Consider the following 60,376-nt stretch of genomic DNA (forward strand, 5'->3'; position numbering starts at 1 on the left):
CCAGAGAATTGTCAAAGAAAAATCTAAAGAAAGCGTTACACTGAACTCCCTTAAAATTTCTGGGGAATGTGCAGAAACCACTATCTACTCTAAGTGGCAATCCCAAGAAACTCCAGCTGCTCAGGGAGGATCTGTTAATCACGGGCTCCAAGCACCACCTCCCCCTGCAGTACCAACTGCTGGGTGTTAGGAACCACCTACAGGTACAGAGCAGTCTCTGCACACTGCACTTTGGGTCTGGATGCATTTGCAGTTAGTGTTTATAGCACTAGAAGGCCCATGTAATCACCTTGCAGTCTCCCTTCTCCACTGCAAGCACATGACCTTGTTCGTGTGTAGTCATCACTCCATACATGTCACTAATCAAGGCAAGATTGTACAAATGGGGAACTGGGGAAAAAAGGAACATTTACGTCAATTAATTTTAGCAGCATCTTTATTGCAACAAAGAACCTGTAATAAAATGCAACAAAACTAATGTTTTGCTTTACATGATTAAAAGCTATGTAGCTGAAAATGAGAAAACCCATAAACTTACTGGTGTGAGACATGCAATTCTTTTTATACAAGTCAATGCTTAAAACAGCAGGCACTTTATGTTCTAAAATTAAAGACCTGAACTCCGATTGTGCTGAATACAACATAAATTTGTATTTGGGTTATTTAAAAGCAAACATATGACTACTACGTTTTCTCTGCCTGAAAGGGACTTCTGAAATGATTACCTAGAGCTGTCTCTTGACAAAATAAAAAAAGCGGAGCCAGCACCTTGCACTAACATGTTTCCATATTCTAGGCGCATGATTGATCGGTGAGGCTGAGAGGGGCTGGGAAGGTGGATGTCAGAGAGGTTTCCTCATTCCTTTATGTCTGTTGGGACTAAACACTCACACAGCTTAGTTTAGGCAGGGCCATGTCTCCTTTCTTACTTCAGAGAGCTGTACGCTGGGCTCCTAGGCTTAAGCGAGCACTCTATATCCCGGTCCCCAAATCCCCGCACTACACCGAGGAAGACACATTTAGTATAACAATTTTAATTAATTTCAGAATGTCATATACTAATGAGAAGTACTGCTTCATTAATAAGCATGCTTAGCATTTACTTTAGAATGGAAAGATTAACCATTTTACGTTATCTTTAAAATGTTTCATAGGAATATATTAATAAATACTTCTTTAAAAATTTGTGTTTTCTACATATTCGACTACCTTGAGTCAGGACATCTGGATAGAGTCTAGTACCAACTGAACACTCACTGGCCACGGGTATATATCCTTCTCACTACGTATGTAGGTTCCTCCGACAAAGAATATTAGCTTATATCAAAGACATAATAGCTTGGAAAATGTATGGTTCTATGATAAGGAGAGCTCTTACAGGAATCATTCCACCTAGAGAGAGAACGACGTTACAGAGAGGTGGGCTACACCTTCTGTACGGCATAAAACAAGTAGTAAAAAAACAGAAGCATCACTATCTATAAGCTCATTCTTTTAAAGGTAACGCATGCACTGCGACTCCATTCTCTCGTCGGAGGCTTTGGACACGAGCCAGGAATGGCAGAGGGGGAAAAACCTTCATTCCAAAAGGACTCTCCAGATAAAGGGGATACACAGTGAACGATACCTTCTGCTTCTTTTAGAGTGAGAAGGGACCGACAGTTATCACAGATGAACAGCTGTCTGGACTGTTGTTTTAAGCTCTTGTAAACCAGTCCAGTGCAAAAACTGCCTATTATTTTCTTAATCCAACCCCCTTATCTACAGAAGAGTTTCTTAAAGCAGCCCACAAATGACTTGCTTTAGAACCACCTGGAAAGCTTCTTAGAAATACAGATTCCTGGTCTCCACCCAAGTAAACCGAATCCAAACTTCTAAGAGTGGAGTTCAAGAACGCATTTCTTTTAGTTAAGTATCCAAGATGAATTTTAGATTTTCAGTCCCACTGGCTTAACAACGCACAGGCAACTATACTGGCCAATGGTTGATCGAGTGCACCCATTTATTAAGCCTGCAAAAACCCATTTCATGTTTAACCTAGTGCTTTTTGGCTCTTATAAAAACTGCTGCCACTTTTATATAGAAATAAGGTTGTTAGCCTTTTAAGTTGTTATCTGTAGACAGGGGACTGATAGTTTTAGTAATACTTCTAACTGACTGCTTGAACTGACTATGTTGTTTTCACATCAGTTTAAAAAAATCAAATTCAGTCAAGCTCTCTTTCTGCAAGTGAATTCAGTCAGGTATTTTCCCCCTATAGACGGGGACTGGCATTTAAGTGGGAATTAAAACAGAAGCATTCCTTGTGATAGGAGGAAAAGAGAAGGCAAAATGCAAAAGGAAAACCTGTTAATTCAAGAGCGCATGAGGTTTTTAAAGGTTTGTTTTGGTAAAATAAGAGATGCTATTTTGAAGAAACAGCCTTAATGGGTAAGAGGCTTCAAATGAGTAGCTGTCTAAAAGCCACTGTCCATACCATTTCTACTTTGCATATTATATAAGGATAGATCCTTAGATGCCAACTAGTTCACAGACATAAACCACCTTCAACGGTCAGATATATACTTAAGTCATGTGGGAAAATACTTTCTTGGGGAAGAAAAGTTACCCAAATCAATTTAATTTAACATTAAAAAAATATAAACAAATCTTGGCATGGGTAAATATCATAAACAAGAAAGTCAATACATATACAGACAAAAGGAAAAAGTGTGGCACCTATTTTACAGTATAATACACAAACAGCAAACCCCTCCCCTTCCCACGGACAGAACCACAGTCGCCCTGCCATTTCTGGACTCTCCCCACCTCGCACCTGGCCCTCAGTGATAAAGTCCACCTCTGACGCACAGTCACCATTCTTACCAACAGAGGCTGTGCTCTCTATGGGAGAAATCTGCTCTGTGTAGTGGTGAGAAAGGGAAAAAAGGCAATTTTTCTTGCAGTGTTGTTTAAAAATATTAGTAACAACTTTCCAAACACTGAGGCTTGTGATAAACAGGGTCAAGCTCAGGTGCCTTCTCCGCCACTGGCTCCAACGTGACCCATCTAGCATCCCGAGACTCTCAGTGGCCGGGTCCCATCAGCACCGGAAAGCCTATGGGCCCCGTTCCAGTCACGTGCTAGAGCTAACCCAGGAAATGTCATGGCCACTCCAGAAACTGCTATAGGCTCTGAACACTGAGAGAGAGACACGGCTTGTCAGGGATCAGTTTACGGTAAAGAGGTTGTTCCAGAAACCTCTTTAAGCTCACAACATCTAAATTATGCTCAGATAATTTAAAAAGGATAAAGGCAGTTTGAATTTGTAAGGTTTCCAAAACTAAAAGAAAATAACAAAAAATTAGAATTTAGAATTATAAAACTCTTAAGGAACTCTTAAGGAACTTTTCCTCTCCTGAATAACATCAGTCTAACGTTGTGTTGGCAAGGGAATAATTTTTAAATTCTGGTTTCCTTAACATTCTAGGAGTTTAATTTCACTTTCCAAACTTTTTCATGAGGACTTTTGGTCAAATTACACTCTGCTTAATGCTTAAGCAGACTCCGCCTTTTCCTCTCCCATCCATCATTTTCCACACCCTGGTCTCCTTGCCCCACCTCGTTCCCTCCATCTCCCTAAAGCCCTGGGACATTCTGATAAGGAAACGCCCAGTGGAGGCTGGCACCACTACATTTCTGAAGAATACAAGTGAATGTGTACTTTCTCCTTTTCCTAAAGGAAAAATAATTTCCAGTAAATATTTAAGCTCTAATCGTTTGATTAAAAATTTTTTGCCTATAATTATCAATATTATAAGACTAATTAAATCCATGCTACATATAGTTACTTGCCTTTATGCAAAAGGAAAAACTCACTCTGCCATATCATCAAAGAGAACTATTTATACTAGGTACAGTTAAAATTGGCTAAAAACTGGTCAGAGCTTGAATGAAACAAAATGTGTCTTCAGGAGGCCACTAAGTTTTCCTTGAAAAATCATTAATGACTGGTTAAGTCATAGGCTTAATAGTGATTAGTTCATAACATGCTGGATACACCCCAAGCAATGAAGCATAAGCTATTCACTTACATTTAAGTGCTATCAAATCTGTAACTAGTCAGAGATTCTGGAACTGAACCAACCAATCACTAGTATCATAGTTTAACAAACTCAAAGTATACTGTAAAAATACACTAATTAAGTCCATGAGGTTTATAATGCTATTAAAAGTGAAAATAAGGTAATACGGATACATAGTGCTAATGTCTTATTTCTTTCAGTAATTCTCAAAGTATTGCTGGGTCCCTTAGAAATATGTCATTCAATTTTCTGTGTGTGTATGGTTAAAGTATTAGATTACTATCCACAAGCTGTAGGTGCCTGCATGGCACCAAATATACCTTCAGAAGTAAATGTTATGTGGCAGGTATCAAAATGTAATCATCAATTCTATGCTCTCTATTGATAAAACCTCCTCATTTGGTTAAACAGCCAGTGTATACTGGAGTTCTACACAGGTCAAAATTATATCACTTTCAGAGCAGCAATTCGTGATCCAAGGTTTTCTTGAAGGTAGTGCAAAAGATGCAGTTCATAATGTTCTCCAGATTCAGGAACTCTTATGCTGTGTCTCTCCTGAGGATAGATCTTAACAACAAAAAGTCAAAAAACAAAAAGTAAGAATTTAGTAATACATCTCCTTCCAAAACTTTCCAACAGGATTAATAATATAAAGCATACCCTTTCCAAGATATTACACACAGACATCCTATCTAAAGGCCCCTCTCCTCTGTTTAAATTAATTTTTCAATTACAGTTTACATTCAATGTTATTTTGTATTAGTTTTAGATGTACAGCATAGTGGTTAGACAATCATACACTTTACAAAGTGGTCCCCCATCTCGATATTTCAAGAACCCACCTGGTACCTTACATAGTTATTGCAATGTTATTGACTACATTCCCCATTCTGTACTTTACATCTCATGACTATTTTGTGACTACCAATTTGTACTTCTCAATCCCTTCACCTTTTTTCAACCAGCCCCCAACACCCCCTCCCTCTCGCAACCATCAGTTTGATCTCTGTATCTGTGTGCTTCTACTTTATTTTGTTCTTTAGAGTTTACATATAAATGAAACCAAGTGGTATTTTGTCTTTATTTGTCTGACTTATTTCACTTAGCATGATACCCCCTAGGTCCATCCAGGCTGCTGTAAATGGTAAGATTTCATTCCTTTTCACGGCCAAGTAATATTCCACTGTATATATGTACCACAGCTTTTCTATCCACCTGTCGATTGATGGGCACTTGGGTTGCTTCCATAGCTTGGCTATTGTAAATAACACTGCAATGAACATAGGGGTGCATATATTCATCTGAATTAGTGTTTTGGGTTTCTTCGTATATATACCCATAAGTGGGGTAAAGACCGTCTATACAGCCCTGGCTGGTGTGGCTCAGTGATTCAAGTGTCAGCCTGCACACCAAAGGGTCACAGGTTCCATTCCTGGTCAAGGGCATGTACCTGAGTTGCAGGTTTGTTCCCAGGCCTCGGTAGGGGTGCACATATGGGAGGCAACCAATCAATGTGTCTCTTTCACATCAACATTTCTCTCTCCCCCGCCCATCCCTCCTTCCCTCCCTCCCTTCTACTCTATCTAAAAGCAATGGAAAAATATCCTCCGGTGAGGATTAAAAAAAAGTCTATACAACAAATGGTGTTGGGAAAACTGGTGCAAAAAAATGAAAACAGACCACCTTCTTATACCACATACAAGAATAAACTCAAAATGGATTAAAGACTTAAATGGAAAACGCTCTCCACTTTTTATAATTCCCTATATACCACTAAGCTTACGAAGGGTAGACCAATGGTTCTTCAAGTGTGGTCTGTAGACTTCTGGGGTCCTCAGAAACCCTCTTAAGAGATACACGAGGTCAAACTCCTTTCAGAACAATACTAAAACAGTATTTGCCTTTATTCCCTGGGTTGGCATTTGTATTGATAATGCAAAAGCAATGGTGAGTGATAGTGTTGGTGCCTTAGCACAAATCATGACAATCACATTAAATTGTACCAGGAGTCACAGTATTCACTGCCACATACTTGCAGTAAAAAGGGAAAATGCCAACTTCACTTTCAATAAAAATTAGAATTTTATTAAATTGCAACTCTTGAGTAGGTATCTTTTTAATATTCTGCGGTGATGAAATGAAAAGAATACATAAAGTACTTCTGCTATAGGATGGAGCTGTGAGCTGAACTGCCACTTTCTAAATGGAACTTCATTTTAACTTGAAAGAATGGCTGACAATTATGGTGATTCGGACTTGGGTATCTGGCAAACATTTTCTCAAAAATGAATGAAGTGAGTTGGTCACTTCAAGAACAACACTGACAGTGTTTCCAAATACTGGTAAATTCTGAGCTTTTATTTTTTTTATTTTTTAATATATCTTTATTGATTTCAGAGAGAGGAAAGGAGAGGGAGAGAGAGAGATAGAAACATCAATGATGAGAGAGCCATTGATCGAGCCCGTAACCTGGGCATGTGCCCTGACTGGGAATCGAACCCCGATCGCTTGGATCCTAGGTCAACGCTCAACCGCTGAGCCACGCCCGGCCGGGCAAATTCTGAGCTTTTAAAAGATTAGAATTCTGGAAAACTTACATTTACCACTACTGGCTCTTGAGCTTCCCAATATGAACTTAAGAGACTTTTCTGATGAGATCAGTGGAATTTTCATGTGAGTTTTAAAATAATATATAATTAAATGAGTCAACATTTAGAAGATTGGCATAACACAGTGAACCAATATTTTCCAGATGACCAATGCACGGGTAAAAGGTCCACTTGAAGTACAAGATCCTAGAGATTATAATGTAACAGAGTATGAAAAGTTTATAGATATGGCTCAGATTCCACACAAAAACTAACCTTTAAGAAACTACCATTTGTCCAGTTTTGTAGTATCAAAGAAGAATATCCACAATTATCTGAAAAGGCTAAACCTCCCATTTCTTAAATACATACTCTGTGAGGCTGAATTTTCTTCACACTTTAGCCAAAAGAACATTCACAACAGACTGCATCTGGAAGTAGCTATGAGAATCCAGGTGTCTTATTTATTAAGCCAGACATTAAGGGGATTTACAAAAAAAGAAAGCAATGCTACTTTTCTGAGTAAATTTTTTTGTTTTGTTTTGGGAAATAGTCTCCCCCCTCCCATAAAAATGATTTTTGTTAACATCTAGTAGCTTTAAATAAATAAATATTTTAAACTTAAAAAAATTTTTTTTAAACTGATTTTAGAGAGAGGAAGGGAGAGGGAGAGAGAGAGAAACGTCGACGTGAGAGAAAAACATGGGTTACCTTCTGTATGCACCCCAACCAGGGATTGAACCCACAACCTGGGCACGTGCCCTGACTGGGAACAGAACTGGCGACCTTTTGGTGCGTGGGACGACACTCCAACCAACTGAGCCACACTGGCCAAGGCTTAAAATTGTTAAGTTTTAATATCTTAAACGAGAAATATTGATGGACATAACCCACATAAACAAAAGCTGTTTGGTATGTAAAGAGGACCAAAATGCTTGACAACTGCTGCTATAGACAAATGTCTCAGTTTACTTACATAAATGTCAACTGAAACATAAAAAAGGAAAAAGTAATATTTCTTCATTTCTTATGAGTATATAATCTATGTAAGAAGTAGAAAGGAGGAAGTTTCCCTTAAAACCTTTTTATGTGAGTAATGGAGCAATGAAAGTGGATAACTTTCTGGTTTCTGCTCCAATATCAATATAAAATAAAAAGTAAAAGACCATGTAATCAGGTCTTAAAACTTCTTTTTATAACCATGAAATCAAGTAACATTTCCTCACCCTTCCAAGGGGAAGAAAGGCAAAGGAGGACAGTAATTGGATTCCTGTCATCTTTTCCATGATAACAAACTGAAAGCAGATACAGATACACACGTCATGGAATCCAATGGGCCAGTTTTCAGCCTGACTTCAACAGAATCTTAATTTTTATCCAACTAAAGGCACTACTAACTATGCCTATTACTTTAGTTTTCTTAAGCAAAGAATGACCACAGCTGAAAATTTGGCCTTACTCCATGGTTGACTGTATTTTAAAGTAATCAATCATTAATCATTATTTATTTTAAAAATGTAGAAAAACTCACCTGTAAATCATATGGCTTCCCAGCCCTCACTAAAAAACTCAGTAATATACTGGTGTGTGCAAAATGGACATTCTCATCCAAGAATCCATGTAAAAGTAGTAGACGATTTGGTCTGGAGAAATAGAAATATCAGAGGATTAGGCAAAACAGAGTACTGGGAAAACCACGTAACTCCTTTAAACTAATCACACTTAACTATGTTGACTTCCTTATACTGTAATGTTAGAAAGAGGATTCAACATTTCCAATATTAATATATTTGTAATATATTAACTAGATGCCACACATATAAAAGATTAAAAAAATAAAAAGATGTGTACAATCTCCTATTAATATATTAGCACACATCAATAATGATGGCATGTCCCAGAAAAAAATCATAAACATTTGTAAAATAACGCAGAAATAAAATTTTTTCCACCTTAAATAGTAGTGCACTTAAGCTTCTTTTAGCACAAGCAAACTGCTTCAAATATAACTTATAAAGAAAAAAAAACACCAAATGATATAACTGGCCTATAATTCAGCTTTGGGAAACACCCATGCCATTCTAGTATTCTATAAAATATTAGTCTTGGTTATAGTATTTGTAGTTTTCATTATTATTAAAGACAATTTTTAAAAACACAATTTTAAATTTATAATCTTAATTTAAAAGCTTGAACTTACTCAGAGGGGAACTTTTCTGCTTGCATGGCCACAGATCCTAAGTAATAGCCCTGTTCATTCTGGTCAGGGTGACCCATATAACGTTCTGTGTAGCCTGTATCATAGAAGATCCACAGAGTGACTGGGGCCCCAGCAATAGCAACCTGCATAAGATAACAGTGACAGTCAAGTGTGCTCCAGAAAAGAATGGCTAGCAATGAGAATCTATAATTGCAAACTTACAAGTTAAAATTATCCTTAGGCTTTAGCCCCAGGACTGGAGCTACAGGGTCTCAGACCACTCAAAAAATTAAAGTGGAGTGCCAAGGTCAAGGACTTGATACTTTGTGAGTCAGTTAATGTTTTGTTTCACAGGCATGCTATATACCAAGCCCTTAACCTGGGATGGCTGAAATAGAAACATGTTTGTTAAAAGGTAGACTGAGCTATAACATACAAATGCCTCAATGAAAACTCATTCCTGCTATAGGGGGAAAATGGGCGAGAAGTGTTAGCTCTATATGGGAAAAAAATTTTTTTTTTTTTTTTTTTAAAAGCTTCTGTTGGCAGTACAGAATTTAAAACAATGAATGAAATATATTTAAGCACTAAACAGTTACCTCATTTTACGGTTCCCATAGAGTTTTGTATTTAAATATTATTATTACATTCTTGATAGCTGTAAGCCTGGAGAAATTATTAGTTTTCAGAGTTCATTTTGTAGTTATTATAAATAAATATTATCTGAATATACATGAAAGAACAAAAACCCTATCATTTTTATTCTTAAAAATAAAAATTATTTTTCACTATAAAATAAATCATGTTATTGAAATACAGGGTGGGACAAAAGTAGGTTTACAGTTGTTCGTATGGAGAATACAATAATTAATAAATAATACAGGAATAAATTCTGTGTTTTGCATGCTCGTAACGGTAAACCTACTTTTGCCCCACCCTGTATAAAAAAGAAAACCACTACTCGTAATTTCCATTACCTTAACAATTGTTAGCATCTTGATATATTTTCTTCTAGCACATTTTCCTAAGAAGTTGTTTATAGCACTGTAACCATTATTTATATATTTAATAATTTGTTCATTTAATACATATTTACTTCAGCCCTATTATGTGCCAAGCATTGTGCTTAGCTGCTGAGGATACAGTGATATACAGGACAGACCACGTTCCTGCTCTCAGAGCTTACAGTTCAACAATTAAACAAGTAACTACAATCCAAATATGTATGTGTGTGTGTTCTACTAATCATGACTAACTCTCATAATCTTTGGCATACGTCTACAAATAGCCTAACTGGTCATCAGGTTGACAAGTGGTTTTTTTTAAAAAATGGATACTATGCCTGGCTGGGAGTGGCGCAGCGGTTGAGCGTCGACCCAGGATCTAGGAGATCGGGGTTTGATTCCCGGTCAGGGCACATGCCCAGGTTGCAGGCTCGATCCCTAGTTGGGGGCCTGTAGGAGGCAGCCCATCAATGACTCTCATCATTGATGTTTCTATCTCTCTTTCCCTCTCCTTTCCTTTCTATGAAATCAATATATGTATTTTTTTAAAAAGGGTAATATGTAAATATATAGCTCACATGGTTATCACAAGTTGACAAATATTTCTATTGCCTCACATTATTATTAAACACAGAAACCCTAACATTCCATAATACTGCCAGCTCTGTAAACCTTCAGAAAAATCAGCATTTTTCTCATATCCTCAACTTATAGAAAATTCTATTCTTATTACCAAAAGAAGTGCATGAGGAAGTCACATACCCTGAAGATATCTGATCTCTGGATTAATGCCATCAGGGAGAGGTATCCTCCGTAGGACCAGCCATGGATGCCCACACGATCTAAGTCAATGAAATCATATTGAGAAGCTAGATACTGGAGTCCTTCCACCTGGTCGTCAATTTCTATTTGCCCCTGTAAACAAGGGAGAACATTTTACTGATGCCAATGAAAAGAAGCCTCATTATGAGAGTGCTTTTGAAGCTAATAAATGTTTTTACTAAAAACACCTGTAGTTTTTTAGATTAGAATTCATCATCGAGATTCTGTTGCCCTAAAAACTTTTTTAAAAACTGTACTTTAGAGACAGGAGCCTACAGCTTCTGTGGCTAGCCTGCCCTGGAGTTTAGTTACTGCAGCCCAAACTGTCCCTTGCCATACGGGTGCTCCCCACTTCCATTTGTTCTGTTGTCTGCTAAGAGTCAGCATCTTCCTTGTAACAAGCCTTCCCATACCCAGAGACAAAAAATGAGCCCCCTTCAGTGGTTGACTAATTTCACTGCTCCTTCTTAAAACGCAATGGGTGAAGCAGAAGGCATCACTCCTGAGCCTTATCCTCCTGTTTCCCCACAGTCTACCTCTAGCAACTGAACATACCATTTCTTTAAAGTCCTGCTAATTAAGTCCTAGTTCCTACCACCACCACCCTGTCTGTATTACTAGGCCTGCCAGTGCACACAATCTCACTTCACTGAGCAAAAAACAAAAATAAAAACAACAAAACTTACATGCGAATACAACATAAGGTCAAAGAACTGGCTGTGGGAGAAAATCCCCATGTCTTACTCAGCATGTCCAATACACTGGCAAACACAGTAACTGCCTTACTGTGCAAAAGGAACATCGGATTCTCATCATTTCCCAAAGCAGCAGAAAGGACATGGGGCATCTCTAAAAGGTAGCATTTAAAGCTTCCTGTAGAGAGAAAGAGGCTTGTCACAAGGAAGGCACTAACCAGTTGGTTTCTCTCTTCACAGAGGACAGAACAAATCTCAGTTATTCTTTTCAATACTATACAGGATGCTAAAGCTAAGCGGTGCTGCCTTCTGGCTAAGCTGGACATACAAAAAGAAAGAGAGGCTATTTCTATGTGAAAGTGGTTCTATCTCAGCTCCCCAAAGTTACATACGAGTAGACATGAGCTAGCCTAGTGAATATCAAATTGTAGCTTCCCTCCCACCCCCAAACTTAACACACACACTCAGTCACTCACAGCCCCTTCCCCCGACTCTCTCTCTCTAGGATTTCACACCAAACAATGAACCAGAAAATATGTCTTAAAAGAAAAATGTTTGTATATTCACACACCATTTTATATTTAAAGGCGCCTTCAAATTTAAGCCCTCGGTGACAGGATCCCCGGTTGTCTATCACCACAACCACATAACCCAGAGAGGCCAGAGTATTCAAACGGAAATACTTGACTCCTTTAAACCGATTATTCACCAACTGCACCTGGAAGAAATCCAACTTCAGTGAAATTCATTATATGGTAGCATACAAAAGCATGAGAGGCAGGACACTGAGAAAAGTAGAAAGCTTATGTTTTTAATATTATTTTGCTTTTAAAATGACATTTTATTTTCTTATGTGCAAGAACACTTAACATGAGATCTACCCTCTTAACAAAATTTTAAGTGTACACTACGGTATCATTAATTACAGGGCACTGTTGTACAGACGATCTCTAGAACTTATTCATCTGGCATAATTGAGACTTTATACCCACTGATCAGTAAGTTCCCCCTCCTCCAAATTTATTTTTAAATTCACTTAAATCTTTCCATGTTTATGTTGCTTTTCTTTTTTTTTACTATGTGGGATGGTTGATCTTGAGCCTGCAGGGAGCAAGCTGGCCCCAGATTTCTCCAAATCCACATTTCTTTGCCTCCAATTCTTATGTGTCCAAAGACAGGGAACCACCAACACGTCTTCAGGTAGGAGGGTACTTCTCTTCTTTCTTAACTTCACACTTAAGTCAGGGCAATTAGTGAGCAACCAATGACTTTAAAATTATAACCAAGATATTAATTACATACAAGAGATTTAACCTACCCCATAGAAAAAGTTACTAAAATGATTACTTCTACCCTAAACAACTGTGTCATTCAAATGGCAGAAACAAGGATAAATGGATCATTTTTCTTCCCTACCCATCTCTTCTGGGATTGTCTCTGACAAGTAGCAGGAAGACTTAGTATTTTAATAAAACACTGTGACATCAGGCCAGTTTCTTTTTCCCTCGTTACACAAATCAGTGCAAAAGGCAGGATAATTCTTAAATACCTTTATCGCCTTAGAAACTATACTTCAAAATGACTGGGAAACTAAATGTAGTTTAGTGTTTCACCAAAAAAAAACTGTCTAGTGAAAAGAGGACTTCAATTAGTGGGCAGAAATAGAAGTTCAAGGTTTGGTGGACACTAAGATAGATATTAAACAACAACAACAAAAAAACATGCTCTGGCAAATGAGAAAGAAGTTTTCTCTCACTGAAACCAATGGGAAAACCAAGTCAGTCAGGAGTTAAACAAGAATCGACATTGGCCCTTGCCAAGTGGCTCAGGTGGTTCGAGCATTGTCTCAAGGTTTCAGATTTGATCCCCGGTCAGGGCACCTACGAGAATCAACCAATGAATGCATAAATAAGTGGAACAACAAATCCATGTTTCTCTCTCTAAAAAATCAATTAAAAAATTAAAATAAATAAGTAAGAATCAACACTATCTTCACTCAATAGATACTACTGAGCATTTATTGGGCTAGACTGGGGTGTGTGTGTAGAGAACCTTCTCTTTTTGAACACTTGGATGTTGGTGCCACTGTAACAACTGTCAAACTGGTGCTCCTGTTTCTGCTCTTGTCCTCCTAGTCTCTTCACATGGTAGCAGAGCAATGTTTCAAAAATGTAAATCAGATACGATTTTGTAGCTTAGCTTTCTCCAATGGTAAGGAGCTTAGGTTTAAACCCCTTACCATTCATTGCCTTTGAGGCCCCACATTATCTGGCCTTTGGCAATTTCTCTGACCTCATCTCATACATTTCCTTCCTTATGTACTGTACTCTAACCTTATTATCAACTATTGATTATAACCCCAGGACCTTAACCTTGACATTTACTGTTCCCTCTCTCTGGAATGCTCTTCCCTCAGACCTTTAATGTGGCTCATTCCTTCTCACCCTCTGTAGAGACCTTCCCTGACCTTCCTATCAACACTTCTATTTTAGTCACTTTGCCATTCTCTTTCCGAACAATTATTCATAGCACTTCCCTTTATGAAGTTATATATATATTCTTGTCTACTTATTTTCCTTATTATGTTCCAAAAGGGTGGAACATTAGTCTGACTTGTGCACTGTGATATCCTCACTGCCTAGAATAGTGCCTGATGCATAATAGGGACTTAGTAACTATTTGCTGAATGAAAAACAGAGAGAGGAGAATGATGTTTTCCCTTCTACCATGAGAGAGGTTTGGTGGGCACAGGTGTTTTTTGTTTTTTTTTTAAAGGGAGCTGAAAAAAGAAGTACTAGGTATAGAAGAACACAAACATGAGCACTGAAAGAAAGCTACCTCACTTCCTTGCCTGTTGTCATGCACAGAAGATGGCCTCAAATGTCTGATGAAAACTTTCCCCCAGAGCCAGTGTTTCTGCCTTTGCAGCCTGGAGGCCTGCTACTTCTGCAAGGAGGCACTTAAACAGAATGCCCTTTGGCAGTGAGAATTCAAGAGTTCCTTCAGAATCAATTCTTCAAAACCTGTGCCCTGGTATCACCTAGCCTGCTCTTTGGTACATTTTACATTTGCAGAACAGTGTCTAGCACACAGGAAGCATCATAACACAACATTGCTGTATTTAATGACAAAATAATTCAACTCATGTTATGAATTGTGACATGTTATGAATTATGGTACTTTGACCTGAATATACACCAAAACAGAACATGGACCCCTTACGTGATTTAATCAAATTTCTAAGGCTATTGTGTGCCATTAGAAAGACCTGGTCTTACATTAAGGAGCCTCTTCCTAACTCACTCAAATGGAGTCATCCAGCAAGAGGACGAACTGATCTCCCTGGTGGGTTGAAGTGCCAGAGGCATTCTACCATGCAAAGTCTCCTAGGGAAATCTCTCTGCAAACTGAAGGCCAGGTTCTCCTATGGCCTCACCAAATTTGAATGTTTCCAAATAATACTCTGAGGAAGGAATTGTTTCTATAAGTATAAGAAAGTAAAGCTGTGTTCATAAAATACTCCAAATAATTAAACAATTTTGTTTTAATTGCACTGAGATTTTTTATTATAGTAAAATATACATAACATAAAATTTATCACTTCAACCATTTCAAGTGTACAGTTCACGGACATTAAGTACACTCACACTATTGTGCAACCATTACTACTCTCCATTTCCAGAACTTTTTAATCATCCCAAACAGAAACTCCATACCTATTAAACAGTAACTTCCTACTTCTCCCTCAGTCCCTGGCAACTTCTACTTTCAGTTTCTATTAATGTGTTTATTCTAGGTACTTCATGCAAGTGGAATAATAGAATATTAGTACTTTTGTGTCTGGTTTATTTCATTTAGCACAGTGTCTTCAGGGCTCATCCATGTTATATTTTTTAAGGCTACATAATATTCTATTATATACCACACTTTGCCCATTCATCTGTCAATGACACTTGGGTTGCTGCTACCTTTTGGCTACTATGAGTAACGCTGCAATGGACACTGGAGTGCATATGTCCGTTCAAGTCTCTGCTTTGGGTACGTACCCAGAAATGGAATTGCCAAAGGCCAGATAGGGCTGTTTAACTTTTTAAAGAACTGCTATATTGTTTTCCATAGCAACTGGACCATAGCTCTCCTAGTGGATATAATGGGTATCTCACTGTGGTTTTGATTTGCATTTCCCTAATGACTAGTGATATTGAGTATCTTTTCATTTGGCTTAGACTTTTAAAACTTAATTACTAATATAAGGTGTCTGTTAATCTTAAAATCTAGATAACCAGATGGTTTTTATACTGTGTTTTTCACATAGCATTTCTTCATTGGAAAGGAAACCCCCGGTCTTACTTAGCCTTAATATAAAAATAATATAACAAAACATATAAAGCTTCTAAGAGTGTCCTATAATTTCTCTTTTGAGTTTTGTTGTATTAAGCCTTTTTTTTTTTAAAGTTTACAAAGATTTGGCTTCAAGTTTTTAACAGAGGTCTAACTTAACATTTTCATGATTTATATATATGTAGGTAACTATAATACAAATGTGAATCATGCTTGTTTGTAAAACACACTTAACGGTGGCAAAGTGATTTAACTTGATATAGATCATCACTGAGAGTTTATGGCTTATGTAGTTGCTTTACTTTTATTTTTTGGATGACTTGGAATCTAAATATATTTTCAGATACTAAATAACTGGGCATAATTATAAAGGATATTTACCAAGCCCAAGAGTTACATTGTAAAAACAATGTAATTATATTCTCATTTCTTCAACAGCTCAATGTAAGATATAATCAAGAATAAACATTTTTAAAAATTACCAATTAACCATTCACCTATCCCAAATACTTTACTCTGATAGACAATGGAATTTACTTAATACTCATATGCTAATGTTTAAAACAGAAAAAGGAAAATCAAGGTTAAACTTTTTACGGTGCTGAATAGTAGCATAGCAGTTGCCCTAACTAACTAATAAAAGTATTCTAGTTGCTTAAGAGATATAGGCTTAGAATGAAGAGAGAGAATTCATCAGGCTACCATGATTTTCTAAAAATAGCTGTTAAAACTCTTTCTATTTATCAAGAAATTTAATTATTTAATTTCATTTTCCAAGCAAATTTCTTTAAATAGAAAACAACATATTTACCTACTGAGATGAATATTCTATTCCCCATGACAGTTAAGTCCTTACTGTAAATTAAGAAACTGACAGATTTATTAATTAGCCATCTAACAAAATCCAGCTTCCTGAACTCCTAAGCTGGATAATTGTAACAAAAGCCAGAGTCAATAACAGCAGAGGCAGGCTCAACAATGCTCAAATCTTAACTTAAACAATTGACTAGACATCTGAAAAACAAATCACACGCACACAATACATATGTATGTGTGTGTGTATATGTAATAAAGTATACTCACCTGAGGACCACCATATATGAAGAGCACAGTAGGGTATTTCTTTCCAGGTTGTAAATCATGAGGTTTGTAAAGCATCCCATACAATGTAAATCCAGTAGTACTTTCAAAAGAGAAAATTTCTGGAGGGGTATAGTCAGGAAGAGGACCTGCAAGGAAATAACATACAGAGTCTGTAAGAGAAGTTATTATGGGACATCTGCAATTTGAGAGCAAGGAAAAGAGAAACCCACAACGGCAAACAAATAACTGACCATCCCCCTTTCAGGTGATACTCAAAAAATTAAGCAACAACATTTATCTTTAAAAAAGAAAACCTAATGAACATATCAAACTATCTATTTCAGAAATAAACACACAGTATTCTGAATAATCCTTGGAGCCTAGGAGGTATTTACGTGCAGAACTATACAAATACTTTGTGCTTGGTTCGGTGTAACTTACTAACCGTTAATACATATATCTGATTAGAAACTGGAAGCACAAATTTATCTCAGTCAATTTAACCTGCTCAAGGCAGGTGATCAATAAATATTTGTTTCTGATTATTAGAGAATAAGCCTAATCAGAAGCCAGAAAAAAAGAAAGTCACGATCAGTCTTTGGCTTACCAAAGCTATACAGATCTATCCTAAGTATTCTGTGTATACTGGAAGATGTTACAGTTTAAGCAGAATCATCATCATATTACAAAGTCTGCTTGTGCACATTAGAACATACCTACACCCTGTGGTTTTATAATAATTCTTAATCCCTTAGCAAATATTAATGCATGAAAATATTTAAAAGGAAAAAAATTGGGGGAGATAGTGGATTAAAGGATATATAAAATTATTCCATTTTTTTGTATTTAAGAAATCAAACATTTTAAAAATAGATAATTCACCGTGCTCTTCACTCCTATACAGAACAAGAGTTCTTTTATTAAGACGGCCAGTGCAAGTCCTTTAAAAGTTTAAGAAAGCTACCAGCTGGTTATTCCCTAAAGCTGCAGCTTCACTGCTCAAAGAGTATTACTAGTTCAGGGCACATTATCAAGTTCATTTGTTTATCTGGGAAATCATCCAAAAGTGTGAGAATCAGGTTTCCTGGCTGATATACTGACTATTTTAATCCTATTTTCAAAAAGGCCTTCCAGGCCTGCTCCTGCCTAGAGTGGGAGGTAACCCATTTTACTTGGTAGCTGATAAGAGTAGGAGGGGTGGGATCCATCAGAAACCCAGCAGCTCAGGAGATGGGAAGACATATCACATAGGTTGTAGAGCACGAATGTACTAATCCTACTTAAGACCAGGTTCAGGGAATGAGTACCTGCTGAATCCAAAATGGTGGCCCAAAATTCCTTCGTTTTGCAAGTTGGGTCATCATCATGACTTGATAGCTTATAAAGGGACACAGAATGTGGATTCTTCTGGTTACTGTACTTACTTATAAAGAAGTCACAATGCTAGAGAAAAGGAGAAACAGTTACTTTTTCCTCAGGGAACAGTAACAAAAGTTATCTGCTATATCTGCACTGATGTCAGAGGAGTATGAGTCTGACCATTTATGTACATACATAATGCTGAAATTAAGGCTAAAATTTTCAAAGTTTTTCCTAAGAGAATCAGAGTTCTGCAGGCCAATTTCACCAATTTCCAAATTACTCAAAAGGAGTATTACAGGAGTAGAGGTTTTTTTTATGACAGGAAATCCTTTTCAAACAGGGACTTAATACCCGGCTGATGCAGCAAGAGTGAGAATAGCCACGGTCGGTCAGTCTCGTCACTTCTCCAGGATTCACATAACTGACCACGTACAGGTGATGTTCTAAAGGAGAATCTTTGGTGCCTTCAAAATATACCAGCTTTCTGACTTCATCAACTTGGATCTGACAAAATAACAACAATATGTAACTTAACCAACAATCCCCAATTTTATTTAGAAATCATATGAATCACCCTTTGATTTGTGCATCTTTTTAAAAATTTGTCATAAATGTTAATAAACCTGTCTGTTTTGTTCATGACTTATAGCTAAGAACATCCTGTCAAGAAGAAGAAAGGGCACCAGAGTTGCACCACTGGTAGTTTCCTATATGGTCAGAATGTGTGCTTTTCTTAAAATACAAGAATTATTCCATTAAAATGACAACCCTCTACAGGAAATTAAAAAAGTAAGAAAGAGAGACACAAACACATCACATAAATAAGCATGACATAAACAAAGAAACTGATGCACATAATGGACAGTAGTAGACAGACATACAGGCTGCCCAAATAAAGCTCAGATCTACGTAAATACAACTTTGGGGGTTGCCTAGCTATTATCCAACCATTACACTGCATGAAGTTTACATTAGTGTAATTTTTTGTTATCAAAACTTAGAATTCCGATTATTCTCAGTTAACAATAACATCCAAGGTCCCTAAACAGGAAAAATTTTATTTGGATATATAACCAGAAGGCCATGTGAGACTCTCAGTGAAAATTAGACTTTAATATCATAAACCCTATGATAGTCTAGAGTTTTTACCAACAAAAACAAACCAGGGACCTGGATCTTCATTCTTTCTCAATCATCTGGGGGCTATGAGTGACTTCTCTTAGTAGCCAGTATACACAATCCTTCAATAAATCTCCAAATCAACTTGAGGAAATCACAGGCCTTCACTAAGTCCTGGTAGCATACATCAACTTAACTATATGTATCACACATATAAAGAATGGAGTTCTTAGAGACCTCATGAAACTGTCCACCTAACTGAAAGATGAAACAAATAAGTTATTATTTGTTTTCATAAGATACTATGAAAGGCAAAAGAAAAAATTAGAATTCAATGAATAACCACAGAAAGCTACATGCTGAGAGTGAAACAGGGTGGATTTTCCTCCTTTTCCCTATCAATCTATACTCTGTATAAATTCCTATCACTCATCGCAGATGGTGGATGAAATTTTAAATTTGTGAGATAAGATAAACAGGTGAATGAAAGAGAATCACTACCTCAGGAGTAAATGTAACTTCTATTGTAGAAATGACACAAGTAGTTTGTAAGAGATTTAAAAGTAATTTTTAAACTATATTTTAATTTACAATTTTTGCTAGACTTGAGAAGTATGGACTTGCCCTTCCCTTATTAAGTAGCAACACAATATGTGAAAATGGTGATCTGTAGTAACCAGTACACATCTAATACCAGGGACATAAAATGTGTGAGATTTATAATTTAAATTAAGATTCTTCTTTTCCAACAACTTGTGTTCTTTTAGGTCCGAACTTAGTATTTTCAAAACACTGGGGGTCATATGAAGTTGTACTACTGATTTTTAGCACTGCATATACACAGCAGACGTTGACCAAACCAAACCTATCAGCAGAATAACAGAACGCACATTAGATCCATGCCGGCCAAGGACTTCCCATTCACCACTGGTAATTGCTATTTCCTCTTTGACAGGACACTTGAAATCACCTAAAGATAAACATAGTTATGATTCAGCACTTTATACCAGACTATATAAGCAAATAAAACAATAAATAATAGTATTCTAAACTCTTTTTCCCCCAAAAAGGTACATTAAAAATTTCAAGTTATGTCGGGGTAATGAAAATGTTTTGGAGCTAGTTAGAGGTGGTGGTTGCACAACACTAACACTGTGAATATACTAAATGCCACTGTTCAGTTTTAAATGGTTACTTTACGTTATGTAAAGTTCAACTTAATTAAAACGAGATCTACCATTAATAAAACATCCAAGTTATGAGTCTTCATAATACTCTGGATAATGATGGAATAACCCACGCAAATAAAGTGAAAGGCAAAACTGACTCTCATGGCAATGCCAGGAAAGAACTCAGAAGCACCTGTATTCATAGGCCTTTGGTCAGACAAAGAAGTCTAGTGGGTCAACAAACGCATTTCTTCTAGAAATGCAACATTAACCACTTAAAAAGCCACAGGAGGAAAATTTTAATATAATTGTCCTTCATTTGCCAAAAAATAAACTGGGTATTACCATATTAAATGCCAACATGCCCCATTTGTCTTCCCGAGGCTCTGCCTTGGCAGATGAGGCTCCCTGGGTGGTTTAGGGAGAAAGTTAAAAACTGGGAACTATTTCTTTTTGCCAAGCTGCTGCTAACTACGGCTGTGGAGGCGGAAGCCCAGGACAGGCTGGCAGGATGACAGTACAGGGTCTTAACTAGGCCCACTCATATTTAAAAAATGGATTTATTTCCTTTTTCTTAGATATAAAAAGTCAATCTAGTACTTTAAATTTGACGGCCAGGAAATAAATACTATTTAGCATATATACATAACAAGCACTAATTGTTTCACATTATAGCCACTTAAGGAAGAAAAGAGAGAGGAAGAGGAAAATATACTGGATGTTAAGGGAAAGGAGGAGGCCCGGAGCAAGGCAGGCTAAGAAAACAAGAGGGAAAGGAGAGGTGGGCAAACTGAAGGGCCCAAAACAGACACTGAGAGGGAACAGGGCCAGTGTTCTAAGATGAGTATTAACTGAGGGAATAGCTTTTTAAAAAAAAAAAAATTTTTTTAAAAATATATCTTTATTGATTTCAGAGAGAGGAAGAGAGAGGGAGAGAGAGAAACATCAATGACGAGAGAGTCACTGATCAGCTGCCTCCTGCACGCCCCCCGACTGGGGATCGAGCCTGCAACCCGGGCATGTGCCCTGACCGGGAATCGAACCTCGATCTCCAGGATCCTAGGTTGAAGCTCAATCGCTGAGCCACGCCCGGCAGGGCTTTTTTTTTTTTTTTTAATCCTCATCTGAGAATATTTTTTCCATTGATTTTTAGGGAGTGGAAGGGAGGGAAGGGGAGAGAGAGCAAGAGAGACGGGGGGTGGGAGGACACACCGGTTGCTTGCCTCCTGCACGGCCAAACTGGGGCTGGGGATTGAACCTGCAACCCAGGTGTGTGCCCTTGACCAGGCATCGACCCCAAGACTCTGGTGCGTAGGTTGATGCCCTAACTACTGAGCCACACTGGCCAGGGCAACGGCTCTTCTTTTTGAGTTATCATCTTCTTATCATTGTCCTCAAAGTATTTTAGTTAATTAACTACTATTCACAGCTCTAACCCATCTTTACCACTACACTTTCTGGAATTCCATAAGTGGATTTAATTTCTGAACAATAGAGGAACTGGTAGCACAATTTCACACTAAGGGCCACATTAAACTAAGGCTCTCAGGGAAGAAACTCTCCATCTTAGATATATAAGATCTTGCTTGGCTTTTTAAAAAATTAGGCTGAGGAAAGGAATAGTCATAGGCAGTATTTACTTTGCTAGTCCTAAGATGTAGCTGTTTCCTAAATAAGAATATGTAAAAGGCCATGTTGAAAAAACAAACAACCCAATTAAAAACTCAGCAAAAGATTCGGACACTTCTCCAAAGAAGATATTCAAATGGCCAACAAGCACATGGAAAGGTGCACAATGTCACTAGTCATTAGGGAAATGCAAATCAAAGCCATAAAGACAAACCACTTCACACCCACTAGATTGGTTATTATAAACACACACACACACACATCAGAAAATAATCAAGTATTGGCAAGGATGTGGAGAAACTGAAACACCTGTGGACTGCTAATGGGAACAGAAAATGTTGCAGCCACTATGGAAAAGAGTATGATGGTTCCTCAAAAAATTAAAAATAGAATTACCATGAGATTCAGCAATTCCACTTCTAGGTATACACCCAAAAGAACTGAAAGCAGAAACTCAAACAGATATTTATGCACCCACGTTCATCGCAGTGTTATTCACAAAAGCCAGAGGGAGCAACTCAACTTCAGCTGACATAATACTTAATCTCACTTTGGCCCACCATAATTATATCAATCTGACGTGCTATAACTATAAATAAACTTCAGCGTAGATGGCCACAGTGTTAAAAAAAATCTAGCCTATAAAAATATCTAATAACTACATGACATTCAAAAAATAGCTTTTGTCTGGCCAGCGTGGCTCAGTGGATGAGCATCGACCTAGGATCCAGGAGATTGAGGTTCGATTCCCAGTCAGGGCCATGCAGGAGGCAGCCGATCAATGACGACTCTCTCATCATTGATGTTTCTCTCTCTCTCCCCCTCTCCCTTCCTCTCTCTAAAATCGATATATTAAAAAAATAATAAAATAGCTTTTTAAGTCTAGAAATGATATGGGCTCACTTTAAGCCAATTAAAAATTACATTCAAGGCAAAAATAGAAAGCAAAAATAAGTAATCCCACTACCCAGAGATTGTTCACTATGAATAGTTTACGATGTATCTTTCAAGAACTTGGTCCTGTGGGGCAGCGGCAAGATGGCAAAGTAGACAGCAACTGAACTCCTGGAATGTAACTTTCTAATTAGGGTTTGCAAGTATTAAAATAAACATACTCACAAAAACAAAGCAAAACATCTTTGTCCTATGTTTTTACAGATGCACATATTTATATTTTAGTTTATATATTGAGTTTAATGAAGTAGTATTGATGCTTATAAAGTATATAAAAGAGAAACTACATTACCCTGCCCCTCCCACCTTCTGCCCCCCATATTTTTTCTTTTTTAAATAAAAAAGGATTTCTTACTTGGGGCAGGTAGCCCACCACTGGATCGTTTATATTTGCTCTCCTTTAAAATGGATGTAATTTTATATAAATGACGAAAACCTGTTTTGCATTCAGAGGCAAAAATAAATTCAATTTCATCTTCATGACTTTGGGGAAAAACATGAAAGATGTCATGGATCTGTAAAATGAATAGCTTAATTTACTATACACATTAATGAAATACTACATAAACAATTCAATTAAGCTAGAGAAAGACTTGATAAACATACTCTGAAGTATAAATAACTGTTGGTGCAAGTGGCTATGGTATATTTACAATTATGATTTTGCCTGGGCCTTTCAGATTTATCTTACTTTAGTCAAAGACTTCATCCATTGAGAAATAAATGTTTCCAAATGGAGAAAAAAAATGTCAAAGGCTTTTCCTTACTCACTATTTCTGTATTCCTTTGAAACATGGCATGAGGCTTGTTTAAGGATATAAATCTTATTACAGAAATGATAAGGAAAAAATTTTAAACATTTTTTTTCCCAAAGGAAAAGATTCTAACAGTTGAAGGGAAAACAGATGTCTGTTTTAGGTGAATATTATAAAGCTTATATTCAGCAAGCGAGTGAGCTGGCTTTACTTATTTTACATCTTAAGTTTTCCCCACTAAATTGGAAAATGCAAAATTCAACCCAAATTGGTATATTTTGGTATAGTTTGCCAAAAAAAAGTCTTTTCTAGACAGGACTCTTATGGTCCTCTCAGAGGTACTGATGAGGCTGTGTGTCCAGGAACAAGGGTAAACCTGCAGCCAGGGAGATGTAATTTCAATGGCATCTACTCTCTATAACCATTTCATTATTCTAGAACCATCAATCCTATTTGAAATGTCAAAACTAAGCAAATAATATCTGTGGTTACTTTGAACTTAAAAATTCACTCTGATAGTCTACTATAAAACTTCATTTGCTTTAGCATTCTGAGAAGGTATCTAACCAAGTACAGGAGAACAGGCATACATTTATCCAGATGTCTGTTGTTTCTTCATAGATAATTAGTGGTGTCACAGAGTCAGGCACTGACTCAATGAGTCTCTGTCTTTCCATGGCATCATCTTCTACTGGAATAAATAATTCAGGCGAGATCAACACTATCTGCAGGCGAGTCTGCGAGCGATCTAGCAGGATGGACCAAGCACTATTTAAACAAATAAGAGAAAACCACCAAAAATAAAGCAAGCTCTCATAAAATGAATATTCCCCTACTCTCTCCCCTAGCACCTATCAGTTATTTTTGAAATCATAACAAAAAAATTGCTTTAGTATATGTTAAATTATCATTTACAAATGGCTAAAAGTATTAACTTATTTTACACTTGTTTTTAAAAGTTAAGCCTGAATAGAGTCTTTTAAAGTGCTTTTCTTTAAACTTCCAAAATCACAGATGGCCTCTGAAATTGGTTTCTCCCTCTAGTGTTAATAAATGCCAGCCTCGTAAAACTCCTGTTGTCTACATTAGATAGAACCATATGTAATCATCTTCACATAGGGCTCTACAAATATTTCTGCTTAAATTATACAATAAAAAAAATAAGCACTTACATGTGAGCCTTCAAGCCATACTATTTTAACCACAACTGAAACCATGACTGGCTAAGAGATAATAAAAATGCTATGCACCTATGCTTATAGGATTGCAAATCCAAATGTCCACTTAGTTAAAAAAAAATTCTTTCTGTATAAATAACAACACTGCAAACTTTCATGTGAAAGCAGTTCCAACTGAAAGGCAAACCTAATAGCATAGACATTTCTAAGGTTCTGGATCCAAGTCTGTAAAGACGTGATAATTTAACATACGTACTATTTTCCCTCTGGAGTCCATCCAGCTCTGGCAATATATTCAACTCCTTCAAACAGAATCTCAAAAGGCTGAATTAATTCCTTATCTATCACATCTATAATCTATTAAAAAGAAAAAAAGAAATCTAGTTACAAAAGACTTAGATAAATAATTAACTTACTAGTCTATTTAAATCATTATCTTTAGTAGCATGACACTTTTTCGGACCTAGGCATTTAAAAAGGCACACAGGATAGAGCAAAACCAGCCGCTGTGGGTTACCTATACTGGTGCTCTCTATGCCTAAAAAGGTTCTAACCACAGGAATTAGCAGAGTCTATGATGGCAGCCAGAGGGGATGGGGGGGAAGACTGCGGGGCTGGGTGAAAAAGGAGAAGGGATTAAGAAGTACAAACTGGTAGTCACAAAGCAGTCCACAGGGATGTAAAGTACAGCATAGGGAATAATATAGTCAATAACATTGTAATAACTATATACAGTGCCCGGTGGGTACCTGAAACATTGGGGGAACCGTTTTGTAAAGTATACGATTGTCTAACCACTATGTGTACACCTGAAACTAATACAAAATAATATTGAATGTAAACTGTAACTGAAAAATAAAATTTAAAAATAATAAATTAATAAAAAAGAATTAGCACAGTCTAAAAGTCTTTTCCCATACCAACTGAACCCTTGATAATGACTGGTAAAAAAGTTTTAATTATGTTAGACTCTAGTATCTAAGAAAAATAATAGTTCCTAGTTCCCTGTATTTTATTTTTATTTATCTATTTATTTTACTTTGTAACACTCTTATTAAGAGTAATCCGATATCAGTATTCCTAAACGGTCAACAAGGGGGAACTGAGGTATCAAAGGAAACACATTAGGGATCATATATAATAGACAAAGCCCCTTAAATTTTCTTTTTGCCTTTACACGCCAGTCAATGTGTAATATTTAAGCATAACTGAATTCCTTATTAGGCAAACATTTTTACACACGCTGCCTTCTCTTTACCTTTCTGTGCCTTTCTTTCTTGTTTGACTTCCAGCAATTCTGCCTGGATAGCTTTATCTTGCGGTGCTATCTTTTCCTGAGCTTTCTTAAGATCGGCTAATGCTTGGTTGTACTCTTTTTTAAATTTTTGGTAATATTCTTTTAATCCTCGCCATCCTTGAGCTCTGTGGCACAGTGCTTTGGCATTTGATGGGTCTATTTCAAGAGCCTCCAAACAACTGTCCATTGCTCCCTCCCATTTTCACATCTTAAGTTTACAAGCACCAGCATTCAGTATGCAGCCTAAAGCTACAGGCTGCAGCCTCAACCAACCTGCTTTCTCAGTAACAGCCTTTCAACCTTCCACATATCTTAACACCTTTGTATATTGTCTAATGGCCATCTCTCAGCTCTGAGATTTGAAAAAAAGTATTTCCAATGTTTTAAGTCTTCTGTTACTAAGGATATTTTATCTACATCTGAATCCTCGGGGAAGTCTTGATGACTGTCACCAGAACTATCTTTTGGGAATATTCCCCAATCACCTCCTTCCTTCAATTCTCTGCATTCTGCAGTAAGATACGATTTGGCAGGTTTTTCACCTTTCACTTCTACATTTTCCAGAATTCTTGCCACACCCATTCCTTTAATTACTTGGCCAAATACCATGTTTCCCATGCAAATAAGGAGTTGGAACTGTTGTGATAAAGAACTGAGAACCATTTGTAATGCAGCCTGCATTGCCATGCTCAGTAAACCCTCCTGGGTTTATAAAATTTTCAACTTCAAACTTTTCACCATAATACATTCTTCACCTGTCCCATTCTGATTTAAGAAGTCTCCACCGTTAATCACAAATTTCTTAATAATTTGATAAAACAGCACCCTTTGAAATGGAGACGTTTCCCAGTGGTGGGTCCAATGTCTTTTTTTCCTGTACACAATGCACGAAAATTTCCTGCAGTTTTGGATCCAACATCTGCAAACAATTCTAGGACAACTCGACCAACTCACTCGCTTCTGACATCCACATCAAAAAAACTTGGGGGTACTGGGGTCGGAGGGCTTAGCGTGAGGGTGCAACATTTTGACTTGCAGATATGTCTGGAAGCAGATCAGGAGCACCTCATGGCCACCTAGCAGCTGAAACCCAACCAGAGTTCTCTATATTTTAGCCTAAAATATTATTTTTATAATATATTAGTGAAATAGTCCTGAGTAAGCAAACTTTTTCCTTCAAAAGTCTAGCCAACACAATTAAAAAAAAATGTTTTTAATGGGCAAAGGATCTGAATAGACAGTTCTCAAAGATATACTAATGGCCAATAAACAGATGAAAAGATGCTCAACATCATTAGCCATCAGGAAAAGGTAAATCAAAACCACAATGGGATACAACTTCAAACCCATTAGGATGGCTATGATAAATAAGATGAATAGTAACAAGTGTTGATGAAGATGTGGAGAAATTGGAAAATTTACACACGCCTGGTGGGAATACAAAATAGTACAGCAACACTGGAAAACAGTTTGGTATTCCTCAAAAGGTTAAACACAGAGTTATCATATGACCCAATAATTCCACTCCTAGGTATCCAAGAGAAATAAAACCATATATCCACATACAAATTTATACACACACATTCATGACAGCATTATTTATAACAGCCAAAGGTGGAAACAACCCAAATGTCCATCCTGATGAGTAAATAAAATGTGCTACATCCATACAATGAAATATTAGGTGATAAAAAGTAATGAAGTGCTGACACATGATGCAACTTGGATGAAACTTCAAAACACCACGCTAAAAATAAAGCAGACTTGATACTATATGATTCAATTTACAGGAAATGTCTCAAACTGGCAAATTTAGACAGGAAGTAGGTTAATGGTTGCCAGATCTGGGGAACGTGAGGAGGTTGGAGGGTGACGATTAAGGAATGTGGGGTATCTTTTTCTGGGTGATGAAAATGTTCTAAAATTGACTGGTGATGGTTGCACAGCTATGTGAATACACTAAAAGTCATTAAGAACTTTAAGTTAGTAGACTGTACTGTATGTGAATCAGATCTCAATAAAGCTGTTTTAGTAAGTCTTAAATCTATAATTAACCTTATGTGCATTCAGCTTATAAGCATTTGACTATCCAAATGGAAAGTGGCACTACAAGAGAAATGTGGGATATTTAATAGAACATAAACATATATCCAACACAGAAGGTACTTCACCAGTCAATAACCAGTGTTTTAAAAATACTGATCTGGAGAATTAACAAAGGCAAACAGGAGAAACTAGTGGAAAAGAGTGGTATGTGTGCATACTCCCATATTCCTATTTTGGGAACCAGCAGAAGTTTTCAAAGTAGAAAATAAGGTCAACCAGGAACCATGATCCATAGATGTGCGTCTGCAAGCTCAACAAGCCCCCAAAAGAAAAAAGTGTACCTAAGAGCTCTAGACTGACTAGACTAGTCAAATGACACAAAAAAATCAACTCAACATTTTATACTTACCCTTCCTTCCGCATCAATCATTATTTCTGACATCTTAAAAGTGACTTTTGGATTTGCAGTGCCTTTAGAAAGAGACATAAATGAAGAGTAATGTATATCCAAAGTTATTGAAATATTGCCAGATAATCCTCTTTACACTTAAGTAACAATATTATAGAGTCAGAGCTTTATTGCATAAGAATTTCCAAACACTATCACAAATTCATAGTTTTTAATATGGGCATTTAAAAAAGAGGCTGCCTGGCTGGGTAGCTCAGTTGGTTAGAGCATCATCCCGATATGCCAAGGTTATGGGTTCAATCCCTGGTCAGGGCACATACAAGAATCAACCAATGAATGCAAAAAGTGGAACAACAAATGGGTGTTTCTCTCTCTCCCTCTCTCTCTCAATTTTTAAAAATAATAAAATTTATAAATAAATAAAAATAAAATTTAAAAAGGCTGAAATATATCAATAGTTTGAAATAAAGGGAAATTTTGTATCATTCTGAAATGTTGTAAACAGCAAAATGGGGAAAAAATTATCAATGTATTAAGAACATAATCCCTTAAAAATCTTTATCTTGTAGCAAAGACACCTTTTTACTCATTCCTTGAAATAACCAGTTTTGTGTACTTCTCCACCTTTGAAAATAATTAAAAAGGATCATCCTGTAATTTAAAAAATCTACTTCAGTGATACTTAACAACCCATCCTTACTAAGGCTATAACCAATGCTGATTATAGCTTTGGATGATTGCAGAGAGATTTTTGTTTAGAAAGTGAAAATGAGTGAATATAAATGACAATGGAATACAGTACCTGTTTTAGGATAACGAAATGAATCTGCCCTTCTTGTTTCCAACATCGGGGATGTAACATGAATAATTTCCACCTCAGATTCATCATTTTCTTCATACAAAATTCTAAGAATTTTGCTGCCACTGGGAGCTTAAAAGGAATTTAAGTATTGAAAATTAGAATTATTCCAGAAATAACTTACCATTCCCTCCAGTATTATATTTCCCAAGTGAAAAATAATTTTTATATAAAATATACTTTTGTGTGTGAAAATATCACTAGTCTTTGCAGTAGGAAGGCGAGTTACTGCTAAGCCATTTTTACTGGTTAACAACCATTAAAACTCCTTTTGGAGAGCAAAATCTAAAGATAATTATGTATATATACGTAATTAAAACAAGGGAACATGTGTGAAGGACTTTAGTCTTTGCATACATTAGCATGCACTCCTTATTGAAAAATGAATTATTTAACTGCATTTGTAATACTTCCTGTAACAAAATAAATGCTATTTAAATAGAGTCCAGTTTTTTTGAATGGTTTCTCTAATTCATGTCAGAATCTTGCTCTTAACATACAATTATAGCAAAATATTTTACATCTTAAAATGTCCAAATCTAAGACATGGCTTAAAAATAAGTATTTTTCCTGGTCCTTTAGAGAAGTGTTCAGATGCTAGCTGTAATCCATTAGTGAGTGAGTCATGAAATCTATTAATGGGTAATAACCACCATTTAAAAAATAAAACAAAAATAAAAAATATACAAGAGTATGTTATACCTAAGTATTCCTTCATAAAATTTACTTTCTAGTTTTATACCTACAGTATATATTGTACAATGTATTAGGCCAGAATGTAAAGCAAATTTCTCACTGTGTAATGGTCAGCCACTGCTTTAGACAGCTGTTTCTCAGGCAGTAAAACAGTTAAAAAAAAAGAGGAATCCGTGTCCTTTTTCTGCTCCATTCATAGACTAATTGGGGCATCTGTTTGTACAGACTCTCTAGTCAATCCTACAGCTAATTAAGGTATGGTATTTTGTATTTTGCCACCAATACTACCAAGACCAGCTACTAAATGAAAAATTGACAAGGGAAGTTGAAGGACCTAAGCCAACAAACTACAATACAATTGTTTATTAGAATTCATTATGGAGAGATACAGCCTATATATATAGTCTATATTCTAAATTACTAGTGGAATCTAATCTTCATCACTTCAGAATCTACTAATCAGGATTTAGAATCTGTGAGCTTAAGTAATTAGTACTTGAATCTCATAGTACTTTAATTGACCTGTTTTGAACCCCCTTACTTGTTTCAGCTTCTGGACACCACCAATAGCCAGAATATCTATCAAATTCTTCTTGAAGAACAAAGGTAGCAACTCCAGCTGATCTGGGGTCCTCTTCCATGTTGGCTAGCTCTAGACAAACATAAAAGGCAAAATTATCACAGGACGTTCTCTACCTTTTCATGGATACAAAGCAGAATGATTCAGTTTATTCTGAAAGACAGCTGTAGTATAGTGGTGAACTCTGCAGCCACACAGACTGAATTCACGTCTAGATTCCATCATTTACTGACTTGGGGCAAATCACCCAATCTCATTCCGCTGAAGTGTCCCATTTGTCAATGGGAATAAGAACCTACCTTTTAAGGTTGTTATGAGGATTAATTCACATAAAGCACTTAGAACAAAGCCTGCACCATAGTATGTGCTCCATAAATGTTATTTTCCAATTTAGCTAGAACCATGGAAAAAAGAATGCATGTAAAGGGTCATGTTGACTCGTAACTCTCCTCCTGTACAGGGAAGCACACCTTTAGACCTAGGATGGGTCTTACAGATCATGTAATTCATGATTCCTCCTCCCCCCGTCCTCCTTTTCAACCAGAGCAGCTTAGTTTTGATCTGTTTTACACTTAAAGTTTCTATCAAATATAAGGGAATTTGTGCTTTAAAAACAAAAACAAAGCACAAAACCATAATTATGTAAGATTTCATGACATGAGGAAATGTTTACAATATCCTTGAATTTATAAAAAGCACACTACTAAATAGCATGTACACTGTGATCCCATTTATAAAAATGTTACACAAGCCCTGGCCGGCACTCAGTGGTTAGAGCATCCGGTCAAGGCATGCACCAGGTTCAATCCCTGGGCCGGTTGGGGCAAAAGTGGGAGGCAACCCATGGGTGTCTCTCTCTCGCATTGATGTTTCTCTCTCTTCCCCCACCCCCTTCCACGCTCTCTATAAAAAAATCAATGGAAAAAATATCCTCAGGTAAGGATTAACAACAAAACGTATTGGGATGTAAACCAAAATGTGGTTTTCTCCAAATAGTGAGACTATGGAAAAGCTTTTAAAAAAACTGTTTTATAATTTATAAAATCTTAAGTGTACCTTTTATTTTTGAAAAATGCATACATCTGTATAATCGCACTTTATCAAGACACAGAATACTTCCAACACTCCAGAATGTTTTCTCATGCCCCTTTCCCAGTCAATGTCCATTCCTGCCCAGAAGCAACTGTTGATCTAATTTCTATCACCATAGGTTAGTTTTGCATATTCTAGAATACTATATAAATGAAATAATCTATCTGTGTTTGTCTGCTTTTTGAGATTCATCAATATTGTATCAACATGATGTATCAATGTATCAGTAATTTCTTCCTGTTCATTGGAGTGGTATTTCATTGTATGCCACAGTTTTGTTTTGTTTTAAATTAATCCTCATTGGAGGATATTTTTCCCATTGATTTTTTTGGGGAGTGGGATGGGGGGAGAGAAACATCAATGTGAGAGAGACGCATAGACTGGCTGCCTCCTGCAACCCAGGTACACGCCCTTGACCAGGAATCCAACCCATGACCCTTTGGTCCCCAGGCCGACCCTCCAACCACTGAGCCACACCGGCCAGGGCTACACTTTTTTTATCCATTTATCTGCTAATGGACATCTGAGCTGCTCCCAATTTTTGGCTATCATGAAGAAAGATGCTATGATCATTCCTGTATAACAATCTTTGTGGCTTTTGCGGAAGACGTGGTCGCAGCTGCAGCGGAGCCCCGTTTCGTCCACTCCTGCTTCTCACTCACTGCTGTGCACTCTGGCTGTGGGGGAACAAGTTGGTCAGGAAGCAGCGCAGCAGCCGTGGCTTTTAAAGATAACCAGCAAGTCACCCCTGGAACCAGAGGTGCAATTCACCAAGTTACAATTCCTTTAACCAGCCACACACTTTTGGGAGAAAGTGTGTGGCGACCTGATCAGAGATGCAAAGGAAAAGAACTGTGAAGTGAAAGGACCAGTTCGGATGCCTACCAAGACTCTGAGAATCACTAGAAAACTTCTTGTGGGAATTGTTCTTAGACTTGGGATCGTTTTCAGATGAGGATCCAAAAGGGACACATTGACTTGCAGTCCTTCTGAGATTGTTAAGATTATTTCCATCAGTATTGCACCAGGAGTGGAGGTTGAAGTCACCACTGCAGATGCTTAAATCAACCTTTTTAATAATTTGACTATAAGTTTGTTAAAAAACAAAAAAACACAAATCTTTGAGGATGTATGTTTTTATTTCTCTTAAATAAAGACCTAGGAGCGGAATCGCTGGGCAATATGGTAAGTATATGTTTAACTTTTAAGGATTTGTATTATGTTATACTCTGCATAGAAACGTATGATGAGTTTCTCCAGCCTTCGGTGCTTTCTCTTTTTTACTTTAGCCAGTCTAAAGGGGATGTAGAGTAATATTTCATAGTCATTTTAATTTTATGTATTATTTTTTGTCTGTATTTTCTAAGTACTGTCTGAGATGTATGAACCATAATCCATTATCCAAAATTTCTGAGTTCAGAAGTATTTGGAACTCAGAATTTGGGGGATTTTTCACACCTTATACCTCTATCATATAATTATGTAAGATCTCCAGCAGGGTAATAAAATACCCTGTAATCAAATACACCAATATTCCTGCAGCAAACATATGAATAGGCACACTAAGCAGGATTAAGGTTATAAATATCCTCAGGTCAGGTCAGGTCAGGTCAGGTCTTGCCACCAAATTAGTTTTAGCACTAAGCTAATGAAAACTAACCTAAGTTTTCAAAGTTTTTTTTAAATTTTGGAATTAATGATATAGCCAAAACCAGTGTTCAGTTTTCTTAGATCTTTCAACTACCCTAAAGTTATACCCCCCAAACTGTTCTATACTGTGTTCTCCTTTAGATGTGAAAATAGGTACCACTCATTTCTACCTCCCTATTATTTATTACAGACCTTAATTATTAAGTTATTTATTATATGAGTAAGTGGTATCTTGTTCTCTCAGTAAGACACACCATTTGAGAGTAGAGGCTGGCATTAATAAATACTACTTTTAAATTCCTCTATCCTACTAGGCAGAGAATAAACACAAACTCATCACATGCTGACTGACCAAACCCACCGACATGCAGCCTCTACCTGAAACGCTACTGTGAATGAGAGCGAGCACACGCTGCTCACTCTGCCTACCTGTCCATCTAAACAGACACAGCGTTTCCATGTTTCAGACACTGTCCTAAATACTTCACACATATTAACACATCGAAACCTCATAAAAACCCTACGATGACATGCTATTGACTAACCTTTTTACAGATACAGAAACAAAGAGGTTAAATAACTGAAAGCCACAGAGCTAAAAAATGGTAGATCTGGGACTCAAACCCAGACAGTCTGGTTCTAGATTGTATTTTTAACTACCACACTAGTCCTGAAAATAATAAATACACCACATACCGACATGTACACACACACAAAGAGAATAAAAACACTACAGAATTTTGCAGGGTTTCAGTGCTTTCTACTTTAAATTCTGCCAATCTTCATGGAAAACAATTCTATAGAAGGAAAAAAATAACACTAAAGAATGCCTTAATTCTACAGTTTCTTTGAGGGCTAGAACTATATTTTCTTCAATTCTGTATCCTTAGTACCTGCCACATTGCCTGGCACACAGGTAGTTTATGTATTTTTGTTGATCGATTGAATAGTTAGAACAGATTTCTTGACTTCAGAACTTTGCAGTCGCAGCCTCAAGGACAATAACTGGTACACAGTGAGTGTTCAAAGTTCATTGAAGCATAAAATAACTGCCAGGATTTCCAACCTAGATTCACTACCTACCAACCTAATCTTTCTACTGCCATTAATAGCTCTTGATTCCCTGACTCCAAATGGAGACCCATTAAACACCAAAAATGTACTTTTTACTTAAAATTTGCCCTATTCAACCTTCTTTTCTCTATCCTATGCTCCAATTTTAGGCCATAAAACCTGAATAATTGCAACAGTCAAGCTTTGGTGTCCCTGTCCCTAGTCTTGTGCTTCTCAACTATAACTTTCACAAAGTACCCAGAACAATTTATCTGTAATATGACTCTGACCCTACCACTCAATTGCTAGAACTTTTCAGTGGACCCCACATCACAATAAAGACCATGTTCACTTACATTGCAGTCTACCCTTGTCCTGGCTTTTCTTACCTGCCAGTTTTACCTATCCCCACTTTCTGACTCAGACCCTATGCTTTAGGATTATTGCACTGCCTCTAACTCCTCAAACACACCATTGTACCTTCTGCATCAAGACCTTTCTCACACAGTCCCCTCACCTGGAGTGTACTGGCTACTGTATAATCACCATTTAGGTGTCATCTCTTCTGGAAAGCCTTTCCTCTCTTAACACCCTCTGTTTGCTTCTTATCATTGTTTTCTTGTCCTTTGGTTACATAGTTTCTTTGAGGGGCAGAATTACGTCTTATCCAACTCTGCATCATTAGTTCCTGCCACACTGTTTGGAACTTAACGTATTTTTGTTGATCAACTAATAGAACAGACTGCTTGACTCTTAATTCAGTGGTCTATCAATGTAAATTGTTCAGGAAAAGGCTTCTTCTATAATACTGATTAGCCTAATGAAGAAAAATTGCTTGCTGTCAATACGCTATTACATTATAAAACGACTTACTAAGGACGATGCCTAATCAACTTTGTGAACATTAGATTAAGCAAACGTTGGACAAATGAATTGCCAGAGTGACCATTCTTCATGATGAAGTTTATTCTTAAGCTCTGTTTCACATGTTCAAAGAAAAAGCAATACAGTATTTCCCATCTTTCATTTGTATAAAAGCTTTAGAGGAAAACATCCACATCTTTTCTGTGCTTTGAGTAGTGCTTAGTATTATTATAGTCACTTCAATCAAAATTAAATACTTCCACAATACACAGTTCCATAAAGTTATGTTTTCCTACTATGACAAAATAACTTAGTAGGCTCTCCAAAAAGGGGAAACAAATTTTTGGATAGTTCTTATAGTATTAATTTTTTGGTTTGTTTCCCAAAAACAAGATTAACTTTTTTAATTAAAATTTTATTTTAATAGGAACAGTTGGGGAAATTCTGGAAGTCTCATTTGGCTAACAGAACAGTCACGTCAGGGGTGCTACTGCTGTGCTGTCTGGAAACATTAAAACAAGGCAGCATTACCCAGGTGATACGCACCACTTATCCTCTGCACATTTTTCTTTTTTAATTTTAAAGATTTGAGTTTAAAATATAAAGATCATCCAGTTTGCTTTATTTTAAAATCGTAGCCAAAAGCAAATTACATTTTAAAAAAACTTTTCAGAGAAGTGAATTTGAAGAACTCTCATTACCATTGTGCACATAGGTGAGCCTCCTTTCTTCTCTGGTAACAATGTTGGACATCCAAATATCATTGCTATGTATAAACGCAATCCAGTCTGGATCGGCCGGGCATAATTTTGGATCCATCCTAATGTTGGGACAACTAGTCTCCACTAAAATGGGCCGTAAGGGTTGTTGCTAGAAAAGTAAAGAACATTTTAAGGAAAGAATCAGGTTGATATGCACTTGTTTGCAGCATCCTTCTTATAAAATGAATAATAATTCCAAGTAAAATGTCAACTATGACAATTGCTCCCCAGAAAAATATACTTTCATATGCCTTAACTTATTAGGAAGGACTCGCTTTTTTTTTTTTTTTAACTATGAATTAGAAAGCTAAGGGAAACAGGAGAGGAAATTAAGACAATATAACAGCACTTCATAAATTTTGTTGCCCAAATCTGTTTAACAGAATAGTTATTATTTATTAAATAACTTATTTTTTATTTATTAAACATTTCAAATTAATTTTAACAATATAAAGTAGTTTTCTCATAAAAAAATGTAACAAAAGCCAGGATCATCACATTTCTATCAAAAGAATAGTTCTAACAGCACATAAATACTGACTGGAATAAAACCAAACATTTAAAACCATTTATTAAGACAAACTAAGCTTTTAAGGGAACCCCAAATAGATTGCCTTGTGATAATACTATCCTCCCCAGCACTTACTCAGAAAGTGGGCACTGACGCTCTTTACTATACCTCCCTACATAGCAAGTGTTTTCAGCATTTTAAAAATTGTGTATTAATGTCACTGGAAAAATTATTAACTCTTAAAGTTGGAAATTAATACCCAAATTTCTTGTTTTCTTCACTAAATTTCTTAGTTGATGGGTAAACAGAATATTCTGTTTTGGGTGCAAATAGCCCTTAGAACCCCAAAACAGATTTAATGAGTAGTAATACCAACTTACAGTAAATCCTTGTGGCCCTCCATCTTTTACGTGATATATTCCACTACCAGCTTGAAAGAGAAATGTTCCACTTCCTTGGTGATAATCATAAGAAGCAATTCCAACTGTTCCAATGCGTTTTCTTTCTCTTAGTAATTCCTCTTCTCGAGAATACATTCCATAGTCCAGTGTTGCCTAATGCAAAAGAAAAATCACCTACTTCAGTCTTCTGAAAGCTTGCCTTTTGCTTTTAGCATTGAAATTCTAGCATCTCCAATATTATTGAACCTACATTTTGAGTGACCCCCAAATTTGCCAGCAACTTTAAGCAGATTAATTTGAGGAAGTCTGCTGAAAGGTTTCTTGGTAAAGGGTCTCTAGATGACTGTTTATGTACATTAGAGAACAAGAATTACATCTCATCACCTTGGCGTGGCATTCAAGATCTTCTACATTACCAAAGTGTAACTTAATGATTTTACATGCAGTTAAAGAGCACAGACATTGAAGTCAAGTGGTTTGAATCTAGGCTTTGACCCTCATTAGAAGTCTGACTTTGAGCAAGTAGCTTAATTTCTTCAAAAAGTAATTTCTCTCACTTTGAAAATGGCAATAGATAATCTACTCCTGCTTTGTGAAGATTAACTGAGATAAAAATATGCAAAGTATTTAACACAATGATTGACACAGAGTAAGTTTTCAATATTAGCTGTCACTAGTACCTTTCCACTACATCTACTAATAGTCCTCTAATAAAACTCTAGGTCAGGTTTGGCCACATTACTGACGTCAAACCTAACATGTGATGTTCCGCTTCCTGACCTTTGTTCCTTCCATTTTCCCCCCTTGAAAGGGTATTTTTCTTTCTATCCATCCAAGTTTTAATGATAGCCCAAAACCTTAGCTCTAATTCAATCTTGGCCAGGAAAGCTTTCTGATCCATTACAGGTACAGTGGTGATCTCTTCTTTGAAATTTATGTAAGAGTTACTATCTCTTTTACTCATTTGGCTATCGTATTGTTTTTCACTTTTTTCCAGTATTTCTGAGGAGAAATAGGTTTTAAAAAGCATAAAAAATTTGAGAGCAGAATCTGTATCGTTTTGTTTTTCTACCTATAGTGTCTGTTAAAATCTTTCTCAAAGAATATTTGTAATTAATGACAGATGATAATGAGAATTTTTCCCAGGCTAGAAATATTACTTGATACATGTATAAAATATAGAGGAATATAAAGAAAACAAATCTATAAGCGCCAACTTAAAAAATTGCATCCCACATCTTCCCTCACTCACTAAGAGCTCCCTACACTCTGAGTTTGATAAAAGGAAAACAGGCATGGTTTCTGCTATCAAGGAGTAGTGCTTTAGAAAGGAGTCTAGATAAGTTTGTTGGCAGGCATGTACCACTCCAAAATTAAGCCAGCACACTGAAAGTAAACACTGTTTTCAAAGATGGCAAATAGGATGTGTACTTACAAACCTGAAATAATGTTAGGTGAGGTTTAAAAAACAGACAACCTAGCCCTAGCCGGTTTTGCTCAGTGGTTAGAGTGTTGGCCGCGGACTGAAGGGTCCCAGGTTCGATTCTGGCGAAGGGCACATACCCTGGCTACAGGTTCAATTCCTGGCCCCGGTCCAGGGGGTGGGCAGCAGGCAACCAGTCGATGTGTCTCTCATATTGATGTTTCTTTCTCCCTCCCTCCCTTCCACCCTCTCTACAAAGAAATGGAAAAAATATCCTTGGGAGAGGATTTAAAAAAACAAAGTAAATAAATAAAAACAACCTTAGAATCCTGGTAAAAACTCACCTAGTTTTTTGTATTCATTATATCAATTTTTTATTAGTGTTTAATTATACTTACGCAAATCTGTACGTGTGTGTTAGGCTCCAACAAAAAACACCACAAATTCTATGAACATATTGTTTTAAATATCTCAAGATTTTCTGTAGAAGCCAAGAGCAATTCTGACTATGTGACATTTTAATTTCTCCCCTGTTATTCTCCTTCAATGTCATCAGACTTGATCTGTGCTTAATATATTTTAATGCTTAATAATCACAACACAAGAAACTTCAGAGCTAGGAAATTAACTTTCATGAGAAAACTCTGTATTTATAATTTTGTGATTATAAAATCTGTTATTGAAAGAATAACAAGCAAGATGATAAAAAGAACTCAAAAAAGATCAATTAAAAAAAAAAGGTTAGCCTTACCAGATATTAAAAAATTAAAACATGAATAAACATAATGAACAATGTTAAAGGATTAAAAAAACCCTAAAACAGACAACTGACATTTTAAATCAGTTGGAATTACTGCAGAGTCATATACAAAAAGATAACACTGGATCTACTTTTCACATATTCCAAATGGGTTAGAGATTTAAATGTTAAAATGAAACTAACTTTCCATTTCTACCCAAGATGGAGTAACAGGGACCAGATGTATCCTCCCATCTGAAACAACTGAGAAAATGGACAAAATAGATGAAATAACATTTCCAAGACACTAGACATCAGACAACGATCCCTGAGAAATGGGAAACAAATGAGGTAAGCCTTACACTTGAACCAGCTAACTGCCTTGACAGTTTCCAGATGTTGGCACAGTAAGGAAGAAGCTAATAGGTCAAAGAAAAAAAATCACAAAGGAAATCAGAAAATACTTTGAGATAAAAGAAAACACAATATACCAAAATTTAAGTGATGCAGCAAAAGCAGTTCTCAGAGGGAAATTTATAACTATAAATGCCTGTATCAAAAAAGAGACCTCAAGTCAATAATCCAACGTTCCATCTAAGACACTGTAAAAAAAGAAAAGCAAACTAAATCCAAAGCAAGGAGAAGTAAGGAAATAATACAAGTTAGATTTGAAATAAAACAAAATAGAGAATGGAAAAACAATAAAGCTCAACAAAACCAAAAGTTGGTTCTTTGAAAAGATCAACAAATTTGACAAATTTAGCTAGAATGATCAAAAAAAACAAAAAGAGAGAACACTCAATTTACTAAAGTCAAGAATGAAAGAGGGTCACTATTAACAATCTTATAGGGATAAAAAGGATTTTAAGTAAATAGTATAAACAGTTTTCTGCCAACAGATTAGATGATGTAGATAAAATGGTTAAATTAATTCCTAGAAACACACAAACCACCAAAATTGACTCAAGAAGAAATAGAAAATCTAAGTAAACCTATAATGAGTAAAGAGATTGAGTTAATAATCAAAAAAATTCCCACAAAAGTCCAGAACTAGGTGGCTTTACTGATGAGTTTTACCAAATGTTTAAAGAACTAAGATGCACCCTACTCACACTTTCCAATTTCAAGAATTAGTACAAAGCTACATTAATCAGGACAGCATGGTACTGGCATATAGGCCAATGGAATAGAATTGAGAGTCCAGAAATAAATCCATACATTTACCATCAACTGACTTTCAACAATAGTGCTAACACCATTCCATGGTGAAAAAATAGCTTTTCAACAAATGGTACTAGAACAGCTGGATTCCACATGTAAAAGAATTAATTTGGACCCCTACTTCACACCATATACAAAAATTAACTCAAAACGGATCAAAAACCTAAATGTAAGAGCTAAAACTATAAAACTCAGTATGAACATACAGATGAAAATCTGCATAACCTTGGATTAAGCAAGTTTCTTATATGTGACACCAAAAACACAAGCAATCAAAGAAAATAAACACAAATGGACTGCATCAAAATTTAAAACTTTGTTGGGCATCTGAAGCTGGCAGGATAAATGTGGGGGCGGCACACAGTGAAGTAAACCCCAGTCCTCAGGTGATGAATAACAAAGGCCATGTGGCTGGCCTACATCTTGGTTGGACTGCTGCATGTGGTTCTACTCAGTATCCCCTTCTTCAGCAGTCCTGTCACCTAGACCCTGATCAATATCATCCATAACTTGGCTATATGTACGTCTTCCTACATATGGTAAAAGGTACACCCTTTGAGACGCCTGACCGAGGAAAGGTTTAGCTACCGACACACTGGAAACAGAGGGACTATGGGTTCCAATTTAACTCTTCCTGCAGTAACGGAAGTCACAAATGTTTTATCCTCCATAAACAAGAGACCAAAGTAACTGCATTTAAGTCTACAGATCTAAGTTAATGATTATAGTACTGAACACTTGCCAAAGGTAATTGTGGCTGATTTTATATTCATAATTACTGCAATTAAAGAAAAAAGTAAAAAGACAACTCATAGAATGGGATAGAATATTTGCAAATCACATCTGATAAGGGTCCAGTATCCAAAATAAAAAACTATTACAACGCAACATTAAAAAGACCCAATTAAAAATGGGCAAAGGACTTGCATAGACATTTCCTCAAAGAAAATATACAAATAGCCAATAAACACATGAAAAAATGCCCAACATCAGTGGTTAGGAAAATGCAAAGCAAATGACAATGAGATATACTTCACACCCACTAGGGTGGCTATAATCAAAATGATGAACAATGTAACAAGGACTGATGAGGATGTGGGAACTTAGAACCTTCAAGTTACTGGTGGGAATGTAAAATGGTGTAGCTGCTACAGAAAGCAATTTAGTAGTTCCTTAAAAATTTAAACAGAGTTACCACATGACCCAGCTATTTAACTTCTAGATGCATACCAAAGGGAACTGAAAACAAATCTACACAAAACCTTGCATATGAATGTTAAAAGCAGGATTACTTATAAAAGCCCCAGCTGAAATAACCCAACTATCCATAAACTAATGGATAAATATAAATGTAGTACAGTAGTCCCCTCTCATCCAGTTTCACTTTTTATAGTTTCATTTACTCATAATCAACTATGGTCTGAAAATATTAAATGGAAAATTCCAGAAATAAATAACTCATAAGTTTGAAATTGTGCACTATTCTGAGTAACATGATGAAATCTTGCACCTACCTATTGCATCCTGCCTGGAATGTGAATAATCCCTTGTCCAGCGTATCCATGCTGCCCATGCTACACGCCTGCCTGTTAGTCACATAGGATCCATCTCAGTTATCAGATAGACTGTCTCAGTATTGCAGTGCTTGTGTTCAAGTAACCTTTATTTACTTAATAACGGCCCCAAAACACAAGAGTAGTGATGCTGGCAATCCAGATATGCCAAAGAGAAGCCATAAAGTGCTTCCATTAAGTAAAAAGGTACAATAAGATATTCTGAGAGAGACAGACAGACACCATATTCATATAACTTTTATTACAGATATGTTGTTATAACCATTCTATCTTATTATAGGCTATTGTTGTTAATCTCTTACTGTACCTAATTTACAAATTAAATTTTATCATAGGTATACATAAACTGTATCATATATATAGAAAAAACATAGTATATATAGGGCTCAGTACTATCTGTGGTTTTAGGCATCCACTGGGGGTCTTGGAATGTATCCCCCACAGATAAGCAGGGGACTACTGTATAGCCATACAATTGAATATTATTCAGCAATAAAAATAAATGAAGTACTGTTATTTGCTACAATACTTCAGGAAATACTGTGCTAAGTGAAACCAGTCATGAAGGGCCACATATTGTATAGGGAAATCTATAGTGACTCAAAGTAGATTAGTGGTTGCCTAGGCCTGGGGGTAGGGAGGGTGGGGAGATGGGGAGTGTCTGCTAATGGGTTTCTTTGGGGGAATGACAAAAAGTTCTAAAGTTAGATTGTGATGATAGTTTCCCAACTCTGTGAATACAGTAAAAACCACTGAACTGTATGCTCTGAGTGAATTGCATGGTATGTGAATTATATCTCAATAAAGTCGGTTAAAAAAATAAGAATGAAAAAGCATATTCCATGCTAAACTAATCAAAAGACAGCTGGAGTGGCTGTATTAAACCTCACGGTGAAAAATACTGCTAGAAACAAAGGTCATTTCATAACAAAAAAGGAGTCACTTTATCAGGAGGACATAACACTCCTAGCCACTGATGTACCCAATAACATAGTTTCAAAAAAAATAAAGGAAAAGCTAGTAGAACTACAAGGAGAGATCGTCAAACCTACAATCATGTTTGGAGATTCCAACAGTCTCTTTCAATAACTGATAGAACAAATAGAAAATCAGTAAGAACAGAGACAATTTAAATAATATAATAAACCAATTTGGTTTCATGATCATTTATAGACTCAATAATAGCAAATAGAGCACATATTCTTTTCAAGTGGACACAAAACATTTACCAAGATGAATTATATTCTGGGCCATAAAATAAGACTCAAAAAATTGGAAATGATTCACATAATCAAAGTATGTTCTCTGATTCACATCTACCTCAAATATAAAACCCCAATTGAATTTCTGCCTCTAAATAAATGCTGAAAACATACACCAAGTCACAGGAATAACACTGTCTAATCCTACCTGAAAAAGATCCAAAAGAGGCTTCCAAGAGAGCATTAAGATTGCTGCTTTGTTGATGTTTTTCGGAATTTCAGAATAAAACAGTGTATTTTCTCTGTTCTCACCAGACATAGCTATAAGAGAAAACAATCTTTTTTTAGATTTTTTTTTTTAAATAGCAATCTACTGCAATCATAGAAGTAAGTACATAATGCCGTCTATATCTGCAAATTTTTGTACTCTGTGGAATCTATAATGAATGCTAACAAGTAGGAGATGCACATGCAATTTGCCATGGAAATTCGCTTCAATAAAACTCAGGCTTCACAGAAAAATGCTCAGGTTTCATTCTGATATTCAGATCTTAGTCCCTCTCAAAACAAATATAAGTGTACAAGGTGATATAAGGACAAGTGTCATTTTTAGTTTTTTTTTTTAATTGTTAGTCTCCTATAAGTTGGCAATAGACTCATGGATTCCAAATGTGCATGCTTTGTGACAACTTCAGATTACTAAATTTTTTCTTTTTCTGAATCATTAAAGTACTTATTCAGAAATATATATAGGTCTAACGAAATTCCAGTTTTTCTTCATTATAAACATTCTATAACTGTAATCACTGTAAGTTTCAAATGAAAAGTGTACTCATATTAAAACAACACAGAATCTGGTATCTGATTTGCTAAAAATCTCTCTGTCCTTTATTGAGGAAGGGTGATGGAGAAAGGTCTATATTAAGTAGAAGCCAGGTCTATTCTGGGAAATCATGCAATAGCTGAATGGGAAGATCACAGCAGTGTAGAATGGAAATACACTTTGGTTCTGAAGATGTGAACCAAAGGAAAACAAAGCCTGTCTACCCTAAATGGCATTAGAAAGGTATCACTTCCTAAAAGGCTAGGAGAGAGTGAAGGAAGGAGAAAATAAATCTCATAGTTAGAACAAGAAATTCTTGGGTAGAACAGAGTCTCAGCCCAGTGTTTCTGATAATGGCAGAGAAGACAGTCTGTGGAAGGTCATGGCAACTTCTGCATTAACCCTTGCAAAGGCTGCAGATGAGCCCTGATATATCCACACCATCCTTTATCCCTTATTTTCTTAAACCTTTCTTAGTTTGTGTTGCCTCTGGAGTAAAAAGTTAAATATCAGCTGACACTTCCTTCAGCACTTGCTTTGTCTTCTATCTATTTTATATATTCCAGAGTTTTTTTTGTTATAGAATTCTTAAGACTGCAGTTACCTATCCATACCATTCATAATTTTACTAAATATGATCCTATCCTCCTTTAGCCCTCTCCTTCTAAGAGCCTTCAGCCCTCAAGTAAGAAAAAATTGATTCTCAGCTATCCTCAAATGAGAGCCACTCCCCATAATCACTTCAGTTACCCCTCTTGAAACTGCTCCTTACTCTATGTTTTCCTTGGCTTCATCCATGACCAGTACAAATTTCCAAGGCATGGTGCCAGGAGGTATTAGACTTCTGGGGGGAAATCACTTCATAAGTTACATAAATGTCTAACCACTATGCTGTAACACCTGAAACTAACATATTATTGAATATCAATTATAATTGAAATTTTTTTTTAAATTTCCAAGGTATTCTACGTACACACACCAGTTCTGTGTAAGCACAGAATGAGCTTTTCCATTGTTTCTGTTCTGATTACACACTGGTATTTATTGGTGTTTGAAGCATATTAAAAATTTTGAAACAGTGGATTTATATTGAGAAAAAATTTAAAATTCCAGTGGATGTCAGACTTGAACAAATGAAACGGCATACAACTTTTGAAAAGCTCAACATTCTAAATACTGTCGCTTTTCCCTAATTTTATCTATAAATATGTTGTAATCCTACACTGTATAAACAGAATTTTGGGGGAAGATGCTATACAAGCCAATTTTAAGTTCTCGTAGAAAAATAAGAAAACAAAAATATGAAAAAAGAGTGATGAAGGGTGAGTAGTGCTCTCAAAGAGTAAAACGTAGAGCTCTGATAATAACAGCAGCAGCATACCACCGGCACTTGACAGACAGATCAGTAGAACAAAATAGAACATCCAAAATTTATAAATATTTTTAAAAGTATAATCTTGGAGTTGGGAAAGCCTCTCTAGATATAATGCAAAACTACAGAAAAATTAAGATTTACCAAAAAATATATCACAGATGTCTACATGTCAAAAGGCTTAACTAAAGGCAAAGACAAATTAAACTTCAAAGGAAAAAAATCACAATGGGTTACTTCTCTCATTATACAAAAAAAATGCCTTAAGTCAATAAAAAATATCCATAACCCAATAAAAATAGACAATGATTATAAATGTGACACAGAAAAGGAAATACAAATGTCTTTTAAATATGTGAAAAGATGTTCAACCTCACTCATAAGAGAAATACAAATTAATACTTCAATGAGATATGGGTATGTAATGTACAGCATGGTGACTATAGTTAATATTGTATGGCGTATCTGAAAGTTGCTAAAAGATCTTAAAAATTCTCATCATAAGAAAAAAATTTTTTGTTAACTGTGTAAGGAGGCTAATGTTAACTAGACTTACTGTGCCGATCATTTTGCAGTGCACACAAATATTGAATCACTATGTTGTACACCTAAAACTAGTACATGTCAATTATACTTCAATTAAAAAAAATAAAATAAAAAACCTACAATGAGAGACTGCTGTTCACTGATCAGTCTGGGAAAGATAAAAATGTTTGATTACTCACTATTGGTACCGGTGTAGAGAAATAGATACTCAGATACAATGCTGATAAGAATATAAACTCTACAACCCTTACTGGAGGGGCAATTTGGCAACATCAATTCAAAATTCAGAATATATGCACCCAGTGTCCCAGCAATTTCACTTTTTGGAATTAGTCCTACATAAGTAAATTCACACACGTACAAAATGATCTAATACAGAGATACTCGCTACCTCGTCTTTTATAATAGTAAAATAGAAACACCTAAATGCCCATTATCAGAGGCCTGCTTAAGTAAAATATGGTACAATTATGTAATGGAATACTCTAGAGTCACTAAAAAAGAGAATGAATCTATAATTACTGCTCTCTCTAAAAATCAATAAACAATTCTTTTTAAAAAAAGATAAAATTAATAAACAATAAGTTAATCAGTGGTATAATATATTTACTCTACACAGACCTTAAATCTGGAGTGAACAGACTCAAGAAGAGGAGACCAAAACCAGCCTTGGTTTAAAAAAATGAAAGCAGCAGCTATTGAGAGTGGGAACAAACTAATGGTTTTATTGTTTGTATTCCTAATCTGACCATTACTAAGGAAAGGCATTTTGGACTAGCTTTAGAAAGAATTAATTTCTGGCATCTCTAATTTTGACTTTGAAGATGAGATCACCTGAAGGTAAAATAAAGTTAATGGGACAAACCAAAACTTCAGAGAAGTTTTTGTTTCCCTTTAACGGATCCATCACTGATGCACTTATTTATTCACCAGTTGTACCTATCCTCTTAAGTGTGAATTAAGCAAGCATTTCCTCTCAGAAACTCACTTCATACTCACCAAGGTAATAGATCCTGTCTGAATGAGGTCCATCTGGATCATTCCTCTTCACAAACATAAAATCATGTGGTGCCTTAGCCATCATGTAGCCATGATATTTTCTGGTATCAGCAAGCAGCTTTTTAAGCTGACTCCAGGAATATCGCTCAACATAAAATGGCTCCAATTTAGGCCGATCCCCTGATTCAATATTCTCCTCACACTCTGCAGTTTCAAAGATCTCAACACCCAGCTGTTCTGTTTCCATTGCTGCTGCCATGTTGCATTTTCCTAGAAAAACAAAGCACATGAAGTTGTTCTCAGGCCTGCCTTCTCCTATACTAATCAGAATGAAAGTCTGATAGGGAACCCCGCACACTGCCTCCAACACAAGAATAAATGCTTTTCAGCACGGCTGCACAGAAATCTAGTAAGAAAAGCAATAGCTCCCCGTTCTGTGTTCAGTTTAAAAATGAGATTTTTTTTTTTAATTGAGGTCATGTCTATTTCACCGTGACTATAAATCCCTTTGGGAACCTTTATAAAAGGCTCTCCTTAGGTATCTCTTGCCAAAATTCCCTTTTTCTTTCCCACACTGGAAGGAAAGAGGCCATATGCCAGTTGGCTGTTATGCTTCATCCACAAGCATGTCAATAGTGAAGCTAAATGTGCCAAGGGATTTAAGTGCTTCTGCACCTTAAAAAGTGACACATTTAATAAATGTAGAATTCTTCAGCTAACAGAAATAATCACGACCAATTAGAACAGTGGTAAAATTGCTGCAAACAACAGACTTTTAACAGTCTTCCTGGGGCACTTACCCAAGGTAATATAAATACTGTTTCCTTTTCATTGAAACTCCAAGCAACAAAAGACTTAACTGGTTGGTACGTTTTTTTCTGTCTTCTGCTCATGCCCAGACATCACTAATTTATGATCACTTGTGGTGACACTATACTATAAGGAATTTATATGACTATTATTACAGGTTATACAAGTTTTACTCTCCTGATTAAATGAAAGGAAAAAAAAGTTACTATCTTCAAGTGGCCTTAATAGTTGTAGTTAATACAGAAAGCAATTGATGTTTGTATTATCACTATTTTGATAAAAGTTTGAGTCCAATTTACCAGTTCAACCCCCAAACAGTGTTAACATTTCATCTATTAATGTTTCTTTTCATGTTACAAATCCAGAAGAAGACGTATTTTTCCTTTATCTGTTTCAATATTAAAATGTAACAGCAAAGTATCAGAGAAAATAACAAGCAGTGTTATTATAAGCCATTGTGTGATATTCTGACAAGCATCATTCATGACATTACCAAAAGGAAGCAACATAGCCCGGCCGGCGTGGCTCAGTGGCTGAGCAACAACCTAGGATCCAAGAGATCACGGTTTGATTCACAGTCAGGGCACATGCCTGGGTTGCCAGCTCCGATCCCCATCAGGGGACATGCAGGAGGCAGCCAATCAATGGCTCTCATCATTGATGTTTCCATCTCTCTCTCCCTTCCTCTCCCTGAAATCAATAAAGATATATTTAAAAAAAGAAAAAGCAGCAACATAAACAAATTCTGGGGCAACCCACTCTTTTTGAAGTATTAAATGCCAAAAACCTGTGGACTTGGGAAATTGCATTTATGTAAGCAAATGAACAACAATCAATACATGCTGTATATTTAATATGCCATTTTTCCTTTTATTTTAAAATTTTTTTATTTTTATTGATTTCAGAGAGAGGAAAGGAGAGGGAGAGAGAGAGAGATAGAAACATCAACGATGAGAGACTCATTGATTGAGCCCACAACCCGGGCATGTGCTGACCAGGAATCGAACCCCGATCGCCTGGATCCTAAGTCAACGCTCAACCGCTGAGCCACACCCAGCCGGGCCAATATGCCGTTTTTAAAGCTCAATTTCGCAGGTTAACAGTTGTTCATGGTAAGAACTACCAACGACACAGAAAAAGTAATTAGTGGTTATGGGTTGTGAATCAGCCCATCAGGCATGCATTATGGCATGCAAAATAAACTGTGTGGCTAGGATATTGTATCTTTTTTCACATTACAGTGAACTGTACTACCATTTGCAATGTAATAGTAGCAAAAGTGGCCAGAAGCCATTTGAGAGTTATATCAGGTATACAACATGTAACATTATTGCAACTTTATATCGATATACAACTTATAATATTACTACACTGGGCATTTACCACCAATGATTAAAATCCAAACAGCTCAGGAGAGAAAAAGTCAATTAACTCAACTGGTATTCAGCATACTGATGTTAAGTGGCAATACATAACAAAGGTGGTTGGTTGTCCACCTAAAAGCTAGTGTAGACCTACTTTCTATCAAATACGTCAATGGACGTAGCTTTATTTTTAACAGCGCAAGAGAAGCAGCCACACACACTGGGCTCATTTTTCTCAACTCCCTTGTGTTAAATTTGGAACTTCATCTCCAAGAATAGGGCTAGGGAATAGAACAGGGAGCTAAGCAGACAGATTTCCGAAGTCTTACTGCCCAGCTTCTTGAGTTATCATTAACTTGATTGACATTTATCCTATATAAAAGCTGCACTAGCTTGCAGTTAAGCAAAATTATTAGTATTCCTAAAGTGTAAGGTCCCTGGACTATTTCTCTGTCTTTCTACACACACACAAATTTTACAGTTCCAATGACACACCTCCTCCATGTTTATGGTAAATGTATATCCTGCAGTTCCTAGGATAGGTCTGACTTATAATTTCAGTAATTTACACAAATGTGTAACTAAGTGACTTAATTTCCAGATTTCCATAACACCTATACATACAGAAACATTCTCAAAATATGTGACCCAAGTTTTCCAATTTCAAAAATTAGAAAATAGGGTCAGCATACATTCTTAGCACAGTGTATGTATTTCACTATGCCCATCTATCTCCTCACTTAAGGCCCTTCCCTAGTGCTTACCTGATTGTATTTTCATCTGCTCAGATCTCTTCCACATTCAAAGAGATCTTTTTCAAGTGACTCAATTTCAAGCATAGATCCCTCTGTTCATTCTGCTCTCTTCTCACAGGAGTCTTTCCTTTTCTCACCATCCAATCCTATTCACCAAGATAATAAAATAAGATATAAGGCTGCTGATCGTTATTAAAATGAATCATATGCAGCCAAAAAGATTAACTTTTAAAAGTCTCAAATAGTACTTAAAACTGATACAGAAATATTCTTTTGGGTTAAAATATAATGCCTGAATTAATTTGTATCTGCACTTCAGATTATTAAAGTTATAAAATTACTTCAGAAACGTACTCAAAAGAATATCCTAACAATAGTATAAATCCTGACACCCAGACATACATTGAAAGTTACAGAAAAGCTTTAAAAATTATAAAAGGCATACAGATGTGAGGTTACCCATTGGCTACTGGAAATTCTCAAAAATGACAGATGATTAACAAAATTAACTTCTATGGTCCTGTTCCTCTGTCTTACATAGCACATTTGTATTATTTTACATAACACATACCGAGATGACTGGAGACAGAACAGACTCACTTAGTAGAATTACAGAACAGGCCTTTCTTGTGGAAAGGGAACTGACTGGCATTTAATAACTTCAGATTTTCACAAGATAAAGAACGTACTATACATTTTAAGTGTATTCCCCTTAGGCTTCTTTCCTTTCCATGTACGCTCTGAAAAATAACTAAATTAGAAGCAACTTTTCTAGAAACGGAAGCGTTAAGGTTGTTGAAACTATGGCTTAGTGGAAGAAAAATAAAGGAGGATCTGTGATGACACCTGTTCCTCTACCCGTTTTAATTCTGGGCTCCGCCAGCCCAGGCTGGTGGTGCTGGAGCGGGAGGTGGGGAGAAAAGCTCGGGGGCAAACGGAGGGAGGGCGCGGGACGATGTCAAGGCACCTGCCCGTGCGCCGCGTACATCAGCCCCTCAGAGAAGAGCACCAAGGGCCAGGGAACAGCTTCAGGCGGGACTCTCGAATCTGGACCCACTGAAATATCACCTCTTAATTTTTAATCCAAGGGCCAAATCGCCGTCCACTCAAACACCCCACGCCTCACTGCAGCGCAGCCATTTCACTAGTCAGGGTCCACGGGCAGCTGAGGGGCTCGCCATCAGAGCCGGCAGAGGTTCTGAAAAGCTTTGAATGAGGAACGTCGGGACGGGCGGACTGGGGAGAGGCTGAGTCTTAGGACAAAAATGTGTGATAAGAGAAATCCTGGAAAGGAAACTGCCTCTCCGGCCCCAGGCGGGTGGAACAGCACGGGGTGGGGGTTGGAGTCGGGAGGGGAAGGGACTCGACCTAGAGGGGAGCAGCAGGAAGGAAAGAACACCAGCCGGGAGACCAGACAGGCTCCGTCCCAACGCGATCCGCCGCGCTCGGGCTCCAGGCAGATCCCTTTGCCTCCGCGGGCGCCCGCTCCCTGGTCTGTGAGTCCGCCCGGTACCCGCTCCCACCCCAGCGAGCCCCTCCGGGGGTAACGGACGCGGGAGGCGAAGGCCAGCCCCCGGCGCTCAGGGGGCGCCCGCCGGACGTTGGCTGACTCGGAATTTCAGAGCCTGCGCTTCCTCTTCCGGCGAGCGGGGCGCCGCCAGCCCCCGGCCGCGCAGGGCGGCGCGCGGCGGGACCGCGGAGCGCACGGGCCCCGGGGCGCGCGGCGGCTGCTCGGGGAAGCGGAGACCCGCGCGGGCCGGGGCCCAGGCCTCGCGGGCGCAGAGGAAGCAGAGGGGGCGGATACTGCACCTTCTCCCCCGGCCCCGCCCGGCCCGGCCCGACGCGCGTTACGGTGCGGGCCTGCGCCGCTTCATGCCGCGCCGCCTCCTCCCCCGACCCGGCCGCGGCGGCCTCCTCGGCGACGGCGACGGTGGAAACGCGGGCGGAGCGCGGCTCTTAAAGGCGGCGGCGGGGACGGCTCCCGGGGCTCCCGCGGCTCCCGCGGCTCCGGCACTTCCGGTTCCTCGCGACCCGCCCTCGACCAGCGAAGGCGCAGCGGGGAGAAGAGGGGCGCCGCTCCCGGCCGGGGGGGTCCCTTACGACAGTGCCTTCTCGTGGCCGGAGGAGCGAACGGGGCGTGGGAAAGAGACTCGGGAGGGGGGGGGCCTGAGGCGACGCCCGGAGACCAGCCAGCGATCTGCAGGAAGTCACAGGACGAAGAGTGGCGCGTCTCCACTCGTCCAGTTTTCTGATTCAAACTTGTCTGGAGGGCGCGGAGCAAGCTAAGCCCAAATCCCTGCCCCTTCGTGGACAGGGAAGGGACCAGGGCCTTGGGGATCCTCCGAGTGTCTCATTGTTATGGTAGAAAGAAACCTGAACTTGGAGTCAGAAAGCTTGGCTCTAGTTCTAATTAGTGGCCTTCGGCAGTTCTCACAATCTCTCTGAGCCAAGATTTCCTTATCTATAAAAGATATAATAACAGGTCAGTTGCAGTTAAGGAAAACCATGTGTGTCACACTAACGTAAAGATGGAGAAACCGGGGCCCCGGGCAGAGAAGTGAGTGACACTTGCTGTAATCGGAGCAGAGGCAGGTCCCTTGACCCACGATTTCTTTCCTAGTCTACACCATACATTGGCTGAGAGAAAGAGAAAAGGGGAGCCTGGGAAGATGACTGAGGAAGTGGTGGGCATAGAACCAAGCAGTGGAAAAGCTGGGCCTCCCTCCGCTATTTCTGTCATTACAATGGCCCATGTGTCATTAAGATTTATTATAATAGCTGTAATAAAAGATCCATTTGGGTGTCGTTTCCACTCCTCCGTATGTAATTATTCACTCTGAGGTTAAATGAGTCTTCCCTCAGGTTTTTTTTTTTAGTTGAGCTCCCCGAAAAGAAAGGTACAGTCATTTTCACTGGAACTCCTCTATGAATTTTCTGCACATGATCCAAAAGTCAATTTTAAGGCTTTGAATGCACATGCACATACTAACAAAATACAATGAAATATCCTGCACTTCATTTCATTCATCCAACAAGTGTTTATTGAATCTCTGTCACATGCCTGTCACTGTTCTAGGCACTGGGGCTACAATAGTGACCAAAGCAGGCAAAACCCCTCTTTGTGCAGTTTACATTCTAATAAGAGGGAGAAGACCTCCTGAAGAACAAAGGAAGAATGTATCATTTTACAGACTTTAAAAAATAAGCACGACTTGTTTAAGTCATCTGGATAATTTTAGATTGAACTAGATTTGAATTCGGATTTCTTGGTTTTCAATCTTATTGTTTTTATTTACGGCAGGCTTAAAAAGCCTCAAACCCTGAGAAAGCTGAAGGGGAACATCTCCACCATGCACCCGGGCAACCTTGCATGTATCCATATAGGCTTGCCTCACAGGCAAAAGCTTGAACCAAAGCAGAATATCTTGTGACCTTTCCAGAACAGCAGAGGATGGGAGGCTTATGAGGACCTCAATCAATCAGCAATATCTTCCTGAATTTAGAGCATGACCCAGATCAAAGGAAGAGAAAACTGGGAACCCTGGCTTCCCAGAGGGGCATGCCTTGTTGGGTATCAGCTCCACCCAACAACAAGTATCATTCTTTCAATTTGAATTGAGTGCAAACACAACTTTTGGACATCACTAAAGAAATATCCACCAATAATCCCACTATCCTACCGTAGCTTTGTTTTGTATACATATTTTACATATGTTTCAGGAGCAACATTTTCAAGCCACATACAGATGTGCACATACATATCATATCCTTAGATTTTCTATTCAACCCAACCTGTATTTACATGACCCACTTCACTTAATAGTAAAAAGTATAATCTTGATTAATTCCAGGCAAACCCAGTAATACAATTCACAATCTTTCCTGGGGAAGGGGATAATGACCAGTCCCTGGTTTGTACCAGGATCTGCTAAGATGTCCCTTATTCCTGCTATAGTGATTTCAATAGTGTCCTCCCAAAACCCATGTCTACCCAGAATCTCTAATGAGATCTTATTTGGAAATAGGGTCTTTGTAAGATGAGATCATATTTGATTACAGTGGGCCCCAAATTCAATGAGTGGTGTCCTTTTAAGAAGGCCATATAAAGACATAGGGACACACACACTCAGAGAAGGCCATGCGACAACAGAGGTAGAAATTGGGATGATGCTGGTACAAGTCAAAGAACACCAAGGATTGACAGCAGCCACCAGAATCTAGGAAGAGGTAGGAAGATTCTTCCTTAGAGCCTTCAGAGCATGGCCCTGCCAACACATTGACGTTGGACTTCTACCCTCCAGAACTGTGAGAGAATAAATTTCTATTGTTTTAAGCCACCTTGTTTTTGGTACTTCGTTATGGCAGCGTTAGAAAACGAATATGCCAGCTAATCCTCAGGTGTGAACTTTCCCCCCATGATGCACCCAATTAAATATCTGTTATCTATCAGTTTCCAGTTGTCCACACTCTCTATTCCTTTTTATCACAACTGCTGGCCCTTCTCAGATGCTCTCCTGAACCTCCACCCACACCCAGGAAGCCTCAGGCCCTCTCTTGCCAGCACTCAACCTCCACCTCCACTCACTGCTGTCACACTAGGGCACTGCTTCTCTAGGGCCTTGCACTCATGCCTGAGCATAAGCATGGGTCTTTTCTTTCCCTAGATCCCTGAACTTGTCATGAGGGGTGGGGATCTACTATCCCCCTCAGCTTTGGAGAAGCCCTTAAGGGGAGGTGAGGGCAAGACTCAGGCTCCTTCTCAAGGGTACTCCCTTACTTCCCTTTTGACTTTCTCCTTCCTCTTCTACTTGGAAAAAATTTATTTAGTCTACATATTATTCCAGATATTTCCTGTCTTGCATGTGCAGCTGTGCTTAAAAGAAAAGAATTCCATTCTTTGTTCTCTAGTGCTACCATTACAACTCCCAGAAGACAATGGCTGCCCCATGCTAGCTCCCTAAGTTGGGAAGGATCAGATGTTGTAAAGGAGGAAAACAAAAATGCAAGTTACTTCCCAGTATTTTACCACTATATAAAGTTGTAACCAGATTTAAAATTTTTTGTCTTAAACATTTTTAATATTGCTAGTTTCAAATTCATCATGTTTCATAGCTATATAGTTTTTCTACTGAATACTGCAATTCAATCAGTCATTCTCATGTAATTTCCATTGTTTCACCATGTAACACCATGAACATTTTAATGCATACATCTTTCTTGTTTTTAAATATATCTTTATTGATTTCAGAGAAAGGGAGGGGGAGGGAGAGAGAGAGAAACATCAGTAATGAGAGAGTCATCATTGATCGGCTGCCTCCTGCGTGCCCCTGACTGGGGATCGAGCCTGCAACCCAGGCATGTACACCGACCAGGAATTGAACCATGATCTCTTGGATCCTAGGTCGATGCTCAACCACTGAGCCACACCTGGTCGGGCTGGGAAGCTCTTTATTTCACCATATATTTTGAATGATAGCCTTGCTGGATAGAGTTGTCTTGGTTTCAGATCCTTGTTTTGCATTACCTTGGATACTTCATCCATTCCCTTCTGGCCTGTAGTTTCTGATGAGAAGTCAGCTGACAGCCTTATGGAGCTCCTTTGTAGGTAACAGATTTGCTTTTCTCTTGCTGCCTTTAAGATTCTCTCTTTGTCTTGAATTTTTGGCATTTTAATTATGATTTGTCTGGGTGTGGGCCTCTTTGGATTCTTCTTGCTTGGGACTGTGTCTCCGGAGCTTGAATGACTTTTTCCTTGACCAGGTTAGGGAAGTTTTCTGCCATTATTTCTTCAAACAGGTTCTCTAACCCTTGCTTACTTTCAACCTCCTCTAGCACTCCTATGATGCAAATATTGTTATGTTTCATATTGTCCCATAGCTCCCTTAGAGTGTTCTCCTGTTTTTTAATTGTTTTTTTCTTTTTGGATCTCTGATTGATTTTTTTCTACCCTGTCTTCTAATTCACTGATCTGATCCTCAGCTTTCTCTAATCTGCTGTTTATTCCTTCCAATGTATTCTGTAGTTCTGCTATATCATTATTCATTTCTGACTGGTCACTTTTCATAGTTTCCATATCTTTTTTCATGCTGTTGATCATCCTTACAATCAGTATTCTGAACTCTATATCTGGTAGATTGCTTATCTCCATTTCATTTAGCTCTTTTTCTGGAGACTTCTCTAGTTCTCTCATTTGGGGCTTGTTTTTTGTCTCCCCATTTTGGCTGCCTGTTTGGGCTTGTTTTTATGTAATAGGTAGGCCTGCTAGGACTCTCAGTCTTTTTGGAAGGTCTCTGGTGCAGTCCAATGTCAGACTCTGCTTGTAACTGGCCTTGAGTACCCTGTTTGGAGCTATCAACAACCCACAGCTTGAGGCCCCTCTGTTGGGGCTGGGTGCATTTGGACAGGACCAAGATGCAACCAAAGTCTGCTTTTCCAATGCCCACACCCAGAACAGGCAAAGACTCAAAGCATTCTGAAGTCTGCCTCTGGCTGTAGGCTGATTAATCTGATTCTCTTAATGAGCCTCAGGCTGTAGAAACTCTACCAGTAGGGCAAGAGGTTTTCCAGTAGGGTGCGACAATTGCTTCCCCCTCAGACAAAAGCTACTTGGAACGTAAATGTCTGCCTCTGCTGTATGGGGGAATGACTCAACATAGGAATCCAGAGGGGTGCCCTCTGAGCTCTATCTCCAGAGCCCATAACCCTATATTCTCCTCACACAGCTCCAGTCCACTCTGCTGTACATGATACTTTGTGCTTTGGCTCTTTAAGAGGGTGCCTGCATTTCCAGCCATCTCTCCCTGGCACACAGAAAGCCGGCTGCTTTTCACAGCCAGGTGTTATGTGGGAAACTTTCTCAGTTCTGGTGCTGTTGACGGGAAGCCCAGCCTAGGGTTTAGGCCCCTGAGTCCTCAGTAGAAACCCCCCATAGCTGGGCTAGCCCTCCGGACCATCAGCTCCTGCCTGTGGGAGCCCAGCAGCCCTCTCATGCCTCTGCACTTCCTACCAGTATCTGTGCAGTCTCCACTTTTCCTCCTTGGTTATGAGGGTGCTCTCCAGCTTGTCTTCAGTTGCAGATGATTATTTAGGGTGGTTTTTCTATGTTTTAGTTGTAATTCCAGTTTGGTCCCGAGAGAGTGTCAGTGTAGTTTCCACTGGGTTCGTCACCATCTTTAATCTCCTCTCTCTCTTTTTTTTAAATTTAACATTAAAAAAAATCTTTATTGATTTGAGAGAGAGAGAGAGAGAAGGAGATAGAAACACTGACTTGTTGCTTTTCTTGTTTATGCATTCATTGGTTGATTCTTGTATGTGCCCTAACTGGGGATCGAACCCACAACATTGGGTATGGGGGCGACGCTCTAACCAACTGAGCTACCTGGCCAAGGCCCAGCTTATTTTCTAAAACTTCTTTCAGGAATAAAAGATTCTATAAAAAGATGAACAGGAATGCACATGAGCACCTACCAAAGGCAGGAAAGTAGCCTGAACTGCTGAGCATGTGCTTCCTGCAGAGCAAGCACTCAGCAAATGCTTCCTGTGGCCCCAAGGGAGAGATGGCGCTGGGCCAAATGGGGCTGGAAAGGCGGGAAACAAGGTAGGACTACATGGTAGGAAACAAAGACAGTGTTTAATTTGCATTTTCATTTGACTAGTGTTATCATAAAACCCTACCTACTCCAGCTTGGCAGTTTCTCTTGGTTGTACTTTTTTATCCTTTCTGCCACCTTTTAGTTTTATAGTTTACCTGGATGCTACTCTTTCCCCTTTCCATTTCAATATATATATTTTTCCTGACTGGATTTCCCTTGGAGAGAAGGGTCTACAATAGTTGGCCTTTTCACAGGAAAATTCAGAAACAGCTGGTAAGAACATTGGAGGGGGCTGACTCTTACTCTCATTTGATAGATATGGAAATTCAGGCCCAAAGAAGTCATCCAACAGGTTAGTAGTGGCCAAACCAAGCTGGATAGGCCCCTTTCCACTGAACCTTTCTTGTGGAGCAGCTGAGGCAAAATTCAATCTCCTTGCTTATCAACAGCTTTCACCTTGGATAGAGGTCAGTTGATAAGTCTCAGATTCAATATGCTGGATTAAAATTCTTTCAATTTTTAAATTTATTTATTTATTTATTTTTATTTTTTATTTTTTAAATATATCTTTATTGATTTCAGAGAGAGGAAAGGAGAGGAAGAGAGAGAAACATCAATGATGAGAGAGCCACTGATCGAGCCCGCAACCCGGGCATGTGCCCTGACTGGGAATCGAACCCCAATCGCCTGGATCCTAGGTCAACGCTCAACTGCTGAGCCACGTCTGGCCGGGCTTTCAATTTTTTTAATAATACATCCACCAGAATGGCTAAAATTAAAAAGAATGAAAATACCAAGGCTATAGAGCAAAGGGGGTTTTCAAACATTGCTGTGGGAGTGTAGATTGATAAAAAAAAAAACACTTTGTAAAACTGCTCAGCTATATCTACTAAAGCTCAACACACACCTACCCTATGACCTAGCAATTCCAGTCCTAGGTATTTACCCAAGAGAATTAAGCACATAGATCCACCAAAAGACAGGTACATAAATATTCATTGTAGTTTTATTTATAATAGCTAAAAAACTGGAAACAATGCAAATTACCAGCATCAGGAGAATGGGTAAATACTGTGTGGTATATTCATACATTGAAATACTACATTACAAAAGCAAACAGAAACCAAAAGAGAATGAACTACTGATTCATATAAAACATAGGTAAATCTCAGATACATTATTTTGAATTAAAGAAACCATACACAAAAGTGTACATAATGTAGATTACGCTTACATGAAACTCAAAAACAGATAAAAACTACTCTATGGTGATAGGAGTCAAGACAGTAATTATTTGGAGGAAGGATAGGAGGCAAAGGTATACTGACATTAGAGAACTTCTAGGATGCTAGAGATGTTCCAGATCTTGATCTGGGTGGTAGTTAATTACGCAGGTATAAAAGTATGTAAAAATTCAGCTTAAGTCGAGCATTTAAAAGTTGCACATTTCCTATATGCAATTTATAGTTCAACTTTTAAAAAGTACCCTATATTTTATCTGTGCTGTAGTAAAGGCAATGCAATTAAAATACTTTTATTGTGCTTTTTTGGTCCTCACCTGAGGATATGGTTGTTTTAGAGAGAGAGGAAGGGAGAGAGAGAGAGAGAAACATTTATCAGTTGCCTCCTCTTTGCACCCTTACCTGGGATTGAACCTGCAACCTAGGTATATACCCTCACTGGGAATTGAACCCTCAACCTTTTGGAGTACAGGACGATGCTCCAATCCATTGGAGCCACCTGACCAAGGCACTTTTGTCACTTAAAATTTTTTTATTTTTAACATTCAAGGCTATCAGTTTACTGTTTTCACTATCTCATACCTGGCAGATTATATCACCTTCAACTGGTATGCCTACTGCCAATTCCTCCTCACTGACAGGTTATTCTGCTGAGCACATATTTGATTTTGCTAATCTAAGTTAAACAAACTTTCTTGGCTCCCATGTGTCTGTGGGATATAGAACAAACACCTTGCTGAAGCAAATAAAGACTTTCCTAATCCACTCCCAACCTGTGTTTCCAAATCCAGGGCAACCTCTCTTCTCTAGGTCCTTAACCCCAGCAGTCAGAACCTTCCACCTCTCTTCACCTTTGGACTCCTGCTCTGTTCTTAAACTGCCCTACCTCTGCTTCTTCCTCTATCAAATTCCTCCTCACATTTCATTATCCAGCTCCCAAGGATTCCCTCTTAAAAGGCGGCCCATGGCCCTGGCCAGTTTGTCTCAGTGGTTAGAGCATAGGCCGGCAGACTAAAGGGTTCCAGGTTCGATTCAGGAAAAGGGCACACACCTGGGTTTTAGGCTCAATCCCCGGCCCCGGTCAGGGTGCATTGCATAGATGTCTCTCTCTTTCTCTTTCTTACACTCTCTCTGAAAAGCAATGGAAAAAATATCCTTGGGTGAGGATTTAAAAAAATAAAAAGGCCACACCCATGGTTTCTACAACCTTTAGTTCTTACCATCCTGCCTCTTTGTGAACTCAGCACATCTCCCATATTAAAACCCTTTATATTTTATACAATCCACCCCCCTGAGCTAAATGTTTCCTGAGAGCTGGCATCGTTTCTCTTTCATCTCTGGATCCCTGTGCTCAGCACTTTGGTAAGTAAATGAGTGCTAACAGAACTGAAGAGTAAGTTCCATTTTTGTCCCAGACTTCTGGTTTTCATAGTAATGTTGCTTTCTCATGGTGGCAGACTTGGAGACGAAAGAGAATACAGATGAGATCGTTTAAACTAGACATAAATTCGTGTTTGCTCTAGTTTGGGTTTC

General features: G+C 37.8%; 1 protein-coding gene and 1 pseudogene across 4 annotated transcripts; both read right to left on the reverse strand.

Annotated features, from left to right (window-relative positions):
- Positions 1–418: 418 nt before the first annotated feature.
- Positions 419–52,022, reverse strand: DPP8 (dipeptidyl peptidase 8). Of its 3 annotated transcripts, XM_081147347.1 has the most exons (21): positions 51,820–52,022; positions 50,020–50,156; positions 47,082–47,351; positions 43,550–43,662; positions 37,162–37,335; positions 36,211–36,379; positions 30,812–30,922; positions 29,518–29,646; positions 28,716–28,777; positions 25,220–25,320; positions 24,376–24,553; positions 23,386–23,545; positions 20,169–20,248; positions 18,511–18,663; positions 18,105–18,240; positions 16,798–16,943; positions 11,945–12,091; positions 10,619–10,771; positions 8,853–8,995; positions 8,184–8,295; positions 419–4,631 (listed from the first exon to the last, which is right to left on the reverse strand). In XM_081147347.1, exons 2-21 carry the CDS (start codon positions 50,054–50,056, stop codon positions 4,509–4,511), a joined length of 2,697 nt encoding a protein of 898 aa, XP_081003473.1. In that variant the 5' UTR covers positions 50,057–50,156; positions 51,820–52,022; the 3' UTR covers positions 419–4,508. The 3 variants fall into 3 exon arrangements, with proteins under 3 accessions (XP_081003473.1, XP_081003472.1, XP_081003474.1); XM_081147346.1 differs by lacking the exon at positions 51,820–52,022 and having other exon boundaries at positions 11,945–12,085; positions 50,020–50,144; XM_081147348.1 differs by lacking the exons at positions 419–4,631; positions 8,184–8,295; positions 8,853–8,995; positions 10,619–10,771; positions 51,820–52,022 and adding an exon at positions 11,440–11,551 and having other exon boundaries at positions 50,020–50,144.
- LOC308561842 (peptidyl-prolyl cis-trans isomerase D pseudogene) lies at positions 26,184–27,286 on the reverse strand (annotated as a pseudogene). The gene has a single exon. The product of its transcript is annotated as a peptidyl-prolyl cis-trans isomerase D pseudogene (transcript).
- Positions 52,023–60,376: the final 8,354 nt, after the last annotated feature.

This window comes from Miniopterus schreibersii (assembly GCF_964146895.1).
Source record: "Miniopterus schreibersii genome assembly, chromosome: 1".
In the NCBI taxonomy this organism is placed as follows: domain Eukaryota; kingdom Metazoa; phylum Chordata; class Mammalia; order Chiroptera; family Miniopteridae; genus Miniopterus; species Miniopterus schreibersii.

Excerpts from the sequence above, each read along its gene's own strand:
- DPP8 (XM_081147347.1), bottom strand. The coding sequence starts at position 50,056 with ATGTGGAAGAGATCTGAGCAGATGAAAATACAATCAG. Across the intron at positions 30,923-36,210 it reads GCTCACCTATGTGCACAATG|AGCTAGCCAACATGGAAGAG; the intron begins GTAATGAGAGTT and ends ATGTTTGTCTAG. Across the intron at positions 8,996-10,618 it reads AGAGATCAGATATCTTCAGG|GTTGCTATTGCTGGGGCCCC; the intron begins GTATGTGACTTC and ends TATCTTATGCAG.